Genomic DNA, 72,089 nt, shown 5'->3' with positions numbered 1-72,089 from the left:
TACAATTTTTTCCAAACACGTGGTTTCCGTTATCCGATTGACTTTATTTTTTGCATAGATGATGTACTCAACGAACCTTAAAATGTGAATAGTTGGAATTATCAAAACGAGATCAAAGAATTTGTCCATTGGGCCAAACTGAATGGTCCAATTCGATGGAGGACTGGAGACAATCTAGTTCCTTGCTTGTTTCCAACATATAATGAGTTTGGTCATGCATAATATAGGTCTTTGGAAACATTTAAAAAAAAAAAAATCAAAATTTTAAATTTTTTATAAAAAAATTTAGTGACTTTTTTTTATTTTTTAAAATTATGTCAATTTTTTTTTTTTAACTTTCTTAGTTCATCTTGTGTATACGAATCTAAAGAATAATTTTTTTTGAAAAAGTTTCAAAAAAAAAAAATTAAAAAAGTCAAAATAAGCAACTGTGGGCGCCATGCATTTTTCGAGTGCAAGGCATTGCTTCCCACATCGACTTGTTTTGACACAAAGAGTCGTCACTTAATTTTTAAATGGTGTCACAACCCAAACCCACTCCTATAGGTTTAGTGTCGTAATTGACCAGAATCCATAATTACTAAAGGCCTACTTAATAGTAATACAGTAACGAGGTTGGCGGAAGCCACTAATTAAGAAAATAAACGTCTAACAAGCTGTGAAGATTTAAATGGGACAAAAGAACTTTTATAAACATACACATATCGTAGCAAGTTTAATTACAACACATAACCAAAACACAGGGACTTAACCCCGGTCAACAAAAATCAATCTCATTACGAAATTGCAAAGCACTAGTTCACTGCCAAAATGGTCACTTCCCAAATCCCTTCTGAGGCTTTAAAGCTTGACCGGTTGGAACCCCGTGGTGGGGCACAAAATTTGGCTGGACAAAACAGAGGCTAGGTCGACACCACAACGTTCCCTCTTGAACTTGATCACCTACATACATATATAAAGGCATGAGCTAAAGCCTAGTGAATAACAACAATGTAAAGAGGTTAAGAATGATGTCCTTAATATAATTCAAATCGGTTAATTATAACAGTAAACAGAGAGTGGAAGGGCAAAAAATAGGGATTTAACTTTAAGAAGGGCAGGAACAACTCGAATAATTCACAGAACAAGAGACAGAATACGGGGTCATCAAATAGCTCCAGCCAAGGGAATAATACACCCTTTTTGCCCAGAATGTGGAAAAAGGCATAAAGGTGTTTGCCATACGATTTCTGGAGCGTGTTTTCGGTGCAAAAAAATAGCCCACAAGATTAAGGATTGTCCTTTGGTATCCCAAAGCACGAGTAGACCTATGGGAAGTTCAGCCGCATCAACCTCAAACACCGAAGTCTAATATGAAAGCTGCTACAAGGAAGGAAACGTTGAGGCAAGGACTAGTTTTTGCGCTTGTACCAGGGGATGTGCAGAATACAGAGATGATAGTGTCAGGTATACTCCCCATCTATGCCCAAAATGCTTATGTTTTAATTGACTCGGGAGCTATGTATTCTTTTGTATCATATGCTATTGCTCAAAAATTAACCAGACTTTTGGAACCAATGAACTATTTATTAGCTGTGTCTTCACCAACTTGGGGATCTATGATTTGTGCTTATATGTACCCTGCGTGTGAAATTGTTATTGGGTATATGACTTTATATGTTGCTTTATTGCCTCTACATAAATGTAATTCTGGGAATGAATTGGTTAACAAAATATCATTCCACCATTATGTACAAAAGGGAATTAAGAAACCTTTAATAATAAAAATTAAGTTAAGGCCTAATTCGTCATAACTGGAAAAATTCTAGGTTTGGGGGCTTAAGTACAAAAAGGAAATGCCATTTACATAGAAGCACCCCCTTTTGTCTAATCCGAAAATTGGCATGTACTCACTTTTTATTTTATGATTTTAGTGGTTAATTATTCACATAAATTCATTATTAGACCTAAAACCCTTAACTAAACTAAAGCTACGTGATTTAAAGAAAAATAAATATCATATATTTTAGATTGAATTAATAAAGTCATATTTTTATATAAAAAAATAATTTTTCATTAAAAGTGGATTTTTGATAATCCATGGCTTTAAACACAAACTAAAAACACACAATATTCATAAAAACATACAAAACACACAATTTTGCACATAAAGAACATATAGACTTGGATTATTTAAAGGACAATGCAACAAGGACATGCACATGTTATGGAGATTAAGAAGACTTACCTGGGCGCCCACTTTCAGCGTCTCACATACAATACATAAATTAAATATGATCATAATATGCAACTAATACCCTAATTTCTTGAATCTAAATTGTATTGTCCTTGAACTCATAAATTCTAAGTAGAATTTGAGTTGAATCAGAGAGTTGGGTGGTGTAGGTTAAAGTTAAAAACCCTAGAGAGGGAACTTGTAAGATATAGCTTCACATCTTGGCATACATGTCATGATTCATCTAAATGACCTATAGGATGTCTTAGAAAAGAAATTAGGGCATTTTATGTGCATGTGTGAATGTGTGTGGATTTCTTATGTCTCTATGTGATGAAAATGAAAATGTGAAAACTATGTGTCCTATGTTTATTATCATTCTGTTTACATATAGACCAATGGAGAACGCAAGACCTATAGATGATTTAGAATTTATTCTCTTAGATAATTGGAACTTAATCTGAGGTTGTTAAGATAATTAGAATGAGACCGTTATTTTGAAAGCCTTTACATTACTCGATTCTTTTCATTATTCCTTAGTTCCTCTCATGATCGTGTAATGCATATGCATGTGACTACATGTGAAAACCATGCAAACGGAGGCCCGAAGGTTGGAAAAATAAAGCAAAAATATGAAACCGAGCCAGCTTGAAAACCGCACGTACGGTGTACCTTGGTTACACGTGTAGAACTCTCACTGCATGTGCGCCAACACATGCGATTATTTCAGAATGTGCAACTTCCTTAGCTCTGTTTTCCGCGCGTGTGGCCCTCCCTGCCACACACGCTGTTCTGGGTATTTCAAAACCGAAAATCTGCTATGTCTTTGTTGTTATTAAGATGATCATTTCTGCTTAAATGAGTGATTGTCCTATCTTTCTGAACTATATTCGTGGCATCCGTAGTATATGTTTCCTGTTTATGTTACAGAGATCTTTGTTAGTTCCAATTCTTGGAACTTCTGTTTACTGTATTGATGGCCATTGTATACGTCTGTTCGGTCTTCATGACCGTCTGTACTGTTCTACTATTGGATGTACCATGTATAACTACTATGCTTTCTGTATGAAATATGTATCTGTTAAGCATATGATTCTGATTTTCTATTATTGTTATAATTAATCAATTTGACTTACTATAAGAACATTATTCATAACCTCTTTATATTGTTGTTATTCACTGGACTCTAGCTTATTCTTGTATATATGTATGTAGGTGATCCAGTATAGGAGGTGTAACGCCCTCAAAAAAAATAACATAACATTAAACCAACCACATTCCTTTATTCACTAGAGTTCCATTACATAAGTATTACATGTTAACAGCATAACAAAATGCCCTACAGGCTTACAGCTTTCCAAGTTAACACTTGGTTACAACAAAGAGTTCTAACTCGTTTACACATTAAGCCCTTGGCTTGAAGTTACATGTAATACATCAAAAGTAAAACGACAAAACTATGCCGCCACTAGCCTCCCAGCTATGTCCTTGGAGGTGGCATGCTTCCTGCACCTGAAAATGATATTCCCATATAGGGTGAGCCACAGCCCAGTAGAAATACACTAAACCAACCATGGACAATAACTAAAACATTAGCAATTGATAGTTGGTCAACACTGATACAATCACATAAATAACATATTTATGTCAACGACTTACAAGTCCCAATTACTTTTCATTTTCCCTTTAACAACAGATAAGCATACTAGCTCTATCATCATGTCCACAGATATGTATAAAAACTATATCTCACATTCAGATAAGCATAAAAACTATATCCACATTCTCAACAGATATGTATAACAACAATATCCTCAGATAAGCATATAAGCTGTAACCACATTCTACAACAGATATGTATATCAACAATATCCACAGATAAGCATACAAGCTATATCCACATTCTCAACAGATATGTATAACAACAATATCCACAGATAAGCATACAAGCTATATCCACACTTCACAAAGATAAGCATATGAGCTCTATCTTCACTTCTCTAGACAAGCATATGAGCTCTGTCTACGGAGTTCATCCCCTATCTCCTCCCAATACCTATCCGGTTTAGAGGTACATCCCCTATCTTCCCCTAAACCGCGGAGTACATCCCCTATCTCCTCCTCTACACATAACGTATACAAACACAATGGTTCTATATACAATCACCCAATACATACAAATAATGTATTCTATCAACCGTCAAGTTCCATGACACATTTCATTGATTAGTTTCAGTTTACCTAATCATCATGCATTGTCTACAACAATCACGACTATCCTCCACCGATAGCCCAAAGCAGTTATTTCTAAACAGAAAATAAATGCACAAATGGATATTCAATCAACATTTCATTCCTCATTTCTCACAATTAATTATCCCAATTAATTAAACAATGTAATTAGGCCATTTTCCATAATTACCATTTCAGCCCTTAGGTCCCATTTTCATCAATTCCATTTCTCCATGCCAAACATGCATCTAGGTTTATTATGAATAAAACCCCAACTTTTGTAAAATTACACAAAAGCCCCAAACTTTCACAAAATTACCAAACCAAGCCCAACATCTCAAAATACCAAAATTTAAAGACAAAACCCATAGAGAGGAGTAGGATATCCCTACCTCAAATTCGGAGTCCCAAAGGAGAAGACGACAAAACCCAACGTGCTCCAAAACCCGAGATTTTCAGATTAAAATGAAGCCCTCGACGATCAACAACTTTTTTGTAAAGGCCAAAGGTGAGTAAATCACTCCTACTAGATCAAAACCTAGAGAGAAGGTAGAGTCTAAAGTGAGAGGCTCAACAATGGTGATTTTGGAAAAGTAAGAGAGAGAAGAGAAAGTGAAAAAGTGATTTGAAAAGTCACAATTTCGGGACTTTAACCCAGGCCTCCGCTCGAGCGTAAAACACCCCGCTCGAGCGTCCACTCACAGACTTCCGCTCGAGCGGCCAACCTCCCGCTCGAGCGCAGAATGCACTCGCCCAGCACTTTTGCAGAACTAGGCCTCCGCTCGAGCTCCCAACCCTACGCTCGAGCGGCACTCAGACAACCCCGCTCGAGCGGCCAATACCACGCTCGAGCGTACAACGCTGCACAGGAAAATACTGAATGGGTGTAATCTCCGCTCGAGCGCCAACACCTCCGCTCGAGCGTACAGGACAAAAATCTGGGCAACTAGTTTTGGTTTCTAAACTCAACCAACCTGAAACAAATCCGCCCAACACATCCTATAACTCAAATACAAAGTAAAAGGATGTAAACAAAATAATAAACAACTACCAACATCCACGGACACATGTCCGGATCACGGTATAACAAGGGTAAACCCGGGATCGCTATAGGAGGGGCTGTAGTAGTGTCGACCTTGCATCAGTTTCGGCAAGCTATCTTTTGTGCCTCCCTGTGAGGTTCATATCAGTCATGTGCTAAAAGCATCTTCAATGGCACTGTCAAAGGAGCTGCCAAAGCTATAATTTGGCAAGAGTGAAAAAAAAGGGGTCTCCATTGGCCTACTATTTCTCCTGCTAAACATAGCAGATGCCATTTATGTTGTCAAAATTGACAACAGAAATGGCATTTGCCAAACATGCCACATCATCAAAATAACTAATTTTGGTTCCAAAGCTCAGTTCATCTGCTCCTAGTAAAACATCCCCAAATATTTGAAGGTATTTTTTAAACGAAATTCACTAATATTTTTTTGTCAAACATAATTTATTTATTTATTATAACATTTGATCCTTCAATTTTTTTTCTCAAAATAAATTTCACCAATTTCTGCATTTCCCAAACACAAATTTCACAAATTTCAGAATGATCAGTCAAGAATTTGTTTCACAAATTTCACAAATATTTGGAACAATCAGTTAATAACAAATTCCAGAATTATCAATCAACACAAATTTCACAAATTTATATAAATTTCTAAAGCAATATAGTTTGAATTTATAAGATAAATATCTGGATTCTAGTATGATTTTGGTGAACTTGTTCTTCATCTCAACCAATTCTTGGGTTTTGCACTGAGTTTCAATATTTGAAAATCTTATAAAAGATCTGTGGGTCTGTTGTATTTTTTTCACCTATTTGGTCTGAAACAGACATAGATCAGAGAGGGGAAATGAGATTGGTGGGTCTCCAAGAAAATGGTAATAGAGAAATGGGTTTGATGATGGTAAGATGAGATCTAAAGAAAGAGAAAGATGAAGAGGGTGAATGGTTTTGATAAAGATGGAGATATGGATATTTCCAATCCAAGGAAGAAAGAAGGAAAAAATGCATAACTGTGTTGTCTTCACAGAGAGAGAGAGAGAGACATAAATGTGTCTTGGAATGATGATTCCAAGGAGAAGATGATTCTAGGAAGAAATAGAAAGATGGAGATATGGATATTTCAAAATCAAAAACAGCTTGATCAAAAAGAAGAAGATGATTCCAGCCGAGAGAGAGATATAAATGTGTTGTCTTTAGAGAGAGAGAGAAAGAAAGATGCTTAGCCTACTTTGATGAAAATGAAGTTGAGAAAGAGATAATGGTATGTTGTCTTGGAAGGATGATTCTAGAGAATTAATTTCAACCATTGGTTTAGGGTACGTGGAAGATGATGATTTTGTCTTTGAAATAAAAGAGTCGTTGGGCTCTGTGTGCCTTTAAAAAAAAAAAAAAATTTAAGCCTAATGTAATGTAGTGGTCCATTATATTTAAATTTGCCCCTGCCTCCTGATAAATTTGTTTTTTTATGTAGTGATATATTTTTTAGTTAGGTGAATTATATTTATTTGTTTTCCAATTTTTCAAATTTTTACATTTTTTATATTTGTCTAGTTGGGAATAATATAAATATATAATTTTTTTTTTAGAAACAGTTAAAAAAATGTCACAAAAAGACAAAAAAAATGAACAAAAAAAAAATTTACTAAAAAATCTATATCCAAACAACACCTAAAAACTTGGAAGGAAAGTTGGTTAAGATTTGCTAAAATAGTAAGTAATCATTGGAGCATCATTGCTATAATTTTGCAAAATAGCCCTATTCATTGCCAAATTATAGCAATAACAACGCTATTTTAGCAAACACCATTAGAGATACTCTAAGGCTTTGGGGTGGCTTGGAGATCACCCTTTTAGGATTCAATCATGTGTCATAAATGGTATTTATTTTTGTGTATCTGTTGGTGATGGGAATGTAATCCCTCTTTTGTTTATGTTTTGACATACAACCTTGCCATCGATTGATGTCTATACGAGTATATATATAACGTTCATTTTGTTTCATTTCAATTTTCACAGCTCGTTGTTCGTTTATTGTCTTTTGTATTAGCTTCCGCTAGCCTCGATAATTTATTTTGTACAAGAAGGCCTTTGGTAAGATATTTTTGACCCAAAGAGAAAGAGAAGAAGAAGAGGAGAAGAGAGGGATTAGGGAAAATCTTCACCAAATTAACCCTTAAGGTAAGAATTTTTCCCTAATTTCTTGAATCTAAGTTGTGTTATCCTTGAACTCATAAATTCTAAGCAGAATTTGAGTTGAATTAGGGAGTTTGGTGGTATAGGTTGAAGTTAGAAACCCTAGAGAGGGAACTTGTAAGATATAGCTTCACATCTTAGCATACATGTCATGATTCATGATCAATCACTTGTTCTTGCATGAGTTTTGAGTTAGAGGAAGGATTTCTCATGGATTTTTGAAACATAGAACTCCCTTATGCACAAGTCTTGTTTTTCTTCTCAACTTCAAGTTTTGATCTTATGAATGGGAAAATGAGTTTTGTTTTCAACTATGTGTTGCATTTGAAGTTAGGACTGTTGTATTCAAGTGGTTTGAAAGGGTTTTGGGGCCTTGATTTGCACAAAAATGGAGTTGGATTTTGGAAAGGTTAGTTTGCAAAAACATAGCAAATTTTTGGTTTTAAAATACCCAAAGCCACTCGTGCAATAGAGAGGGTCGCACGTGCAGAAAGCAGAGCTGAGGAAGCTGCACATTCTGAAATAATCGCACATATTGGTGCACGTGCAGTGGAAGTTCTGCACGTGCGGCCAAGGCACACTGCACGTGCAATTTTCAGGCTGGCTCGGTTTCATTTTCTGCTTTATTTTTTCAATTTTCAGGCCTCCGTTTGCATGGTTTTCACATGTAGTCACATGCATACGCATTGCACGATCATAAGAGGAACTAAGGAATAATGAAAAGAATTGAGTAATGAAAGAACTTAACGAGTTAAAAACCAAGTAAGTGATTGAACTGTGAATTGAGCGTATTTTTGCTTGTATGTGTCTGTGTAGGTCGAATGCCGTATCCCATCCACGTGTTTCGCGGAGCCAACTGTGAGTAACACTGTTGTAAAAATATGTTCAATTATAATTATTTTCTGAATTATACTATATGTCATTTCTCAGATGATGTTTTTTGCTTAATTCATCAAACACCACACACTAATTTAAGTCAAACAACCTTAATTATACCATAGTGGATTAGGCTCTAATTCCTTATCTTAACATCTAATTTCAACACTATGGTTTAACGATTCAGATAGGTCTATTTCACATATCTGTCAATCAAAACATAATCCAAATAGCACATGGCACACAATTAACACACACATATAAGCATATAAGGCATATAAGTCACATGTAAACACATAATTAAGGTAAGCCACAAAAGTAACAGTTAATTAAGAAGGCGGGTGTTACAGTCTCTCCCCCTCAGGACGTTTGGTCCTTCAAGCTCAATTACCTTTCTTCGAAAAGAGTGTAAGGTCTAATATAAAGAGGTCTAGATGTCTCCTCTTCATATCATCTTCCCTTCCCAAGTTGCATAACTTCTACTGTGGTTTTGCCAATCCACTTTCATTAACGAAATTTCTTTATTTATTAACTTCCTGATTCAATGGTTAACAATCCACAATGGGCCGTTCCTCACATGTATAGTTATCACTCAAAGGCACTTGTGCATGTTCAATGACATGGAGAGGATCTCGAAGATATTCTCGTAACATGGACACATGAATGACGTTATGCATATGTTCCATTTTAGGAGGTAGAGCTACCTAGTACGCCATTGGATTGATTTTCTAAAGGATTTCATATGGCCTAACATACCGAGGGGCTAACTTGCCCTTGGCTCCAAAGCGAGTCTGCCCTTTCATTGGGGTGGCTTTGATAAAAACATGGTAGCTTAAATCGTATTCTCTATCTTGTCTCTAAACATCAGCATAGCTTTTCTGCCTGCTTTACGTTGTTTTAGCCGTTGATGAATCAACTTTACTTTTTCTGTTCTTCTTCTCTTTCTCTTTGAGTCTCTAGAATTCTCTTTTTTCTTTCTCTCAGATATTTTTGACCCATCACATACAGGTCTCTTATCTTTTATTTTTTTTAATGTAGAGGCTAATATATCACATTGAATTAAATTACAACATTTATGCACTTCATTAAGCACCACACACTAATTTAAGTCAAACAACCTTAATTATACCATAGTGGATTAGGCTCTAATTTCGTATCCTAACATTTAATTTCAACCCTATGGTTTAACGATTCAGGCAGGTCTATTTCACATATCTGTGAATCAAAACATAATCCAAATAGCACATGGCACACAATTAACGCATACATATAAGCATATAAGGCATATAAGTCACATGTAAACACATAATTAAGGTAAGCCACAGAAGTAACAGTTAATTAAGAAGGCTGATGTTACAGAAAATATAAGAAAGATTTGATGAAATATGCAAATTACATGATAAAATGATGAACTAACACCCTAACTATGACTAACTACTAAAAATAAGTTAGGAGAAGTACTGAAATTAACAAGGAAAAGGGGTTTACCCATTGCTTTTAAGAAATTGAAGAGCATGCAAAGGAGATAGCAAGGAAAATCGAGTTTTTTTTTCTTGCAAGCCTCCCTCAAACTTAGGTTTTAGAATGTATTCGAGTTTTTCATGCCTTAGAGTATTTTCAGAGGTTTGGAGTTGCTTTGGGATGGAGTATTTTTGTGGTTAAGGCAGTAGGGGGAAATGAGGAGTGATGTTTGCTCTTAAAATTGACAAAGAGACTTAAAATTTATTCCCCTTCAAAGGACGGGGGATGGGCTCCTTATATAGGCTTGAAGGGGTGTGGAGAGCAAGTTAATGCAACCCTTATTACTTCCTCTACTGCCTCCATTAAAAAATGTACAAAGATTGAGTTTCCAAAAATAACTTTATCACGCTTGGATGAGCGCACGCACCATTCTTATGTGCACGCATAGATAAGGTGTGCACGAGTAAGACACGTACTCACAAATCCTTTGCCATGATACACGTGTCATCCCTGCATGCATTCCATAATCTTGGCTTGCTTGTGACCTAATAAGTCTGTATTGTCTCCCAATCAATGTTTTTTAAAAAAAAGGCCCCTAATTTTGGAAAAGTACGTTTGATTAGAGCACAATTGAGCTGCACTATTTTTCTCGGGGTTAAAAATTTAATTTTCGGTTAAAAATAGATTCAAGAGTAAAATAGTCATTTTTGTAAAAAGTTGATTTTTGGCCAAAATATGTTTACATAGCAACTCCAAATATCCTTAGACATTCTAAAGATGAAATAAGTTCAGTTTTATCATCGGAAGGCTTGCAAGCACCTGAAATCTTAGAGTCAGTCAAAATGGGATGTATACAAGCAAAAAAAAAAAAAAAAAAAAAATTTACAATTTTTTTTAACTTATTATTTTCTTTTTTGGACTTTTTTTTTAAATTTCAATTTTTTGGTTCGTCTCGTTGAAATGTATCTAAAAACTTAAATTTTTTTGAATTTTTTTTTTAAAAAATCACTAAAAACAAAAAATAAGCACACACAAATAAATAAATAAATAAGAAAACCCCAAACACCCACTACGAACAACTAAAAAAGTCATATATATATATACATATATATTTAAATTTTTTTTATCTTTAATGATTTTTTTTTTAAATTATATCAATTTTATTTTTACATTTTCAATCCATCTTGTGTAGATCAATCGAAAAGATAAAAAAATAAAAATATCCAAAAAGAGATTGAAAAGGTCAAAATAAGCCAATAAAGTTCGTTATTTTTGTTTTTTTGGCTTTAAAATTTTTTTTTTGGATTTTAATTTTTTTTTTAAACTTTTCGGTTCCTCTCATCGAGTTGAATTTAGAAGCCTAAAAATTTTCGAATTTTTTTTTGAAAAAATCGTTAAAAATGAAAATAAGTCAAAAAAAATATCACAAGATAAACAAACCTATTAATATGTGATATTTGATTAATTTGGAGATATTATAAAATAAAATAAAAATTCGATGATTTGATTCTAGCAAAAAATTAAATCCTAATTTTTTAATTGTTTTAATTTAAATCATCAACTTTCGAAATAGTATCAATTCTGACCATCTTTCTACATCGCTAGTTAATACTAATATGCCATATTTGTTTGGATGAACTAGATAAGGGAGATTGTAATCTATTGGACTATTTAGTTAGAAATGATATGTATCTCATGTTTGTTTTCTCATGAAAATAGATATCAAGAAAGGACTATCTTATTGAATCTAATATTTGATTTTAATATTATGAAGAAAAGATAAATGCTCAATAAACTATTTTACCTTTTTCAATTATTTACTAAGTAATAGCTGTACTAAATCTGTCTTTAATATTTTAATTTTTTTTGGCTAAATTAAATAAATAAAGCATCAATAAAAATTAATGTTATTTTTAAAATAAAATTTAAATAATTTTATTTTAAAACATAATAAATATTAAATAATGAAATTAAATAAAATATCAACAAAAATTTAAAATAAAACATCAATAAAATATCTATAAAAATTTATTTAAAAAATTAAATAAATAATCATCAATAAAAATTAAATTATTTTATTTTATTTTATTTTTTTAATTGTGATCTTTATATTTTATTGAGAATTGTGATAAATCCAATTTAAGAAGGGTGCAAGACATTAGATCTAGTAAATATTTTTTATTAGTGAGAAATCCATTCTTTATGAAATAGTTTAATGAAAAGTCCTAGAAGACATTTGTTTTCAATTTTAGCCCTTGACTTTTTTTTTTTATCTGTTTAACTTTTCATTAATTATTTGTTCAAATTTATATTTGTTTGTTCAAGTTTTGTATCTATCTGTTCAAATTTATATCTATCTATTCAAATTTTGTATCTATCTGTTCAAATTTATATCTATCTGTTCAAATTTTGTGACTATCTGTTCAAATTGTCTCCTAATTCTATCTATCTGCTCAATTTTTTTCTAAATTCTATTTATCTGTTCAATTTTATATCTATCTGTTCAATTTTTTCCTAAATTTTTTTTATCTGTTCAAATTCTTTTTTTTTTAATCTGTTTAAATCCAACAAATATGAGCCTTTCGACATAGGAGAGAGTGATATGAGCCTTTTAATCTGTCTACAGATTAATTTTTTTATCTGTTTAAATCTAACAGTTCAGAACCTTTTAAAGATGCAATCTAGATTCAAGAGAGAGAAGAAAAATGCAATAAATCGAAAAAGAAGAAATGCAAATGAATGGAAAATAAAGAAGATTAATAGATCTTGATCGAATGAATGGACACAGATTAAATGAAGATGCATGGCGATTTGCAAATCAATTGATGATCTCTAAATTAGGGCTCAAATCATTTGATGATTTGCAAATCTCTCTCTTATCTGCGATCGCTCATCTCTGTTCATTCAAGTTCTATTATGGATTTTGCTGCAGCTTGAATGAAGATCTTTAGGACAATACAAAATTAAGTTTTAACACAATTTGATCAAAATTTTACTTTCTTAATACAATATCCAACATTATCATTCCACTTCCCGAAACCTTGGTAGTGGTGTTGAAGGCTTATCTACAATATTTGCAGTGTCTATTTTCTTCGTGAGAGAGGCAAGCAGCGACGGGAAAGAGAGGAGGGGAAGCAAGCAACAGAGGCGGTGGTGGAGCGACTGTGAGAGAGGGAGGAGAGGATAGCGGTGTAGGCGCTTTACTACAACATTGAGGTAGAAAGAGAGCAAGTAGAGGGAAGAGAGAGAGAAAGTAGAAAGAGAAGGGGCTGAAAATAGAGTGTGAACCGTATAAGATATATATATATATATATATATGGATAGTTTGGTCTTTTTACACTAGTTTGTTCTTATAGACAAAGTGTTTTAGTGTCTGGAGACAAAGAAAACTTAAATTTGAATTTTTTGCCTGAGCACCCTATATTATTTTACTAAAAATAATACATAATGAAATCAAATACTTTGAGGGCAGATGTGTCATTTTACAACTTAATCCCACCATTTCTATTCTACATCCCCCTAGGACATAATAGTCTAACATATATGGAATTCCAGTGAGACTCCTAATCCGGCCTATAAATTCTCAACAAAACAATGGACTCTAGATGGATTGGACATGAAGTTCAATTCTCTCCTACAATCCTTCCAAACAACCACCCCTATAGAGAATGGAAAATTTTAACAATTTAATCATTTTTTTTCTTTCTCCTATTCTATTTATACAAAATATTTTTCTCATTACATCAGTTTTGTACAAAACTTTCTTTTTTTTTTTGTACAAGTGCTACAATACATAATAGTAGTGTAATAATAAAAAATTACTATTTAGAAAATATCATCCCTATTCATAGCCACTCTTTCCTTTCGAGTAATTATTGGGTACTCTTGGAGTACAGTCACGTGGTGCTCTAGGGGTGTTGTGATTAGTAGAGAAAGTGAAACCCATTTGTATTAGGTGATCGAGGAACATGACAGGTATAGTGGATGATAATTAGTGAAAAGTATGCTTCTCTCTAGGTCTCAGATTCTAATCTCACCCCTAGCTGGCTACTGGTGGGCCACTGCGTCTTTGCCTGGTCTATCGGCTTAGGGCTCCAAGATTAGTCAAGGTGCGACACTCTGAAGGGGTACTGGCCTAGACACTCGGTTATTAAAAAAAGATAATAGTGAAGAATACGAACATGTTACTCTCTAAGAGCACTTAATAATTTTTTCCTTTTTCTTCCCTTAAACAAGTAAATGAGCGAAGACCACGTATACAACAAAAGTTTTAAATTCAATATTAGTAGACGATTAGAATTGATACTATTTTAAAAGGTAGAGGTTTAAATTGAAATAATTAAAAAATTAGGGTTTAATTTGTTACTAGGGCCAAACTTTAAGATTTGTTATGTAATTTCTCCTATTACATTTTTTTTTATGGAAAAATTACAAAGAAAAAAAAATTATAGAGTCTGATTCTTATAACAAAATAAATCCTAAGTGTTAATTTTATCAATTTAAACCCTAATTTTTTTGTATTTATTTTCAATCTAAACCATTAATTTATTTTCGTTAAATAAAATAAAAGAAAAGAAAAAATGTATTTTAATTATTAAAGTCAATGTAAGTTTATATAAAATATCTAAAATATTATTTTTCATTTAGTTTAATGACTAAAAAATCAATTTTTTTCTCCCAGTTTTACTTAATAAAATTTGTTGAAAGTTTAAATTAAAAATTTAAAGTTTATTTTATCATATAGGTTAAACTCGGAGATTTTTTTTTTTTTTTGGTATTTTTTTATGACGAAAGATGAGGAGGCCGCTATTGCTTGAGCATGATGCATAAAAAATGACATGTGATCTTTCAGGCCCAAGTTCGGAAATTGGTGGCAAACAAGCCATAGTTTAAAAGGATACGGACGACATAGATGTGAGACGCGTTGTCCTATTTATACCCAAATAATAATTTAAGTATGTTTAATTAAAATTTTAATTTTTATTATATTCTAATATAAATTTATTAATAAAGATAATACATATTAAATCATAAAATTATATATATATATATATATATATATATTCATAGTACATCTTAATCACTTATATACATATTGTTCATATTCAAGACTCTTCATCTTCTTTTCAATTTTCAGCTATTTTCTCTTCATCTTTTTTCTCACTTCAAAACTCCAATCCACCCCACCAAACATGAATGGAACAATCCTCTGGGGAAAAAAAAAAATTGAAACTCGAGTAAAAATTTTTGTCAAGGGGCAGATTGATGTAACTAAATGGAAGAGTTTTTGTTTATCGTATGTATCCTCGAGGTTTGTTGTATATGTATGCTCTGCTTCTGCAGAATCGAAAATCATTTTGCTTTTCTTTAATTTTGTTTTCTTTCTATGAAGCATTGAGATGAGCCCTTTTCGTTTAGGTTTCCTGTCCCGACCCTAATCAGTCACTAATTCAAACAAAATACTTTTTAATGGAAAACATTTTTTACAATTTTTTTTTTCTTCAGAAAATATTTTTCTATGTTGGTTGGTAATGGTAGTGGTAGTGGGACAAAGGTGGAGGTGGAGGTGGAGGTGAAGGTAGAGGTAAAGGTGGTGGCGTGATGGTGGGATAACAACAACGGTGATGATTGCGGTGGTCGTGGAGATGGTGGTGTGGTGGAGGAAGTGAGAGTGAAGATCAGAAATTGAATTGATTGAGTACGTGAGAAGAGAGAGAGAGAGAGAGAGAGAGAGAGAGAGAGAGAGAGAGAGAGAGTTTTTATTTGATGAGTACCATTGGTGAGAAGAGAGGAGACAATGTTGTTTTTTTAATTAATTTGTTTATTATTTGGATGTATTACAAATTAGAGATTTTTATTGATAAATCTCATTTAGAAATGTTCTAACCCAAGAAGTCCATGAAGGAATTTTTCAAAGTCTTTTTCTTGATTTACATTTAGTCCCATATATTTATACTTTTATACTTTTATTCCGTAAAGTTTTTTTCTTGATTTACATTATTTTCTTAAACTCTTATGCCTTTATATTTAATATTGATATTTAATGTTGATATTTAATGTTGGGAGGAGGAGAGAGAAGGGAAATGACTAAGACATAGGAAATTTCATACACAAATTAAATAACATTGATGTTATTATTTTATATTATTATATAATGTGAATATATTTTTAATGGACAACACATTAAAAATAATGTTAACATTCTCTCTCATCTGATGTGAATATATTTTTAATTGACAACACATTAAAAATAATGTGAACATTCTCTCTCATCTGATGTGAACGTTCACAACACCTTTCCGAAAAATTTTCTTTCATCTAATGTAGTGATATGAACGTTCACAACATGTGAATCTTCTTATTTTTAATTGACAATACATTAAAAATAACGTTAATTATATTTTTAATTGACAATACATTCTTATTCACAACATGTAATTGACAACATAATGGTAAAAATTCATTTCAAATTAATGTGAATATAATTATGTGAATATTCATTTCAATTACCTGATGTGAATATTCATATCATGTAATTGACAACATAATGACAAAAAAATCATTTCAAATTAATATGAATATAATGACAGTCAACATCTTGATGCACAAGAACTATCAAAACATATGACAATCAACATTAAATATCAATATTAATAGGGGGCAAGAGAGATTGAGGGTGTTTTGATCTTCTTATCTCAAATAGGATCTAATGAAATAATCAAAAAGAGGATTTATCAAAAAAGTTCTCCACAAATTATGATTTCATCTTCATGAGTAATTTTTGAAAAACATAGTGTATTAAGCGTAAATTATAATTCCAAATAGTTTAATAAAGAGTATTAAAAAAATTAAGCATATTGATTTTTGGAGTGTAAATAGAATCATCCATGTGAGACCTTTCAGGCCCATTAATGAAAAGGGTTTTGGAAGCCCAAATACCAACCCATACAATATTGATAGGAGTGTAAAAATGGCCCCCGGTCCGTGGGTGGTCCGGAACCTGCTCACAGCCCAGGGTGGGCCTGACCCGTTTAGGCCCATTTGGGCTTGAGCCCGAGTCCCTGGGTCTGGGTCATTATTTTGAAGCCTAGTCCAGCCCATCAGCCGACTTAAGGCCCATTTAAGGCTTGGCTCGAGGCTTGGCCCGCCCGAGACCCAGTGTCTTTTTTAATAAAAAATAATAAAATTTTTGTAGAAAAAATTTAAAAAAACAAAAACAAAATGGTCAGACCCGCCCAAGCCCGAAGCTAGGCCCAGGCCCATCGGGCCGGTCTAAGGCCTGGCCCGCCCAAGGTCCAAATACCCCTATGTCTGGGTCTAATTTTTTTGCCCGTGATCCGGCCCAAATTTTGAGAGAACCCGTGAGGGTCGACATGGAGCGGGTCAAATTTACACTCCTAAATACTAATGGGCCTGGACCCACCTAACTATCTATGAAGAAAAATTAAAAATAAAATTCCGCTGCCAGGATTCGACTGTGGACATATATTTGATAAATTCCAGAGCATTTTTGTACTACAGCGGAGTTAATTGCAAAAGAACTGAAAAATAATAATTATTATATATAATTCATGTCAACTAATATTATTTTAAATTTCTATACTCCGTTGTGCTTAATTGGGTTATGATAATCATATAAAGTAAGAATAGAATTTCCTCTAAAACAATTTTAAATCGGAGTTCAGAACCAACTTCCATTTTGTTGGAGAAAGAAATGAAAATTTTCATCAAAAAAAAGTGAAACCATATTTTTTTATGTTCAATTTATTCCAAAACTTTTTCAAAAAAAAAAAAAATTTATTCCAAAACTATAAGACAATATGTCCTTTTTATTTGGGACACTTTTTCATAAATCTCTTTTCACCTATTTATGTTTCATTTAATCTATATTTTTTTTTATATTCCAATAAGTCTTATGAGTAACATAGTTATCAAAATACTCCTACTAATATTTACATTTACAATGTAAATGTTCCGTGATGTAAATGTTCATACCGTTAATGTGAATGTTCACATCGTCAATGCGAATGTTGACACTGTCAATGTGAATGTTAACACGTCAATGTGAATGTTTACACTGTGAATATGAACATTCACATTGTAAAATATAAATATTCACATCACTAAATTGCTAACCGTTAAAAAAATATTTATAAGGATATGAGAATTAGGATTGAGTAGATCAAACGTTTAAATAATAGGACTTATTGAAATACAAGAATATCTTATGGACTAGTTGGGACACAAACACTTTTAAATATTTGATTAGAAAATCCTTGGAATGAATGACTTGAGAAGTTGTTTTACCCCTGATTAAAAACCCTCAAAATGTTTAAAATTGTATAAATTACATCACTAGTCACTCTAGTTTAAGTAAAATTTTATCTTGATCATCGTAGTTTTAATTCGAAGAATTTGGTCTTCATATTTTCAATTTTATTGCAATATGGTTACTTTGTCACTTATCTTTAGAATTTGGAATGAAAATACCATGATTTTACCGGTAGCCCCTATAGTTTGTCTTGAATTATACTTTAATCCCTCCAATTTTGTACATAATTTTTTTGTTTAAAATGTTAACAATACATGACAAATGGATTATATTGCAACAAAATTCAAAGCGTAGGAATCAAATTGTTTGAATTGAAACTATGTGGATTAAAATGACACTTCACTTAAACTATAAGAACTAATAATGTAATTTTCCCTTGAAATTTTTTAAAGTAATGAAACTTTTGGACCACCAAACAATTGCTATTCTAGCAAGTGTAATTGTGATATCAATTCATTACTGGTTCATGATATTACTAATTAATAATAACACTATTTATTGGGTATTTATTCAGTAATCCGAGAATATAGACATGTGGTATTCCATAGCATTTTGATTAGTGGATAAGGTGAATAGGTGGGGCATTATGTTGAATGATTGATGAACATGAGGCAGGGCCGACCCCGAGTTCGTTGGGGCCTAAGGCGAATTTCGGAAATGGGGGCCCTTTTATAATGAAAAAAAATTATGAATAAAACGATAAGTTACAATTTTTTTTTGTTTGTAACCATAAAAAAATTTACTTACACATATAATCATTAAAATTATAAATAAAACAATTTAATAAAATAAAATTAGAACAAAAAAATTAGGAAAAAATTATTCAATTAAAATTGATAAAGACCTAGGTAAAAAAATTTGAGCAAAATTATTTATTCCACTAAAATCTAATAGATAAAGAAGGTAAAAATAAAAAAAAAAAAAATAGGGCCCATATATTGTATGTATTATTTTTCTTGAGCCCAAACACTTTTTTTTTAATATATATTTTCATTTTAATAAATATGGACCAAACTACACTTATAAATAAATATGGAGTAAATCATACATGGACCCAAAAAAATATTTTGGGACCCTTTAAATTGATCCTAAAACCAAAAAAAAAAAAAAAACATTGAGCCTATAATATTTTACCAAATTTAAGGGCCCTATTTTTGGGCCAAATTTAGGGGCCCTATGTTATATATATTTATATGTTTTACCAAATTTAGGGGCCCTATTGTTTTTTATTTATTTATTTATATATTTTTATTTTAATAAATATGGGCCAAACATATTTATAAATAAATATGGGCTAAATTATACATGAGCCCAATAAAACATTTGGGGCCCTTTAAATTGATCTTAAAACCAAAAAAAAAAAAAAAAAGGTTGAACCTATAACAATTTTTTAAATTTGGGGGCCCTATTTTTGGGTCAAAATATGGGGCTTAAGGCACAAGCCTTACCTGCCTTAAGGCAGGGCCGGCCCTGACATGAGGGGACGTATTAAATAATAATTGGTTAGAGAGTATGAACACGTGGTACTCCCAGATTATTAAATAATTTCCCCTATTTATTGGATAGTGAAGCACGCTATTTTAAATGTAATTATTTGTTTCAAAATTGTCACGTATTCATCATGCTTACATGATAATTTATTAGGGTTTAGTGGTGGCAAGTCCACTTTTATAGATATATATGTCATTAAATTTAGTAATTGATTTGTTTTGCTTTTTGAGGACATGGTTAACGAAATAGGTTGGGTTTCGTTTAGATTTACATATCAACAGGAGATAATTTGAGAGGGCTATGAAGCCCATCACAGGTCATATTTTGTTGATTTGAATTCTTCATTTTATATAGCTCTTAATGTATATTATTTATAAAAAAAAATTAGATTGATCTAAAAATTATAATTTCATTTTACTGTATTTGTCTTTAAAAAAATAGATAGTCTATTTGTGAAATATATTTTTCGAAGACAAATACAATAAAATGAAAATATTATAATTATCAAATCGAACTATTTTTTCAAGAATGATATATATTAAGGACATTATAAAATGAATGGTTGAGATCATTGAAATGGAACCATAGTAGATCTCACAGGCCCCTCAAGTTCTCTCAACTTTGAGATGTGAGTTTGAGAGAAACCCAACTCTAATAAAATATATTAGTGATAAGTACAAATCATTATTTTAGATTTTAGATTTTTTATTTTTACCCTTATACTTTTTCTATCTTTATTTTTTCTTTTTATTCTCACACGATATAATCAATCGTCGCTCACCATTGTCGACTCACTTGAAAATTCTCCGTTACCATCACAAAAAACGTCGCTGGCAGGAAAGTCTATAGTACATTTTGTTTAAAAAATGTATGGTACATAGAAAATCAATGGTTCAGATTGAGCCACATCATTAAAAGTGACCTGGTAAGCAGGTCACTTTTTATAGTTATGAGCCAAAATCATATTTGTTCATAACTAGAATCAAATTAATCATAACTTAGTTATGAGCTCTCATTACATATCTCATAACCACATCTCATAACCAGCACCATTTTGTTGATAACCAATATCATATATTTCATAACTACAATCATATATCTCATAACTACATCTCATAACCAATATCCTTTAGCTCATAATCACACCACTTTGATCATAACCAATATCACATATCTCATAACATTAATCACATATCTCATAACTACTACCCATATAATTCATAACCACATCTTATAACCAATCCCCCCTTTGACTTATAACCAACATTACATATCTCATAATCAACACCCTTTTGCTCATAACCACATCACTTTGATCATAACCAATATCACATATCTTATAACTAATAATCACACATCTCATAACCAAACACTCTTTTGACTCATAACTACACCACTTTGCTCAAAACCAAAATCACATATCTCATAAACAACAATCATATATCTCATAACCATTACCCACATATCTCATAACCAACACTCTTTGGCTCATAACTAACATCACATATATCATAACCACTAATCACATATCTCATAACACCCTTTGGCTCATAGTCACACCACTTTGATCATAATTAACATCACATATCTCATAACCACATCTCATAACCAGCACCATTTTGTTGATAACCAATATCATATATTTCATAACTACAATCACATATCTCATAACTGCATCTCATAACCAATATCCTTTAGCTCATAATCACACCACTTTGATCATAACCAATATCAAATATCTCATAACGTTAATCACATATCTCATAACTACTACCCATATAACTCATAACCACATCTTATAACCAATCCCCCCTTTGACTCATAACCAACATTGCATATCTCATAATCAACACCCTTTTGCTCATAACCACATCACTTTGATCATAACCAATATCACATATCTTACAACTAATAATCACATATCTCATAACCAAACACTCTTTTGACTCGTAACTACACCACTTTGCTTATAACCAAAATCACATATCTCATAAACAACAATAATATATCTCATAACCATTACCCACTTGGCGTCGCAAAAAAATAGAGTATTTGCGATGATAGAAATTGCTGTCACAAAAAAAAAGAGTATTTGCGATGGTACTAGCTGCAGTTGAAAAAAAAAAAGAAATTTTTTTTTGCGATCGTAATACGTACCGTTGCAAAAAAAAAAGTTTAAAATATATATATATATATATTGTGGCTTTGAGACGGCTTTATATATATATAGTCATAAAATGGTTTAAATAAATGCAACGGTATTTTTCTGTTACCAAAAAAAAAATAAAATAAAATAAAAACGACGTCGTCTTACTCTTTTGAACATTTCTCCTTTCACCCATTTTTTCATCTTTCTATCTCTCACTCATCACTCTTCTTTGTTTGTCTGTCTCTTTCTTTCTCTCTATGTCTCTGTCTCTCTTCTCTTTCTCTCTCTCACTCATCATTCATCACTCTTCTCTGTCTGTCTGTCTCTCTTCTCTTTCTCTCTCCCACTCATCATTCATCACTCTTTTCTGTCTGTCTGTCTGTCTGTCTCTCTTTCTCTCTGTGTCTCTCGTCCATCTTTCTTCTCTTTATCTCTCTCATCTCTCTTCTCTTTCTGTCTCTCTTCTCTTTATCTCTCTCGCTCATCTCTCTCTGTCTCTCTCTATCTCTCGTTTATCTCTTTTTGCTCTTTTTTTTCTCTCTCTCTCTCTCTCTTTGTCTATATCTTTTCATCTATTTTTTTTATCTTCCTTCCTTTCTCTCTTCTCTTTCTCTCTCTCACTCATCACTCTTCTCTGTCTATCTGTCTGTCTCTCTGTGTGTCTCTTACTCATCTATCTCTTCTCTCATCTCTTTTCTCTCTCTGTCTCTTTCGCTCATCTCTCTTCTCTTTATCTCTCTCGCTCATCTCTCTTCTCTCTTTCTTTCTTTCTGTCTCTCTCGTTCATCTCTCTTCTCTTTATGTCTCTCTCGCTCATCTCTCTTCTCTCTATCTCTCTCTATCTCTCTTGTTCATCTCTCTTCTCTCTATGTCTCTTTTTTGTCTCTCACTGTCTATCTTTTTTTCTTTCTCTCTCTCTATCTTTCTCTCTCACTGTGTTTGCGTTGTTCAGTCTCTCACTCCCGTTTTCTCTGTTTGCGTTGTTCTCTCTCTCTCTCTCCCACTGTGTTTGCGTTCTTTTTTTTTTTTCTCTCTCTCTCTCTCTCTCACTCACCACTTTATCTCTCTCTCTCTCTCCTCTATCTGTCTTTCTCTCATTTATCTCTCTCACCACCCATCTCCTCTACCACCTTCACCACTACTACAAACGCTATTCCACCACCACCACTACTTCCACTGTCGCCACTTCACCTCTATGACTACCATTACTACTGCCATCGCCACTTCACCTCTACGACTACCATTACTACTGCCATCGCCACCACTTCATTACCACCACTACCACTACTGCCACTACTACTACCATTACCTCTTCTTCACCCATGTCACTCCATTTACACTACCACTACCACAACTTCACTACTAATCTCTTTCACCATCACCATCACCATCACCATCACCATCATTTCTTATCCATCATCTTCACCACTATTGCCGCTCCCTTTCCTCTATCACAAAAAATTAGTTCATGATTTTTAGTAACAAAAAAAAAAAAAAATAGGCCGCAGAAAAATATTTTTCATTGACTACAAAAAATTAATTTTTATTTTAGTGAAAAATATTTTTCATTAAAATATTACCCCTACTTCTACCAAATAAATAATAATAGTATTTTTTTAAAAAAATTCATTAACTACAAAAAAATATATTTTTTAACAAAAAATAATTTTTTTTGATGATGACAACCCCCGCCGCAAAAAAAAAAAAAAAAAAAAATTAAACGATGTTATTTTATTATTTAAATTTCATTTGTGACTAAAAAATATATATATATTTTTATTTTTTATTCCCGCCCCATTTTTTTTTTCCATTCCCGCTCCTCCTTTTTTTTTTTCCATCCCCCCCACCCCCCCCAAAAAAACAAAAAAATCCCCAATCTCAAACCCAAAAATCTCTAATCTCTTCTTACCCCTCTCTCTCTCTCTCTCTCTCTCTCTCGATCGATCGGAGCAGCGTCGAAGCAGCAGCAGCGTCGGCCTTCTCAACTTTACACCTACATTTTTAATTCCTAATAGGCAGTTACAACATGCCCATGCAACTTCTGTGAGGGGATTCTTGAATCCAGTGAGTATTCTAACAGTTGTAGTATTCAAAAATTCATTACTCATATGCTTAGTTACACTGTTTTCACTATAACAAAAGTAACCTATGGTGATGAAAAACAGTGAAGAAAATAAATTTCGTTACTAAATAAGAACAATTTGTGACGAATTATAAAATTTTGTTACATATAATAAAAAAATAAAAATAATAGGTGACGAAATTTATTTGCGTCAATAAATACTTCTTTTTAGGTGAGAAAAAATTAAGTTTCGTCATTGAAGGCTTTTCCGCCAAATTTTTTTGGTGGCGCCAAAATTTTGAGACTTTTGGTGAGAAAAAAATTTGTCACTAATTATAAAATTATTAGTGAGGAATATATTTTCGTCACCAATAATTTTACATTTTGTTTTTAAAAAAAACTTGATTTTAAATATTTTAAGATTATTTGGTGAGAAATATATTTTCGTTACTAATAATTTTTAGAATAATGCTTGGGACCCCCTTTTGGGGGTCACCCCCTCACCCCCCCTTGCCACGTGGCGCGTGGTGATTGGAGGAGCAGGAAAAAAAAGAAAAAGAAAAAGAAAATGTAGCCAATGAGAGAGAGAGGGGGTCAAAGGGGGTGGGGGGAAAAGGAGGGATGAATCATTGTTGTAATTTTTAATATTTTGAGACCTTTTACTGAGGAACTTATTTTGTCACTAATTTTGGATGGAAAATTTTGACAAATTGGGCAGTAATGAAAAAAAAAATACTCTACTAACTAACTTTTTTTTTTTTTTTTTTTGTGTGTGTGTGTTTATCAATTTCCTCTCATATCTCTCTCTCTCACTACAACAAATTATAATTTTTACGATTAAAAAAATTCATAAAACACACATTTATTTTTTTAGCAGGAATACTTTCACATTACCCGTCCAATTTATGAATTATGATTTATTTTTATTTTTTTTCATATTTTTCCATGTATTTACATAAACCTAAAATTAAAGCACTAAAAAAATTCTGATTTACCCGTCCAATTTATGAATTATGAATTATTTTTATTTTTTTTGATATTTTTCCATGTCTTTACATAAATCCAAAATTAAAGCACTAAAAAAATTCTGATTTGGGTTAGCGCCTAAATTGTTTTCAACTCCTTGGTTAGAACTTTTGTGCCCTAATAATCTATCCATACAGAGAACAACATGAGCTCATCCTCCACCGTGAGGACGGTTCATCCTCCACACCGTGAGTTCATCCTGCATCGACATCAAGCTACAGCACCACCGTGAGTTCTAGGTCAGTTTGTTGTCTCTGTTTCTCTTTCTCTACCCCTCTCTCTCTCTTCTGGTCTCTGGGTTTCTCATTCTCTACCCTCACTCTGTTTTCGGACGTGTTTCTGTAAATGGAATTCATTGTTAAGATGAGATTAAAGTCATTCCATTCGTTAGTTCTAACATCTCCAAAACTTCTCTACTTTAAAGGGTTCCATGAACAACTTGAATGATTTTAATTTGGGAAAAAAAATATAGAAAACAGAATGATTAACATGTTATGTATTTTGATTATGATATTCATATTCTACCCAATATAATCATTGAAGTGAATGAATTGTTGGTGATTCTACACACACATAGAGTAAAGTCTCATGTTTCTGATTTTGGGTCTGCTAGGTGTTTGATAAAATGCCACAATGGCTAGTTTTTTCTTTATTGTTTTGTTCGCGTTTTTTTTTTAAAGGAGCAGCAGGATTGGATAATTATAAAATCATATTAATCTGCCCCCCCCCTTTCTCCAATCACAAAGTTATTGTAAGGATAATGACTAATAAATGACAATGATGCCCTTGTTTTGCATTTCACATCCTTGGTTCTTGTAATGAATGATAAATGATAATGATGTCCCTGCTAGACATGGTCTAAATTCATGCCAGAATTGCTCATTTGCTAAGTAATAGAAATTCCCTTTCTTTTGTTAGATGTCCTGTATTTTAATGCATTATCTTGTGTTGATTCCATATATATATATATATATATACACTTGAAATTTGGCTTGTGTGAAATCTGATGTGTTGGTAATTGAATTTTGTAACCATGTAACTGATATGAGACTAATTTTTTATTTGCTTATTGAAATCTGTTTATTTTTCCAACAATTACTCTTGTGGTGGCTTGATTTTCCTATGAGAAACAAAATTAAAGTGGTTTGGATGTATTACCTTTAGCAATTTTCTGGGAATTGTATAAACTGAGAAATGAATGGATATTTTGATGTTACTGTATAAACCCATTCAACATACCCTATTTGCTTATTGGACTTTTGTTCTGCAACCCAACTTTGAAGAATCATGATTTGAGGCACCATACTAGGAACATAGATTACTATTAATTCAAATAATTTGTTAAACAAAAGAAGTGTTTGTGCTATAATCAGTTGAGAGATTACTAAAATAGGTCCATGAGATATATACCTTTTAGTTTAGGGCTACTTTTCCTTTCTTTTCTTTCTTCCCCCCTCACCTTGCATTTTGAGTTGTCTGTGACTCTTTTCTGTTGGATTGATTGTTTAAATTCTGCCTTCTCAACCTTGATTTGACTAAGAACCAAACCCATTTAAGATAGTTCATCTAAATGGTTAGGCCTCCATAATCCAGGCCATAAATTTGTTGGACCTTCGGTGTAGTGTTCATAATCTCGATCTTCTTTAAATTTTTAGCATGTTCTCTTTTGGGATTGGTTAGAATTATCTATTTGTTTTGGTTTTTGAGGGAATTGTAGAGAACTATACAAGAATTGAAGTAATAAATATGTTGGGCAATTTGTGAGCTCACCTATGTCATTAATCTAGCACTGCCATGTGTGATTATCTTCTTTTTGAGATGTAAAAAATGTTCAATACATATTTTCTTTCCATTGAATGGCAAGTAATGTAGGGTACCTTTTTCAATAGTAATATCAGTTTAGGTTAATTTCTAACAAAATTTCAGATAAACAAAAGTCTTTTCTAGGATGGTGAATTCTATAGGACAGCTTTTGTCAGGCATTTGATAGGAACAGGCAAAGATAGAAAAGGGGGATTGATGACTCTGATTTGGTCTTTAAAATGGAATCCAATGCTTTTCATGAAAAGGCAACCTCATTTTAGGGTCTAGATCCCTTATGTCTCTTACAAGAATGAGAGACTATCAGTTAAATAAGAAATAGATAAAGTAATTGCAAATTTCAAAATTTAATTTTCATTTGCACCGAATACATATCTATACTCTATTAGTATGTAATTATTTTTTCGATTTTCATTTATCTGATATTTGTCCTACAAGAACTGTTATATGCCATTGATGTGTGCAGGCAAAATATAATGCCATGTTAGGTTGATTGGTATAGGGTATGTTGAATGATTGTGCACATCTAGAATTGGGAAAACATGTTGGGCCCGGTCTTTGGGACCTATATAACTCACTCCCTAACTCTCTTCCACCGGTCTTTGGAAAGTATGCATTTTCGACTATGTTAAGATATCAATGCTAACAATCAATATGGGTGGTTGGCCATTTTGGTGTAGCACCATGAAGCTTCTTAGGAGGTCTTGGAAAATGGTTTTGAGATCATTGTCATATCTCAATATATGACTGGACTCTTTTTTCTCTTTTCTTTTCTGTTTTTTTCCTTCTTCTTTTTTTGGTTGATGTATTACCTTTAGCAATCTCATTCTTTTTGGTTTTCTCCTTAATTTTCTCTTCAATGCAATGTTCCAATCACAAGCATCCTTTTAGGATGTGACACAAAAAAGTGAAACTCACCATTTAAAAATAACATTTTGATTTAGTTTTCTTTTCCTTCTAAATCTTCAAATTTCAGAATTTATCACCAACTTGGTTTGGGAAATGAAATCAAAGCTAGAAAATCAGAGAAGTTGGGGGACTTGGTGGCTTACATCCACCATTTGGGGACATTGATTGTCAGCATCTATACAAAAGTCCTAGTCTAGTTTTCATATCTCTTTTCTTCTCCAACCAGAGCATTTTTTATGCAAAGTTGATCTTACAACCCATGCATTTTTTTAGATTATTGAACATGCAAGTTGAATTGGTCTGATAGGCACTCCAATTTACTTAATTGTTGATTTGTGATGGGGTTTAATGTGTTATCTGTGTGTTGGTGTGTAGGTTGATTATGTAATCATCATTGGCTCCTATTTCTTATTATCTACCAGTAATATAGTTCGAATTTGCATTTTTTTTTCTTTTTTCATTTCAGTTTTTTAATTTTCATGACTCCGAGTGCTGAGAAGTGCAAATAGGATTACTGGATTATGTGGAACATCTGTATCTGGGTATCTACCGTAAGAGTCTCACGTCAGTTTTGTCTTAAGGGTGCAATTCTGGGTTCTGTGGTTTTGTTTTGTTTTTATTTGATTTTCTCTGTCTAGGTTGGTTTTGTATTTCAGAGCTCATGCTTTTGCAAATGGATTTCCCTTGTGAAGTTTTGTCATTCTTTTAACAATTTTTTCTTCATGAATTGTTTGTGTTAGTGAAATAGATTTTCTTCTAAACTAAGAAATGAAAAATAGATAAAAGACCTAAAAATTAGGATACGGGTACAACCAACATACATTTGTAAAATATATATATAATTTTTAGTATTGTATTATATATAAACTCAAACCATTTTTGAGCCAATGGCCAACCACTTTATGCTTTTTTAGTAGGTTCTACACAAATTTCATTTCAATATCAAATCTACATTGTTTTTATTGTCCTTGTACATTTTGTTTTTATTCTTTATATGTCATATGCAATAGTGTTGTACACAAGTTTACTTGCTTGTTTAACTCCAATTTTAGTGTGAAACAAATAATAAATAAATAAAAATATAAAATTTCTGAAACCTCAATAGCATCAGAAATTTTAAGAATTGCTGATAATTCCCCACCTACAACTTTGAGTGTAAAGTCCATGTTTTTCTGTGGTAGAATCATAGGGGGAATTGTAGTATCAAAAATCAAGTGCATAGTAATTTTTCAAAATTTTATATAATTCTTTTTATGATGACATGATAAACATATGAATATTTGCACAAATTTGCGTGATTTATCATGAAGATGACTTCCAAAATGTTGGAAACTAGACTAACATTCCAATAAACCTAGATGAAAATATATACGAAAAAATATTAAAGTGACATCTTATGGTAAAATTCCAATAACCGAACATTCTTTACTTTATATCATGTTATCCAATTTTTTAGTCACCTATTATTCTTCAAAGAGAGTGAAAGAGAACACATTGATTATCTATAAAATAAGTATTAGAAGTACTATACACACAAAAAATAAATAAATAATATAAATAAATAAATAATATGTGAAAATAAAATAAATTTGAGAGTAGTTTTTAATAGTTTTGCTACTAGGAAAAGTTTTATTGATATGAGAAATAAGTTGAAGATCACCTGTATAGGTAATCCAATGCCGACTCTAGTTTTAACATCAAGTATGATACTTTTCCTATATGGTGAACTGCCAGTCTCCTTGCTGTACTGGTTTACTGTATGGTGAACTGTTCTGGGTTCTGATTTCACGTAGGCTCTGTTGTTTTGAACTGCCATTCTGGTGTTGCTGCTATTTGAGGTGTTTTGTTTGCCTCAGTTTTGGTGTGGCCTCAACTGTTGGCCTTGTTTGGTTCTGCTAATCCGGCTTCTGCTTATTCTGGTTTCCTTATCTATACCTCCTCCATCCCTTCGTCTCTAGCGGTTGCATTAGCAGGTGTGTTTTTTAATTTATTTGCTTTTAATTAATAGCAGGGCACTGGCGGGTGTGCTATTTTATTTATTTGTGCTGTCTTTTTTTTATAAATTTGTTTATTTTAATTGATAGCAGGGCACTGGCGGGTGTGCTATTTTATTTATTTGTGCTGTCTTTTTTTATTTATTTGTTTCTTTTAATTGATAGCAGGGCACTGGCGGGTGTGCTATTTTATTTATTTGTGCTGTCTTTTTTTATTTATTTGTTTCTTTTAATTGATAGCAGGGCACTGGCTGGTGTGCTACGTTATTTATTTGTGCTGTCTTTTTTTATTTGTTTGTTTATTTTAATTGATAGCAGGGCACTGGCGGGTGTGCTATTTTATTTATTTGTGCTGTCTTTTTTATTTATTTGTTTATTTTAATTGATAGCAGGGCATTGGTGGATGTGCTATTGAATTTATTTGTGCTGTCTTTTTTATTTATTTGTTTATTTTAATTGATAGCAGGGCACTGGCAGGTGTGCTTTTATTTTGTTTGTTTATTTTAATTGATAGTAGGATATTTGCGGGTGTACTGTCTTTTTTTTAGAGGGAGATGATGTCACAAGAGAAAGATTGAATTCATTTTTGGTTGAACTCAAATTTGTTGAATGACATGTAAATGTCTGGAAATTCTGAACTGATACTTTTGCTTCCCACCCACGACAAAAATAAACATAATTTTGAGGGACTAGAGAAATGTACATGTTTGAAAAGAAAGAACTCTAGGGCAAATACATCACAAGAGAGTCTGGTTCAAGTAAATTCATTAATTTTGCCAATAGTTGATGGCTTACATTTGTGATTTAGGATTTTTTTTGTGAGGTTAATCAATCCATATTTATTGATTATAATTTCAGTTGGTGCATATGCAGGTGGGCTTTCACCTTCATGCCTGCACGTTTGCAGCAGCATGAAGTCAAGAGAGGGAGATGTTAATAAGAGAACTTGGTTAGTTAGCAAATCTCCATGCTTGAATTGGGGTATGTTTAGTGTGTTTAGAAGATGATGGGGATGCCATCACTATGTTTAATAATCTTTCCCCCCCTGAATGTTTCTTCTAGAGCACATCATGTATCCCAAAGTTCACATTGCACTAAGAATGTCAGGTCATCTTCGACTGGGCGTTGTTCGGATATATTCAAAGAAAGTCAACTATCTGTACCAAGACTACAATTTTTTTATGATAACCATGAGAAAAGCATTTGCTTCTGTAGAAGTTAATCTGCCAGAAGATGCAACTCATACACCTTTTGACTCTGTTACTTTGCCAAAACGTTCAAACTTGATGCCTTGAATTTGGATGATGACTTCTCTTATGACGGGTAATTTTCTGGCTATGTATTGCACTTTCGCCTTTCTTTGAATCTATAGATAACACTCGATTTTTAATTCTCAGGGCTCGAGATAATCATCTCCGGAGTGAGGTGGAGATAACACTTACATGTGGTAGTATTTCACGTGCTTCCTTGAATTCATATTTTGTAAATTATTGCACTCTAGTTTATGATTTTTTTAGTTCAATAACACTTACTGGTGGTAGCATTACATGTGCTTCTATGTATTCATATTTTGATTTGATAGTTCAAATGGTAACTGATTGAACTGGAATTATCATATTGTAGATCAAATTTTGATTTGAAGAGACTTGTACATTACCGTTACTTTCTATTGCACTTGAATTATTTGGTTAGTAGTTAATAACCTCTACACTTCGTGATAAAAAGGTGTTGAATCCTTGGTAGGCGAAACAAAAAGAGGACAGTCAGTTAAATTTTCATTGTGATGAAATAAAAGTTACCAACTATTGTTGATTGCTATCTCTGTTAAAAGGTTTCCATTGATTGTTCGTCAATGATAACCTTGGTTTCCTTCTATTTGCTCAAAAATGCTCTTCATTTACTGGTTTATTAATCTGATATTTGAAATGGTTTTTATACAATCTCTAATGAATGAATTTTTTTAGTTGGGTAGCATGTAAGATTTGATTTAAATGTTGTGATTAAAAGGTATTCAGCACTGTTTGTAAGTTAAATTATAACTTTGGTTTGGTTTCCTTGTATTTGCTCATAAATACTATTCATTTACTGGTTTATTAATCTGATATTTGAAATGGTTTTGTACAATCTCTAATGAAAGAATTATTTTTGTTGGTTGGCATGTAAATATTTGATTTAAATGTAGTGATTAACACTGGTTGAAATTTATGGTTCAGGGAGCAATAATGGGATCGCTGATAACTACTGTTGTCATTGCTCTCAAGGATTTGTATGCTGAATTTGTTTTGGATGAACTGAAGAAGAGTGAGACGTAGAGCGCTGCTGGGCATGCTTTTAGTGCTTGTTTCCTGAGAAATGTTCATCACTGCCTCAAAAACGCGTGTACATTATTGGTTGAGCTAATTAGAACCCAAAAAAGAAATATCAGAATTGTTTGTTTTAGAGTGGATGTGTTTTTACCAATCTGTTGACAGTGCATTTATCAAGTTTTGTTGGCTGCATTTTCTCTTTAGGACAGTCTTTTTGTTTTTGTTTTTGTTTTTTTTCTTCTATTTATGGTGTGAGCATGGTGTAAAAAGTAATCGATCAATCATGTACTCCCTTGGTTGTTGGTTGTGTGCTCTTAAAAGAATTTTGTACAATTTCGATATATTTAATATATTTGTTGATGTAGAAAGCTTATTTGATCCCCCTTTTTTTTTTTTTTTGGTAATTTGGATAAAAAAAGGTTGGTATGTTTTTTGGGTTTACTTTTCTAAAATTATATCGAAATGTTTACTTTTTTTAAAATTATATAAAAAAAATATTTACTTTTTAAATCTATCTTGACTATACAATTTTAAAAAAAAAATACTAAAAGCAAAAATAAGTCCATTTTTTAAACTCTCTTTTGACAACAATTGACTTGTGAATCTTTTAAAAATGTTAAATAACTAAAGATAAGGATAAGTCTAACTGAAAAAGCAACTACTATTTTTTAATCTCAACCAACATGATCCTACAAAAAAATCTATTAAAAATGAAATGAAAAAGAAAGCAAGAGGTAAAACCAACTTTTTAACCAACGATGTTCCAAAAGGTGAAACTCAATAGAGAGAATAAAGCAATTATTTTCCAATTTCACACAACGAAACAACATTTAGCTATGGAATCTCATCACACAACAACTATTCACCAACAAAAAATGGTTGCTTTGCACCAAGGTAGAACACAGACATCAATCAATCAATTCTCGACAATTTTATGGAATGTTAACATATTACAATGGAATCTTAATTTCTTAAATCGTTTTCTTCACCTAATTCATACTTGCACAATCAAACTCTTTCTTAATAGTGAGCGCTACTAGATCTGATTCAATTCAACTGAACATGAAACTTAAAAGATGGCAAGTTCCTTCTTTATCTGTTCAAGTTCAAGCAAAAGAGCTTCTGTGTCATCCTCACCATCTTCATCATCGTCATTGTCACTAAACACAAAATAATGACACTTTCGTAATAACAAAATTCAAATAGTACATTTACACGTCAGTAATAACAAAATCAAGTGTTAGAAAAAACATTCAACTATATTCACATGCACATTTGCATACTTTAAAAACATTTCATCCTTTATAGTAACTGATTTGAAAAAAATGGAGCAGGTCTATCAAGTATAAATCGACAATCACACCACAAGTTGACAAATCAGGCCATTGGTATAAGCTTTTTGTTAACATATGAATTAATTCAGGTAAGTTTGCAATGAGTGACAACCTTCCATCACTGCTCTTAAGTTCCACATCAGCATCATCAGCATCATCAGCATCTACACTGCGTGGAATGAGGCGATCTTCAGCATCTCTCCTTGCCCCTGTAAAATAAGTAGGAAATCAGTTGAATAATTACGTATGCATAGCTAGTGTTTTTGGTACACAAAGCATGGAAGGCAGTACTCACCTTCCAATAGAAGGTGGCCTCCTTTTCTACGATCTCTATCGTCTGCACCCATAAATAATTTGATACAAAACAATTAGAAAATACTGTCCAACAACAAAACAACAACAATAGTAAAGGAAGAAACATATAGCAAAAAAGGTTGTCAAAAGCTTCTCTACCACTATAGGACTTATCCTTCAACAAGAAATGCCACCGTTCCCGCTCCTCCAACTCATCACGGAGATTCCTCTTCTGCAATTCCTCTTTAGTGTCTTGCCCATCCTTTCTGCAACAAATATTCCAACCAGTGAACAGTTTCTGTAGATAGGCGTTAGAAAGAAAAATAGTTGCATGCATATGCAGATGACATAGAAGTATTACCATGGCCGCATAAATAAAGAATTAAAAAAGAAAAAATAAACAAGAACGGATAGGCCTGGTTTGAGGTACTACCAGAACCCAAACAAAAAAAATCACGACGCCTGGTATTTGAAATAGAGGGGCTCCCCATACCCCACATCAGTTGTCCACCACAATATTTTTGAAACTCTTACAAATTCAATTTTAGAACACCCCCAGCTCCAGTTGTGTGTTCGTCTTTTGTGCTGGGAAACTAAACATGTGGCCCTTATATTCAAATATGTTTATCACTTCACTAAAAAATGTTAGCCAAATAATTATTTTCACAATCCCCCTGTTGGCAGAGAAAGGGACAAGGGGCGGAAATTGTAAAGAACCAGAAAGAAATTAAAGCCAAATTTCTTAGTTAAGTCCCATCCCTAAGTATCATGATTGGGTTGACAAGGCCAGACCATCACCGTCTTTATCAGCACATGGTTATTAAGCTTTCTTATTGTAGAAACTATCCTCAAATTTCAACTTCTCCTAAACAGAGATGTCATTGATTTGAACCTTTTGAGGGCATTCCCTCACTACAAGTGAAAATTTCAACTTCTAAGCAGAGGTGTCATTGATCTGAGTCTTTTGAGTGCATTTCCTCACAATGAGTGAAATTGCTTCAGTGCACCTACTGTTTATGACGTTTCAAATTGAAAGACTCAGATTTCATTTTATATATTATATACTAAAACTTAGCCATTTTATCAAGTATAAATTGTAATTCTTGTTTCCAAATATTTGAAATATGAAGTTCTTGGTAGGGGTTGTCAAAATCCTTAAAATCATAAAGGCTTAACTTGCGTGACAATAGGGGACTCAAATCTCAAATTGCATCTTAACGATCACAATTGGAGATCATTACCTCAGACCATATAATTGCTTTTACTAGATAGTATCCACCTTAATGGTTTTCCAGAATATTCATATTATGCAATCAAACCCTAAAGAGAATTATAAACCTTAAAATGTGGAAATTGCAGAAGTTCCAACCTGGGCTTTAGGGTTGTGTGAGAGGCAATGTCCCTTGAAGAGTATTTTTGGGAGGGGCTGAAAATTCGAGTACCACCTTGTTCATTACCACCTTTTGCAGGTGCCCATGTAGGTCGAGCTATAGTTGTCATGTTTTGTAACAATCCTCACGAGTCCGGATATCTGTAAAAGTCAAAGCAGCTATTTAAAATCCGATTAAAGAATACCTCTACAAGCAACAAGAAAGGCAAAACGTAAGACACCAAAGTAGTATCAAGAGCAACAGTAAAGCACACAACCTCATTCGATGACTCTATGCAATCTAATATTTCTATCAAGCATAAGATCTATTACAAGGTGCTAAATCTATCACACCCAACAAGTTCCTGCCCCTCTCTCATTTTCAATGAAAGAATAAATCTATATCTATATCTATTCTACTATAAAATGTCTTTAGAAGGGTAAAACATTTTTAGGATAGGATCATCGCTACTATGGTAAATAATGGTCATAGCATTTTGCAACTCACAACTTTAAAAACCTTTTCTAGACATTTAAAAATCTAAGCATTTTTTTATTATAAAAAAATTATTGATATGGTCAAAACCTGCAATCCCACACAGTTAACATTATAAATTTTTGCACAGAAATATTCAAAACATGTGATATGGCCACCAAGTACAATCCTACTATGTTACCTTTATGTAGAGAACTCATTGAGGCATTTCATCATGTTTCTTGTTGAAACAATATATCCAAACAATGAATCTAGTTCGTAAATAATGACTGTTCATGTTTCTGTTTGCTGTTGAATAAAGATTTCAAGTTATATCTTGATTTAACTATTTTAAGTAAAAATTCTCCATACCAAGACCTAAAAATATTGCCATAATCAAAATAGTCTAGAGGTGGCAAATGGGCGTGTTTGGGCAGGTTGAAATGGGTAATGGATCAAAAGAGTGTTAGCCCAAAATCATCCATTTAGATAGTGGGTTGGATATGGGTGGGTCGGATACGGTCACTCTTTGGTTCAACTCAAGACACAAGCAATGGAATTTACGGGTTATTACCTTTTTTGGTTGGGTGTCCAATGGGTTAACTTAGGCCTTGTTGGGAAAATGGCTAAATGTCAAAAGTCAACTTTTAATCTATTTTTGATCATATCATCTCTCTATTTTTTTATATATTTCTTAATTTTTTTTTTAAAAAGTCAAAAAATCAGTTTTTAACCAACTTCCCAAAAACCCATTTAAGCCCAAATAAAAACAAGTATATTTGTAATAGGTCCTTCCCAAAAAATAGAGATGTAGCATCTATTTCAGGTTTCTATCCTAAGTGGCATACCAATTTCCTCAATTTCATGAGCGTCAATTTCTGAAAGCACATGCACAAATACCTTCTGGCTTTTCTGAGTAGCATTCTGCAAACATATCCAATTGTCTTCATAAATGTACATTTCTATAGAAATCATGACTTATAATGAACTATTAGTTTTGAAACTTCAAAACAATTCGTAAAATACACAGCCCAGTGCAATCATTACTACATATTATGAGGAAGAACACTATCAATTGATTAGAGAACATAGTTGCCAGAAAATGGATATAAGAGCATGCCTGGAGATTCAGTATGACTTGGCGAAAATTGCAACTTCCTCTGCTGGATTGCCCGTCATCAAGCATGTCTTACTTCTGCCTTTGGGCTGTTCAAAACCAAACCAAAGAAGAAATGAAATAAGATTCAATGAATAAAATTCAACAAATGCTTCTCCAAATTAAACTCAGGAGTCAAAACTCCATTCTACATCACTTGTGAGTCAAGATTTCACACTTGAACTTAAAAAAAGCTATTTTTTATTTGTTTCTTGGGTGATGGAGCCAAGGTTGATATAGTAATTTGTATGCAAACAATTAAACAAAAGCTAAATTTGTTCAATAAGGATTGAGAATATGTAAATTTTATACGAAAGGAAATTACAACAATAGTTAAAATTTCAAGTTGACCGGGTTCCTTACCCCCAACTCTCCCATACTTCCAATCCATTTTGTCCATGTATACAAGAGACTAATCAATAATAAGTAACACAATTGGTGGATGGAATATTTTAGTGTATATAGTAGACTAACCAATAAGCTAGCTTCCGATACACATGTTTGACAAATTAATAATAAAAAATATTGCTAAATGTTAAAGTTGGGATGCAAAATACAATTTTCTATGTGGAATCAATTTAGAATTAAAGTAATAAACTTTAAGCATTTGGGAAGAAATAAAACCAATAAATGTTATTTTTCTTAGCAGTACCTATTAAATTAAATTGATGAGGTCCAGTAATGCTCTATAGCAACAAAAATCAATGTGGTTGTTGTGTACCTAATGGGTGATGATACATAGTTGTGTTTCTTATGAAACATACAATTGCAGAGAGAAGCTAATCGAAAAAAAGCATTCAAACCTCATATCCATAAAGATAACCCAAAGCATCATGATTCATGAACTTTCAAAGGGTATTACCTAGATTTTCACATGTTACTTAATCAGTAGCAACAGTTTAATAACATCAAAGACAATTCTACATTATTCGTTCACATTGCAACTACTATAAAATTCACCAAAGCCCCATAAAAAAAAAGAAAAAAGAAAAAAAAGAAAAGAATTTAAATAAATTCTCTCACTAACAACCCCAGGATGGCCTTGAGCACAACCAGAAGAATTTAGCCTATACACTAAAGATTTAGAGGAACTGAGAATAACCACCAACATAGAGGAACTAACACAATGGAGCCATATAATCTTTAAGCAATTCTAGAATATATGTACATCTACCTGCCATTTGTCACGGACTGGGCGCTTGTCATCCTCCCGAGAAGCCGGCTCCACGAGTGGTACTGCGTACCCCCCCGTGCATTTTGCCCACGGACCAACCTAGGAGATGCGATAGGGATCTACCCTGCCTGCCTTGCCGCTCACAACCTAATGAACCTAATGCGCTTGCAAGGTGCTTGGTGTAGAACTCGTATCCCTGATGAGTCGGTACGTGACATGCTACCACCGCCAGTCCCTGACGCCCTCGTCAGGGGGACATTACCCTGCCTGCCCCCATGCTTGTCCGTTCCCCTACCCACGGGAAACCCGCCCCGCGCGGACACCACCCTAGGTGTGGACCCCACAATGAAGGTGCTTGGTGTAAGTCCCACGTACCGTCCCCATCACAGTGCCCCTAGGCTGGCTCTGATACCACTTGTCACGGACTGGGCGCTTGTCATCCTCCCGAGAAGCCGGCTCCACGAGTGGTACTGCGTACCCCCCCATGCATTTTGCCCACGGACCAACCTAGGAGATACGATAGGGATCTACCCTGCCTGCCTTGCCGCTCACAACCTAATGAACCTAATGCGCTTGCAAGGTGCTTGGTGTAGAACTCGCATCCCTGATGAGTCGGTACGTGACACATTATTGAGCCAATAGAGGAACTAACTTGTGAATGACCCTTATTCAATGGCAGGGAAAAGGTTTGTGAATGACAATTTGATATAATTAATTTATATATAAAAAAATCAGATATAATTAACATAGCAAATGGAATAAAAAATCTACCTCAATATCTTACCATATTGTGACCAGAAGTAACTGGATGAATTTCCTGCAAGAGACTGTCTTTAATTTTAAAAGCATTTGGTTTAGTGTTCAGTTTTAGAGTAAAACCACAACTGAATTTTAGAATCCAAAACTTGTATACAAAAAAATAAAAAATAACAAAATAAAAAAATAGAAGCCAAGTATGAAGGAGAAGATTAAGATTAGGTATAGGAAAACACACCACCAACCTTGGCCAATTATTATGTTTGCTCTATAATCCCTCTTTAAAATCAGTAACTCTCCTTGGTAGCTTCCTTTGATATTCTAAATCAAGAGTTCAAAACTCAAATCTAAAGGTATGTGATAAAACAAAGTAGACAAACACATTTGAGTAAAAGAAAGTACTATTTAAGTACTATATATATTTTCTGTTAGGCTTATTGTTTCTAGGGTAATTCTTTTAGTGAATAAACATAATGCCCGAGTCAAGTTTCCTCATTGAATCTTAAGAGGACAATTTTTTTTTCCATTCATAGTCGTATGAGTTGGCAAAAGCCAGGAGTACTTTGGCAAGAGAGGTCTTGAATCACAAACCCACCTAACCTTGTACTTACCCACCTTGCTAGTATGTGTCCACAGATGCAAGCTAGAATAACTATAGAACTCTTGAACAAAAATACTGGGGCTGGTGTGCGTTTATGTCAAGGGGTACTACGACATTCTTATCTCTATCATCAACATGGAGACATGAGACAATGGAAAACTTAAAGCACCCATACAAATTTTAAAGCAAATATAAGCTTAGAAAAGCCATCCATTTAAAAAGAAAGTTTTAAATTAAAATTAGCTCCCATGGAACACTTTCATATGGCAAGCCATGATGAACAACCTTCAATTGCGAGAGAGAGAGAGAAACTATACCAAAGTGAATAAGATTATGACAAACATAGCAGCTAAGGAAAAATTATATGTTCACCGTTAAAAAGTAAACAGAAACAATAGTACCTATCAATTTGTTTTCTTCTTAAAAAGTAACTAGCACAACAATGTATGCGTTTTTTTCTCTAGAAAGATAGTTATTAAGTAACAAAATATATAAATAAAGCACGATTAGAATGTACCATACAACATTGATTGCTTGGAGATTTCGGGAAATCCAGAAGGCACATTTCAAAAAAAGGCCATATGCTTTCAACGTTCAATGCATACAAAATACTATTTTAAAATGGAATCCAAAAGGCTTTGACTAAAAATTAAAATAAAACATTTCTACAACTTACACTAGAATGTTGAATTGGAGCACAAATTCCCATTAGTCCACATCCAAGATGCTCTATACTATCTTCAAATAATTGGACTATGTTATAAGTCAATTTTTACCTAGTTCTTTCAATAATCAAACAATAGCAACATGTTTTCTGTAAGAAAAAAGTACAAAATCTGCAATAGCACAAATGAATAGAACATGCAAGTGATGCAGACATATTTTCCAAAACCATAATTAAATTTTTTTTTCTTGCCATACCTATTGAAAGGTTTTAATTTGCAATTGCAATCACTACCAAACTTCCAAAGCATGGGTAAGTTCTGTCAATGGCCTATTGGCATAATTGATGAGTCATAGGTACTAACATTTCAATAAGAATAGTTGAAAACAAAAGAAATAACAAATGGCATACTACCACAAAAGTTGCTATTTAAAAGCAACTTTAACTTAGAAGTCAAGAGAGAATGTCAAATAATGTTTCCCTGAAGAGTAGGTAACACAAAACCATTTACTAAGGGCTATTAGTCTTGGGTCCTCCAGGTACCACTCCTCATTTCCCCATTATGCTACCTAATTAGACACTGCAGATTCACTGTAAATCTAAAATTGGTAAAAAAAAAAAAAAATTAATACAAGAGATATAATTACTAATTTATTAAATATATGATTTCAAGGTCTAAAGATTGATACAAACAATCAAGAAAACTAATGGGTATAAGGGTAGATTATATGTATGCATATTTACATACCTATATATATGCATATGATATGCTATCTCTATGTGTGTGTATATATATAAACAATGCCCAAATAGTACACATTAACATGTGTTGGGGAAGGAAAAGATTGGATACACACCTAACCTTTGACATAGTACACAGAGTGGCTACCTCGAGACTTAAACTCATAACTTCAAGGTTATTAGGCTAAGATTTTTACCATTGAACCAATGGTCACCCCTGTGTGTGTGCGCGCGCATACATATATATATGTATATCTTAAATATACAAATATGAGAAAGTAACATTTCTCATAGGAAAGTAAGTTTCCAGTAAACCAAAAAATGGGTAAACAAGAAGTATTCTCATTGAATCTGTAAACAATGTTCAAGATTATCATTATCAAAGGGTTCAATAAAATCACAATACACATACACACAACGAAATGATTTTCTAGATAATAATTTTTGAAGAATTCATCAAGAAAATTGGTTGCACCTGTCTTCAACTAGCCTAAGTTGAAAGAAAAGAATTCATCAAAAAAAAATTATTCATATTTTTTGGAAAATTTTGATAAAACTCTAATTTGAACAAGAATGTTAAGATGAGTTGGGTTTTCCCATATCACACTAATCTTGCACACAACTTTCAAATCCAAAATTTCATATCAAGAAGTACTAAACAATCCAAGAAGGCTCTTTTGATTCCAACATATTAATCAGAAACTCAAACAAGGTCTATAATTTCTTACATATCTATTGGTTTTCATAACAAAATCATATGATCAAAACAAGACCCAGATAAATTATTCTATCAAACAACACCATTCAAGCTCGATCCACAAGTCATTTTAAGATAAGTAAATACACCAATTAGATTATATTATTTTACTATAAATTTTCTTTTACACATTATTATGTTAAAATTAGTGTTTGTTTTATATGTCTAGATTTTTTATTTTACTTGTGTCTAATAAAAATTTGGATTTGCCAAACTTTAAAAAAAAAAAAACTAAAACTTAAAAGTAATTTTGTAGCTTAAAAACAGAGAAAATTTATTTTATATAAAAATTTACATTGTAAAAAAAACTCGTTTAGATTTTTCTCTTTAGGTGAACTTTTAGATTTTCTTAAAAAAGCTTGAGCTGGGTCGCTTGTGTGTTTAATCAGCATGTAGACGTATAATGCTATAGCAAAGAGAAAGCAATTAAACAAATGCCAATATGATTGAGAACCAATGTTAATTTTGAATGTGAACAAAACTTAATATCATCAGCTATTGATATAGAAATTCTAAATAAGTGGAGATGGTTTGAGAAAGACTTCTAAAACACGTAGAATATTTGTTAAGCAAGACACTGTTGTTGTAAATAGATCACATCACATGGATATGAAATTTGTCTATTAAATATTTTTATAACATTGGATAATTAACTTGGGCATCGGATGACTTTCAGCTATTCAATGGCTGGAGGTGTTATCTTGAAAATGGTGATCACGTGGTTCTAATCATTTTCTTCATTGAGTTTCTTCATCATCAAGTGTCACATTTTCTATGTCCATACAATATCAATCAGAAGGAAGTTCAAAAAAATAAAAAAGTGAAGTTTAGGAGAGTCAATATTCTAATTTACCACTAACTAAAGTTTAACACCTTAATTGATGTTTTGGGAGCTAATACTAATGCAAATTATTAGATTATAATGTTGCAGACAAAGTTGAATTTGATTTGGAGGACTTTGAACTTGGTAAAACAACAACAACAACAACAAAATAATAATAATAATAATAAAAAAAAATTGGGACATTGTACTTAAAAAACCTATCAACATTTTTCTTATATAATAGATATTATTTAAACAAATATTATCTTAGAGTTGTTTTAGGAATATACTATTTTAGTTGATTTTTTTAATTTTTACAAAAAGACATAAAAAAAATAGAGATAATAGTTAATTTTTTAATAATAACTTTTTGATTTTTCAATTAAAATAACCTATTGCTAAACTTGCTAATAATCTTTAACAACTATGTACCTAAATATTCACCACTTTCCGTCAAAGCCTACCACTCTTAATTAATCACAGCCACCATTATGGGCTGCTTAATAATTACTATTAAATAAAATTTTCAAACCATTTGGTGTCACAATAATGTTACAATAATATTAGAGACACTAATTATTTTACCACATAATCTCATAGTGATGATGGGTCGACTTATTGTTTTTGTGTAAGAGAAAATTTATACAAAGAAATAGTTTGTATACTTAATTTTTGGCACCATCTAATCTTATATATGCTAAACTTATTATTTTGATATCATCTAATCTTATAATCTCCTGAAGTTTCTAATATCAACAATTACAAAGAATGATTAACAAAGAAAGAGTATGAATATCATTTCTTTATATAAAAATGTATATTTTTTGAGATACAAAATCAGTCATAGATGGTGCCAAAAATCACTTTTTAGGGTTAGGGTTTTGAAATCAAAGCCCTATCTTGGGTGGTTACAGATGTTAATTTTGACTGAGAACAAACCTTAATATTAGATATTCAATAAGGGTTAGGGTTTTGAAATCAAAGCCCCAATGGCACAACTATCTTGGGTGGCTGTAAATAGGAACATACCTGACCTACAGAAGAGAGCTCTTGTAAATTTTCAATTCGACTAGAAGGGAAAATATTTGCTGACAAACCCATGGTGGAGATGGGAACAGAGTGATGGCTTGTGAAGAAGATTTCAACAACGGTGGCGTGGATCGCCGATGGGGCTGGTGGTCTTTGGCCATCGCGGAAGCTTCGGCTATGGTGGAAGAGAAGAGAAAGGTGAAGAGCAAGAGAGAGAGGCCAATCGTTCTTCGCTCGCTATGGTGGAAGAGAAGAGAAAGGTGAAGAATGGTGGCCCCGACGCTTGACCGTTGGACTTCGACAATTATGGTGGAAGAGAGGAGGGAGGAGAAGAGGAGCAAGAGCACGAACCAGAGCAGGAGAGGGAGGCAACTGAATTGGGACTCTTGGAATTCTGATTACTTTGCTTGTTTGACAACCGGTTACACCGGTTGTCAATTCAAAATTAAATTATTAAACTAATTTAGTTATATGATAGTTATGAGATAATAGGGTATATATAAATAACTAAATATAACTAAGTTATGAGTTAATATAAGAATAGTTATGATTTATATGATATTAGTTATGATATCAAATCACATAATCTCATAACTGATGTATGGTACATCCAAATGTACCATAGCATCACCCGTCGCTGGCAGCTGCTATAAATAGGTGTACGGAGAGACAGATAAGTGTTGTTCAAAAAAAGATAGACAGATAAGTGGTGCTAACATGGTTTTTCAGATTTTTGTTTTCTTCATAGACAAAAGGGAATAGAATTTGGGGCAATTGGCCCAATAGTATTAAATTTGGACTGTTGATCTAAGTGTCTAATTTATTATAAAGAGTAAATTATAAATACATTTTTTGAGATTTGTTTAAATATGAGACTTATTTATAAGTCTTATTTCAGACACTTATATTAAGCTAAGTCCTATGTAATTTTTTATAGAGTTTCAAGTCCTATTCAGATAGGAATGTATTCCACAAGATTCTACATAAACGTAACGTGACGTGACACTTACATAAACGTAACGTAACGTGACATCTACATAAACGTAACGTAACGTGACATCTACATAAACGTAACGTAACGTGACACCTATATAAACGTAACGTGACATCTATACGTAATGTGACACCTGTATAAACGTAACGTAATGTGTCACGTCACGTTTCGCAAGCTTAATAAGTTTTTATTTTTTTTAAATTGAATGTGAAAATGTTACTGGTTTATGTTGGTGTCACGTTACATTTCATATAAATATGATCTATGGTAACATTCAATTTCCTATATAGGAAATTGAATGTTGCTATAGATCATAGGTGCCACGTTACGTTTATGCAGGTGTCACATCATGTTACGTTACGTTTATGTAAATATGATCTATGACAACATTCAATTTCCTATCATAGGTGTCACGTTACGTTTATGTAGGTGTCACGTTACGTTACGTTTATATAGATATGATCTATGGTAACATTCAATTTCCTATATATGGTTTTACTATTATTTATGATATTAACAACTAATATTGAGGGTAAATGTGTCAACAAACTTCCCACAGGACTTGTGGGAACATAAGTTTTTTAGTAGGACCATATGTTGCATAAGTCTCCCTAATAGGACTTATAAATAATTTTCCCTTGTTTAAAATATGAATTATTTTTTGTAATTTGAAAAATTACAAATATTCCTTAGTCATAATTTTTTATTTAACAAAATTAACTGAAAAAATAAAATTTCTAACTACTCTTCCATACAATAATAAAATTATCTGAATTATTAATTGAAATAAATTTCTGACATTATTAAAAAATTATTAATTGACTTGATGGTTTATTAATAAATGGGCCTATTTGTTATGAAATTATAAATTTAAAGGGGTGAAATGTAATTTTTAGAATCATAAGAGGTAATTTGTACTTTAAGCAAATCTAAAGAGATGTATTTATAATTTATCCTATTATTAATCGGTAATTTTATATGTCAGTGATTACTTGGTATTGGGAAAATTCTATTTCCACACACCTAATTAACTCAAGGCAAATCTTTTCTCAATACACACCCCTATTAATTTGATTATTAACTATTTTTCTCAATCTACATCCTTAAAATTACAATTATATCATTCACTTATAACCATAGTACACACTTTACACTCAAATACACACACTTTAATTGATCATAATTCACATTTCTAGTTCCACCCACTTTGGTGAAGATCAAACTCACTTCATTCAAATAGAAAAAAAAAAAAAAAAGACTTCGTTCAAATAGAAAAAAAAAAAATTCAACTTTCCTCACCTCCATTGAAGACTTTGAAGAGCTCCATTGAATCTCTACTAAAAACTCTTGAAAACCTTTGTTTAAGGTAAGAAATCTTTCCATTTTATTATTATATTTACCATTTTCAGATATTTCTTCACTCCATTGGCATAAAAGCATTTGTTTTTCCCTTGCTGGGCATGCTGTGGATCTCTCAGCACTGGGTGTCTGAATTTGTTTGTTTAATTCGGAACTTAGTCACCAAATAATATGTATAATTTGGACTAATTAGGTCCGAACAAAATATACAATTTCGTAGTTTGTTTGCCGAATCTGTTCTATTTTTTCGATTTTGTAGTTCCGAATATATGCAATAATGTCGGTAATTGATTTTCAAAATATTTGTGTGTATTCGACACTGAAGTTCTGAGTGGTTTTATTTTTTTATTTTTATTATATGATATAGAAGTTTACACTAAGTTACATAGGTCACCAAGATTGGTTTTACTTTAGGTTCTTTTCCAACAATTTTATTTTATGGGTATGTTTATGTATTTATTTATTATTTTTTTTTTTTGCAAAATTCAATGCATAACAATAGAAACAAAGTCTGTGCAGTATTGGTATTTCCACATTATATTGTCAGCTTAAGTAGTTGGGTTTTCATAAATGTTGTTAGCTAAATAGCTTAACAAAACAATTGCATTATATAGAATATTAAAGTTTGAGTTATTTTGCTTTTGGGGTTTGTCCTTTCAAAACATTGAAATTGGGGCCAAATTTGGTCTTTGGTTGTATACTTACAGCTATAACAAATTTACAATCAATAGCATGTACAAAGACAAGTGATGGGCAGTCCTTTGATTGTTTAAAAAATGATGTTGGTATTGATTAATGACCATGTTGCCTTGGTAAATTGGTCGAATTGAAGTTAATCTGTATTTCGCATGTTGTGAACATTAACCAAACTAATTGGTGAATGGTCTACATAGAATACAAATAGTTTTGCGATATCCATATTTACATTGTAATTTTTCAACAAATCCTAGTCTCACTCTTTCATTAGTAGTAGGGTTATGTCTTTAACTTATTTTATTAATTTTACTTCATCCAAATTGTCAATTTAATGGTCTATAACTGCATATTAGATTTCATTAAGGTGGCATGGTTATGCTACTTATTACCCGCATTGATGTGATCCTTTTCTGGGAGTGCTTATTCTGTTTCATTATATTGGGTTGATGAGAACAACTTTCCTTATGTAGATGGATGCCGGTCCCAGTGAACGTCTGTCAGTAAAAGCTTCGAACAGGAGACTCCATGAATTAGAGAGACGTGAACGTGGACGTGCTTGAGTGCATGATGATGACACGCACATTGCCATGGATGATGATCCTATACATGATGCACCAGTTATGGATGATATTGCTATGGATGATGACCCCACTGGTGATAATACTGACATTGTTGATGAAAATATCCTTACTCAGCCATTTCCGGGAGAGCCAACTGATCCATCAATCCTTAAAAGTTTAAAAGTCATGTTGCCACAGCTATTTTGAATGGTGTTGATGAAAGGGGGCCCTTGAAGTGTCATGATCACTTATCTAAGATTCATTCGTGGCCGTGTTGGGAATAAGGAAACAACGCTACATTTGTAAACATTGTAGAGATGTTAGGACTTGCACAATTAGCTCGTTGCATGTACCGCTTTGTCAACAAAATTGTAGTGTCCAGTTTTGTTGAGAGATGGTAACCAGAGACAAACACCTTCCATTTGACTGTTGGAGAGATGATATCACATTGGACGATGTCGCCACTATCCTAGGGCTTCCCATTGTAGGCAAATCTATTAGTGTGCGTAAGTTGTCAGAAAGGTGGGTCATTGCATTAGTAGTTAATACCTTGGAAATTGATGAGCAAGATGTCAGACATGAGATGTGTAGTGCTGGAGGCAATTTAGTGAGGCTTGAGTGGTAGAGGGCACACTTTCATAATGTCACAAATAATGATTCAATGGAAAGAATTGCATGTGCAGGTAGAGCATACTTGCTATTTTTGTTGGGTTGTACACTTTTCAGTGACAAGATTGGTAATAGGTCCTTGTTGTTTATTTGAGTTTGTTGTCCGATTTGACGACTGTATCTTCATATGCTTGGGGTGCTGCGGCATTGGCATACTTATATAGATAAATGGGGTATGCTAGCAGGTCCGGCATGAAACAAATAGTCAGTTACATGACACTTCTTGAGGGATGGATTTATGAGCACTTTCGTGGATTCCAACCACACTTGAATATGAATTACACTCGAGACATGCCACATGTTTACCATTAGACTTCTCAGAGAGAGTCTGGTGAAGAGACACAGTTGCAGTCTTTTCTAGAGGAGCTTGATAGGTTAGGTGTACATGACGTAAGTTAGAAAGTCCATCAAAATTTGAAACTCTATATCACACAAAAATTACAGTTGCCATTTCTTACAGTTGTTATTGTTTGTAGGTTATTTGGGACCCATACCAGAGTTGCAGAGATGTCCATCCATGTCACCTAGTTACGTTCTACCACGATTGCCTAAAGTGTTTGGAATTAGTTGAACCATATCACCCTGATAGAGTTTTGAGACAGTTTGGTAGAGTGCAGACAATCTTTAATCCACCACTTGGCCCTATGCGTGCCTCTCAAGGAGCCACAGCTCCATGCTACAATGTTATGTATGCATACTTAGACATCATTTGAGAGGCATGGGACAACCATGTGTTATCTGATCGGAGGAGGAGTACACCGGTACGGCAACCTTGGGATTGTGTTCCTGGTTACATGGATTGGTACCAAACCATTTATATGTATGTTCAAAACCCAGCGCGTCATTCTCAAGTGGACCCAAATATTCATCATTATCAATATCCTAGCCAAGACGCACAAGTACTTTTTTTTTTCATTTACAGTACAAATTATTTATGTGAACTATTATAGGTTTGTACATAATGTTGTATTTGTTCTCGTAATGCAGCGTATGTCACAAATATATCAGATTACTCATCCTTTTGTTGAGGCTGGCTCTGAGGACAGTGTTCAACATCATGATAGGCTTTACTACACAATTGATGCAATTGAACAACTTCCTCAAGATCAGCACATTACTGAAGTTGTGCCCAGCACATCTGCTCAGGGTTGGTCTGTACCCAGCTCTTCTACTATACATCATTTTGGAGCACATTACACTCGCCGGTCACGTAATTGATAGTAGTTCATAATGTTAGCACAAGTAGTTGTTGATGGTGTTGGTGGATGTATATGGAGACAAATATTATTATTATTTTTGGATTATGTACTTTTTTGATTATGTGCAAGGAGACGGGTATGTTGTGATTATGTGGATGGATTGAAATACTAGTTAATATTATTATTTCTTTTTAGATACTTGTTTAATATTATTACTCTTCAACAGTAGTTGCACTTGGTTAATATTATTTTCATTACGTTTTGTGTTTAGACAATGTAAAAATATCCAATTGCATCCATTCCATAAATAAGAGAACTATAAATCATATGATATTCTATTTATAAAAATGATCATTACAGAATCCAATGGCAAAATGAAATCCAAACTCACTGGATGTGCCCAAAACAATTTCCCTAAACTTCTACAACAATGAGAGGAACTGGATGACCGGCCTCCAAAAATACCTGCACGTACATCCAAAACATTACATATCTTTATCAAATCCATCAAATTTTCAATTACACAAATATTGAACAACAATGTTCGGTTATTTTCATAATTTATACATGCACAAAATGATTTCCATTGACAAATCCAATGGCAATCTCGCGATGATCAGCTATGGTTACTGGCGATGATCTCAAAGGTAAGAATGTAATACACTGTACAAGACTACATTATAAAATGATGCAATAAGATGCCCCATGTCAAGCATAGTCATCCAACGATCAAAGCCTGGGCTATCTTCAAATTATGAAAGGGAGTGTGTCAGCTCCCCAACCCTCTCATGCGACCTGTATAGTGCAACGTATTCATCTCTGTGATTATTCAATTCAAGTAACAGATCATACCTCACTTGCACCCAGTCATTCTCTCAAAGACCAAGTAAACTTGTAATAGCTCTAAAACCACAATTCCCATCACCATCTACATCCTTCATCAACTTTATGAGTGGTATTAACATAGGCGAGAAGTCACTAGCATATGCACTCGGTAAACTTGTTCTTGCACGATATATCTTTGTCTTCACATTCCGCTTCTTCTTATGCACTTTTGAAGCTCTCTTTTTCTTTGATTGACTGGAAGATAATGTGCTTTGGGTATCATGGCCATCGTCAACCAACTCAAATGCACATGGGTCACGACGACAAGATATATCAATTTTCTTATGTCCTCGATGTGGATTAGGTTTCACATCAGGCTCAATAAGAAAAGTGCTCGCTGAATTTGCAATTTCTCAAAACTTTTTCAACATATCCAATTGATTACCTCAAACTTTTAAACTTTTGAAATTTTTATGGATATGTTGATTACCTCCGAATAGTTACTGAAATTTTTATGCAGTATTGTAAGGTAATCATTGTATTCCTCTTCAGTCGATGACAATACCAAATAGTTCCATGCAGTGTTAAACTTGTCCCATTTTCTTTTGTCACAAACTTTTTCTTGCGTTTCGTCAATACATTCTTATTAATATGCCAATGACAAAAGAAATGTTGAGCATTCGAAAAGGTGTTGTCAATGGCATTCATCAAAGCAAGCTCTTTATCTGTGACAATGGCTTCAGGTAAAACACTGTCATCCATAAGATCACGCAATGTTTGTAACGCTCACGCATAATTATCAACTCGCTTAGTTTGCAAGCATGCGATAGCCATGGAGGATGTCATATGTGTTGATGTCACTTCCACAATTTCAAGAAGAGGAAGTCGATATCTATTCGTCTTGTATGTGCAATCCATAATCAACACACGAGGGAATGTACAAAGTAAATCCAAACTCACTGGATGTGCCCAAAACAAGTCTATGATAGTCATAGAGAGTTCCTCACATCGATGATGCTCAATGTACTTATGTTTCGCTAATTCACCCTGCAGTTGTTGCATCTGGAATCTACCAGCTTTCTGTAGAACCCTACATCGATTTCGTACATTATAAACTGTCTTCATTGTGCTCATATTAAGGGCATCCCTCTGTTTGAGTGTAATGAGTATCTCTTTTGGTCTTTCTAGGCTCTTTGACATATTTACTAACAACGACTTTTCATTAGTTGACAATCTCCTTGCATATGAATGTCCTTGGAGATGCTTCACAGCTAGATGATTATGCAGCTTGCAAACGACATTCAATGTCCATTCATCGTTTGTTTTTGACTTGTATGCCCTCAAATCAAATGGACATTCACACTTCTTCATACCAGTTTGTCTCAATAAGTCTTTTGAGCCATCTTTCAACTTTTTACACACTCTATACTTCCCACTCCGCTCACAAGTAAGATAAATTTTTGGTCTCTTACGACCGCCACCATAGTCCAACATCCTTATAATAATTTTAAAGTCATTTATCCTTCCAATGTCATGTACCAAAGTGAGCAATTCATCTTTGTTGTCGAAAATCTAAATATAATGTCACACAATTTTCATAAGAACAAACTAAACAAACTAACTAATAAAAATTATGAACTTACTAATTTCATGTTAAAAGTTATCTGTTTAGCTATGAAATGACTAGTACAATCTACCATAATATCCGGTTGAACCTTAGTTCTTCAGTGTATGCCATCTGAAAGGAAGGAAAAAAGTTCATTTGGTTTTACAGAGTCAAAAAAAAAAAAAAAAAAATTTAGCACTATAAAGCCGAAAATAATAATAAAAAAATCAGCACTAAAAAAATGAAAATAATAAACAAATTTGACACTATGTAGCTGAAAAAATTAATAATATTCGGCATTTGAGTACCGAAATAAATTAAAAACTGACAATTGAAGTGTTGAAATATATAAAAAAAAAATTGGAACTTTTCTATCGAAATATAAATGTTATTTCGGAAGTTGATTTATGAATATATTCATAAAATTCAGCACTGAATCTCTGACTAAAAAACGCAAAAAAATAATAAATTACTACATGATTTTACCTTTTCATCACTAATTTTGCTGTCACCATTGCTTGAGTTTGAACTTCCATAGGTTTGTAACTCTTCCATATCAAAATCAAGTAAAAATTGTGGAACTAATAATTAAACGATGTAAACAATTGAGTATAAACCTAAAGATTAAAGCAATATGAGAGATGTTTTTAGAGTATTGCTCTTTGCAAGTAATACAGGAGTAGAGTGTGTAACAAGAATAGTGACCACAATAGAAAAATTAGGGTTTAATTGTTTTCATTCAAAAGGTGTATATTGAGATATTTTTGTTCCTAAAAGATGTGCATAGAGAATTTTTCTCTATCATATTATGGGTGTTGATGGATGTCTATTATAGTAATTTCTATTTAGGATATAATTGTCATTAAATTAATTTTTCATTAAGTGTGTGCCCTGAGGTAATCAGGTGTGTGGAAATAGAATTTCCCTTGGTATTGTTTGATAATCTAGAATGGGCAAATTACCCACAAGTCCTTTTTGAAAAGTGTGTATTTTATTTAGTTCTAAAATCTTTTAGATAAATCCAAAAGTCTTATACCTATTTATCTTCTCCTCTTTCCTTACGCGTTGGCCCCAGGCCCATTGATATCGCTTGTGTAGATACTTGAGCTTACGAAAAGCCTTTCTATTAGTAGGCCTCAAATGTGACACACCTATACCCATATCCTTTTGAATTTGGGCTTTTTTTGCCACCAAATTCTAGATGGGGAACTTATTGATAAGTCTCACACACAAAGTTTACAATCTATCTAATTACAAAACAAAATACTTGCACTAATTAGTCTTATATATATTTTTAATTGTTACTAAAAAATCTTATTTTTAAAAAATAAAAAAAATCAAAGACGCTCCTACATTCCACCACCATCGAACTTCTGTCAGATGGTTATCGGAGCCTTGTCGGAATATCATCGGAAATTCGCAGGAGTATCGCCGGAATATTCTGAACTTCACTGGAAGTTGTCGGAATGTCTAGAATGTTCGCTGGACGTCAAGAATATTGCCAGAGACTCACCGGAATGTCTAAAATATTTCCAAAAAAAGAATAATAAGTTGAGAAATTAAAGTGAAAAAACATAGTGAAATGTGCTATATATTGATAAACTGAAAAAAGAAAAAAAACCTAAGAACAACAAACAACAACAATGAAAAAAAATATATGCTATTTTCATTTTTTTGTAAGGTTTAAGCAAATAATTTCTAATATTGATCAAACTGAAAAAAAAGCTTTGAAACTGTAAAATGTTACAGTTTTAAAGTATGATTCTATTAAGTATTTATCATTATTAATCAAACTGAAAAATATGTTATGAAACTGCAAAATTTTACAGTTCTAAAGAAAGTTGTGAAACTGCAAAATTTTACAGTTATAAAGAATAATTTAATTCAAAAACCAAAAAAATGAAACTGTAAAATTTTACAGTTTTCACCGCTTGTAATAAAAATTCGAAAACATCTTATTTAGAACTTGAAAATTTTCTCCATTATAATAGGAAAATAAAAGTGTATAGTACAAAAAAAAGTATTAAAATTGAGAGATTAAAGGAAAGAGACAGATATAGAGAGATGTTTGTACTTCGACAACTATTTTTTGGTTTAGATCTAGCCGGATTTAATGTACATCTACTTAGATCTGATATAGATCTGAGTGGATCTACATTATATTTAAGCGGATCTACTCATCTTCTTCGTCAGAAACTCATTTCTTTCGCCATCGTTGAGCACGAAATAACGAGTTGGTGCTCGGTGGTTGCCTGTAAAACCCAATCAATGGTGGTTGCCAGTCACCGATGATTGTAGATTAGAAAGAGAAAGAAAAAAAAGGAAGACGTGGTCGTGGTTGTCACCGATGTAGACACCCCATTTTTGATCGACCTTAAGACTTAGACGTCATTACTTGTCAACTCAATGATTACGATTGCATGTGTTCGCTTTGAGTGCCCAACGTCCTCGGTGAAACACCTTGTCGTTGAGCCTTTAAAGGTTGTCCATTTTGTGCTTTGTTTTGGACCAAAACCTTGTTGTTTCAAGCTTGGAACTTGTGGTGACCTGTTGGCCACCAACTTAGGTTGGCGGATATGGCTCATGGTTGTCGGCCATTGGTGTGGCCGGTCGGCCATCAGTGGTGGCCGGTCGGCTACCAGTGGTGACCGACGACCACCAGTGTCTTTTTCTAGATATTTGTTGACAGTTGTGCCAACTGTTACCATATTGAGCTGCATCTCCATACACGTGTATGGTAGGATGTTTCTAAACTCAAGGCTTGTTTTTTTATATATTGGGGGGTTCCTTCCCTATTTTGGAGGGTTAGAAAACTTGCAACCAAATTCTCTTTCTTTCTCTAGACCTCTCTCTCTCTCTCTCTCTCTCTCTCTTTCTCTCTCGTAATTTTATACACATTTGCTCATAAATCCTACACTTTTGCCTATACACCCTTGATAGAAGTTGTTAGTCTTTGGGCTGAGGTAGCTTGAGACCCCCTTTGAGCTCTAGAAGGTGTGTGTGACTTGAATTTGTTGGCCAAATTGTGTTTTTTCTCCAAGAGCAAGGAAGTCCAGGTCATCAGTGGCCGACCAGCCACCAATGGTAGTCGATTGGCCTCTTATCGGCCATCGGTAAAGTTTGCACAGTGTGTTGGTAAGGTGGATCAGAGGTGTTCTGGAAGTGGGCAACATTGTCAGTGCTCAAATGTGCAAACAGAGGCATTCAACAGCAAGGCAGTGGCTTTTCGGTTGGAAACTGAGCATGCATAGGCTTTCCTCGTTTGCCGGGATTAGCTAATTAGTTCAATTAGCAATAGATCAACTACGTGTTGTAATTAATTAGTTGTAGCTAATTAAGTGTTGTAATTAATTAGCTAGTTTAATTAGTTATTCGATTTCGTTTTGTAATTAGTAAACTAGAATAGTTAATTAATTCGAGTTTTGTAATAAGTAGTTAGCTTAATTAGCGTAGCTAGTTGGTTAGCTTTTATTCATTCGGATCCTCCTTCGCGAGGGCGTAATGTTGTAATAAGTGTGCATGCGTGTGTGTGTATGTTTTCCAACCCCACGTCTTTCTCCCTTTTATTTAATCGCTTTTATGGTTAGATTATGGACATGTTTCGATTAGCATACCTTATGCTTGCATCCATTCATTTGTATTGCATGCACCGAGGCTCGACGCATCATTCAAACTGCATTGCAATTTCAATAATTCTTTGAATACGTGTTTAACCACATGTTATCAAAATTGTTTCACATGCCATATTAGTAGCTGAGCCTATTAATTGCATTCTTTGCATGTGTTGCATTATGCATCTTAACATAGTTAGGATCATGCATCTTTCTAACTAGTTTCTGATTTGGTTGGGAGTACTCGGTGAGTTTTTACGCTTTAGCATACTTGCATAAGTGTGAATGTTGCCATGATTAGCATGCTTGTCATGAGGCTATGTGCTTAAATGCTTAACTGCATGAATGCCTATGGATGAAGGCTTGTTGTTTGAATTGGAACGATTCAATAAATGTACGTTTTAAGCCCACTTTGTTGAGTGGCAAATCATGTTTTAAGCCCACTATGTTTGGTGGCAAATCCGTAAATTTTAAGCCCACTTGAGGTGGCAAAGTCAAACTATTTTCGCAAACAAATATGAGTTGAATTGTTCCAAATTGAGCAAACTAGTCTATACTTGCTTGCGCGCATCACATAGTAAAGCTAGCTTAATAATCAACAAGAGCACATAATGTTTATAAAAAATCATATCATGATTAGTAGAGGCCGATCTTTGATCGAGGGTGCGGGGGTGCTCAATTCAAGACCTTCCCTTCTCGTACCTAAGTTCCTGAGCCGAGGCAACTTTGGTGATGACAGACACGTGGCCTTTGGCACGAGTCATGGGTTTCCTAGATTTTCCTAAAATAAAATATTTAGGTTGCGACTCTATTAGTTTCACATTGCACTTGTGAGATTAGATTCAGAACCGCGAGAGTCCGAACTGTAGGGCTTTCTTTCAAACCTTCTAAAAGGGGGCATGAAAAAGCTAAGCTATATTTTCTGGCGACTCTGCTGGGGATTTAGAGAACTTGACTTGAACTCATGATATGACTTTTTAATCTACACTTATGTGTTTCTTTGCATTTGTATTTGCATTTGCATCGGTACACCTAAATCACTGTGTTTGCCATCTGCTATTTCTGAACGGTTTTGCCGGAGGCTTGGTTGGAAAAGCTTGCCAAAAGGCTGACCGATTGCGGGATTTGCCATGATGGGAACACAACCCTTGGATTTGGACTACCGTTGTACCGTTTGATCCTCCCTTCACTTCAGTCTTGCTAAGGTACCTTTTTTTTTGACCAATCGATCTGGTTACATATCGGAAGCCATAGAGATTATTCCAAACTAGGACAAGTTGCTTACCCAAATTCAGGATCGTGTGAAACACTTTGTTTTGAATAGTGAACCCTAGCTCATGACGAAACTAGGACAGGGTAACCCTACCCCTTCATAGGGGTGTTTCGGCTTTCTTTAACTGGTATGTGCTTTACAGTGAAACTGTACAGGAATGTGCATATCAGTTGCAAGGTTGGTATCAGTTTGTGAGGCAGGATTCAATATAGAGAGTATAGTCATTCAACTGTGATCATACCTGTTCTAGGGAAATTAGGCTGAGGTACTGTTTGTTTTCTCTTTTGCAAGGTAATCCTTGAACCATAGCTTTAGAAGGCTCCGATATCTCTCAAGTACTCTGGACTTGTATTGATAGACTTTGTCAGGTTGGAGATTTAGTTCAAGGAAAATTAGTGTTTCCTTCGCCAGTGGCATGATGAAGGAGGGCCATATAGAGTTCAGCAGTTCCACTGATCTAACAGTCACCAGTTAGATCACCTTTGTTCAACTTAGCAGACTCGTGATGGTTCAAAGCTCAGAAGAAGTTGTGGCCGCGATAGTAGCACAAAACTAGGAAATTGCCATGCAAGATAAGACCAACGATGAAATGCAACGCCCATCTGGGGGATCTGCCACACATCCAGTCCTGGGCCTCCAGTTGAACTTTAACCCACTTCCGCCAGCTGAAGAGTTGCATGGTCCGGATCCCCAAGAAGGGTTGGCTCAAGCTCGAGTTTTCAGATCCCTGGTGTAGCCTAATGAGAGGCTTTATTCTCTTGATACTAATGATCTCGATATGACCTTGGTGAAAATTGCGAACCTTGAGAAGCAATTCAAAAGGGCACAAGGCCTTAACTCCATTCCCGACATTGAGGATAGGTACACCGAGACTGCTGTAAGGCTCCTAGACAGATTCAAAATGCCACACATTGACCGTTTCGATGGGTCTGGAGATCCTATGGTACATATCTGGGTTTTCTTGGACGTCCTGAAATCGATGAGTCTGACTAAGGGCATAGTAGCTACTTGGTACGCCAAGTTGGAGGATAAAGTGAAGTAGAACTGGGAAGAGTTGGCTGAGGCCTTTGTCAATCAGCACTCTTACAATACCCAAATTGAAATAACCACTCAGGACCTTGAAGCAACTCACCAGAATCCTACAGAGTTGTTTGTCGAATTTGTTGCAAGGTGGAGAGCGAAGGCATCACAGATGATAGATCGACCTTTTGAGAGGGACCAAGTGCAGATAGTGGTGTAGAACCTTGAGCCTGATATGTTGCAAAAGTTAATAGTGGCTCCACTGTTCGCTTTCAAAAGTTTGCATGAATTGGGGGTTCAGATCGAGAGTGCGTTCAACAGAGGGATTATTTCTAGAACAAGTGAACCAATAAGGAGGGTTGTTGTCGGGAGTACCCGTGCTGGCAGTAGCACTATTTCCAAACCCACTGAAATCAATAACATCACCACTAATCCCAAAATTGTTGACCCATTTGCCAATACAAGCTCACAAACGGCCAGCCCAACCTGATCTGAAGGAAAAACTTACACCCCTCTCTATATGAGCCTAACTAGCGCACTAAAAATCCTGATGGAAAGAGGGTATCTCAAAGCCCTTGATCCTCGACCTCTGCCTGACCCACTTCTTGCCAGATATAACCCCACCAAATATTGCATGTATCATCAACAGCACTATTATGGCACCGATCGTTGCTACCGCCTTCGTCATGAGGTTCAGAACCTCATCGACAATCAGATGATATCTCTACCCCAAGACCCTAGTGTTACCACCAACCCATTTTCCATCAATGACCAAGTATCTTCTCCCTACCTCAACCTAATCCATACACTACCATCCACCTACAATCCCAGCATATACATCATCCCAGCCCATTTACCCAAGCCTGAGGTGTTCATTCCAGAAAGCACGGGCTTGTGCATGATGGACGCACTCGAACCCCAATCATCTCAAACCCATGAACCTACTATTTCTGAGCTAATGAGCATGATTGAAGATCTTTAGAGAACAGTGGCAGATTTAGCCTTTGGGATTTTGGCTCCATCATCTACCACATCATATGCCAGAAATTTCATGCCAAAAGGCTCCCCAATCGAAAATGGCTAACCTAAAGCTATCTCAGGTCTGGGCAATGACATATCGATAACAACAGGGCTCCATTCTAATATAGTGACCCAATCCCTTGGCAAAGTGGAGGCAAGTGCTAAGAACAAGGTCGAGCCAAGTATTGGTCCTTATGAACATCTTCAGTGGGCTGTTGAGGCTTTGAAAGCCGAAGGACTGAACAAACAACAAGTGCTCGTAGTTGTTACAAAGATTGTGGATGACACTTTTGCCACTCAGGATGAGAGCATTCTGAATTAAGGGGCATGTCGGGAAAAGGGATATCATACCAGAAACGTGCCTTTCAACTCCAATTCTACACCCATAAGAGATAATCAAACCCAGTTAACACCTGCCAACCACTCTGTCAAGCCTATCAGAACTAGTAACTGCACCTTCAATCCTCTTTACATGACCTTGTCCAAAGCTTTCCAAATCCTTATAGGACAAGGCCATCTCAAACCCCTTGACCCCTGGTCTCTCCCGAATCCCCTTCCAACTAGGCATAATGCTGCCAAGTACTGTGCCTTCCATCAACAAACCGGTCATGACACTAACGATTGTTATCGTCTTCGCTATGAAGTTCAAGATCTGATTGATAATGAGGTCATCGTCGCACCAGGTTCTGCAAAGTCTATCGGTACTTGATCGATGAACTTGGGAGATAATGTGACTATGTGATCGGGGATGAACCACCTGCCTATGGCGCTCATTTTATCGCAGATATGGCGGATGGCACGCACTATTTTGAGCAATTTGCGAATGCTATTTATTGTATTTTCTGACTTGGGTATTGAGTCAGTTCTGTTGTGTTGTATTGAGTCTGTCTTGTTGTATCAAGTCAGTCTGTTATGTTAGAGTCAGGTGATTTCAGGGGTGTTACCTCGGACATCACTATCTTGTTTTGTGTCTGTCTTTTACACTCTTTCTTTTGCGTCTGTTTTTGCCATTGAGCCAGTTGTGCTAGAAGATCTGAATGAAACGACAGTACATTTTTACCTACTTTTTCTGTGCCTTTAAATCATTGCATTGACCTAAGTTTTTTTTAAAAAAACTTTTCTAACACTGTGATGAAAACAAAGAGGGAGGAATTCCTCAAGATTTGTAAAAAATTGATCAACTGAGAGGAAGAGAGGCATGTTAAGCCCTTAATGAATGAGATCATGTTTGTTAATATGAGTACGATTGGTTCTACATTGTCTTTAGGAGAGCGCGAGCGACTAGTTGCTTTCTCAAAATATTTCAAAAAAACGTTTTGCGTGGTCCTACAAAGACATGTTTGGAATTGATCTTGAGCTTGTACAACATAGGATCACTCCTGGTCTCGAGACTCGACCCTTTTTCTTTCAAACCTTGAACTTTGACTCAGAATGTTCAGCGATCAACCAAAACATGAGGCTTGTATGGCCAGATCAAAAGTAGCCCTTGAACTAGGGGCAAAAATGTTAGATATGCTCGAAGATTCAAAACTGGGTCATTTCTCAAGCCAATGGAGATCGGCAAGAAAGACAAATCCCAAAATTTGAGAGAAGAAAAGTTTTGTTGAAGGACAATCAAGTTCCTATCCACAACACTAGGGGCAAATTCAGACCCAATTGGATGGGCTCTTACATCATCAAGACTACATCATCAGCGAATAATAGCCATTCTCCTAGATTCAGATGGCTTAGAGATCCTACGATCGATCAACATGGACAAGTTAAACTTTTCTATCCTTGAGAGGCTCACTGGGCTGAAAACTTAGAAGGGCGACCCAGGAAAAACTTAGAGCAAGAAAAAGAGAAAAAGAACAAAACAAAAAAGAAAAGAAAGAAGAAAAGAAAAAAAGGAAAAGAAATAAAAAGAAAAGAAAAAAAGAGCTCGCAAGGTTGAAAACCCGGAAGGGCGACCTTGGCAAAAGTTAGAGCACAAAAGGAGAGTGTTAACACCCGAGTGAACCTCAACCCGGAACTACGTACGGCCTGATTCCCATCTTTGGGATACGTAGGCAACTTCATCTTGAAGTTCGGCCCCAACCATTTTCAACTTGCTGATCTCATCCATGTTGATTGGCTTATCTTTGTTCAAACTCGGCTATCTTATCCATGTGCAAATTGGCTCGTCTTTGTTCAAATTTGGTTGTCCTATTCCGCTCGAAGATTTAGCTTCAAGTTCAGATATGAGGTTCTGTATCTCAAGAGTAAATTCCACTTTGTTTGAGTAGTGGCCATATACAAAAATAGTTTTGAGTTTTTTTTAATGAAGTTGACTAATTTTCTCAAAAATTATTCTATTTTTCCAAAACTGGACCATATCTTGGACACAAAAAAGGAAAATTTCCAGTGCTCACAACCTGATTTACATGATTTCAAATCAGGAAGTCGAACAAGCATGTTAATCAAACTCTTATATTGGTCAAAATTGTTTTAGTAAAAGCCAAAACAAAAAATGGTCAAAATAATAAACTAGGGGCATAGTCGAATTAGGGTTTCTGTCTTTTCCCCATTGTAACGCCCTCAAAATAATAGCTTTAAACCCATTAAATAAGACATGCATTGATATTCAAAAGCTCCACATTCTTTCATTTAACAGCGTTTCATTACAAAAAGTATTACATGTTAACAACAAAAGCAAATGCCCTATGGGCTTACAGCTTTCCAAGTTAACACTTGGTTACAACAAAAGAGCACTAACTCAAACACGTTAAGCCCTTGGCTTGAATTTACATGTAATACATCAAGTAAAACAACAAAAAAATCCGCCTCTGGCCTCCCAAGCTACGTCCTTGGAGGTGGCATGCTACCTGTACCTGAAAATGATATTCCCATATAGGGTGAGCCACAGCCCAGTAGAAACACACTAAACCAACCATGAACAATGACTAAAAGATTAGCAACTGATAGACGGTCAACACTGACACTTCCATTTACATCTCCCTACATTTCCATGACAGCCAAGTCTATGTTACAATTCACTTTTCGTTTTTGTTCAACTTTGAGTTTGAAAACAAGGCTCAGTACTCTGGCCAGAACATTTGATGAGATTATAGTTCATCACTAGAACACTTTCGAAATCCAAGGTGGATACACATTATTTTGTTGTATCAATAACACATAAACTACTCCCATACTTCGCAAACAATGATGATATACATTTTAATGCTATATCAAATCAAACAAACTTTTCAATAGATAAGCATATGAGCTATATCACTACTACAACAGATAAGCATATGAGCTGTATCAACACTTCAACCGATAAGCATATGAGCTATATCAACATTCCAACAACCGGTTTAGAGGTACATCCCCCATCTTCCCCTAAACCATTAACCGGTTTAGAGGTACATCCCCCATCTTCCCCTAAACCGTGGAGTACATCCCCCATCTCCTCCCATACACAAGTAATGCATATAAACATAGAATCACATATGCAATCAATCAATACATAAAATTAATGTATTCTATCAACCGACATGCTCTATGACACATCCAATTGATTAGTTTTAGTTTGCCTAATCATCAAGCATTGTCTACAACAATCAACACTACCCTCCACCGGTAGCCCAAAGCAATTATTTCTAAGCAGGAAATAAATGCACAATGGATATTCAATCGACATTTCAATTCGGTGAGTGATAAATAATTCAACTACACCCTTTTACCCCATGCACTCCCAATCTCAGCAATTCCATTTCATTTCCTCATTTCCCACAATTAATTATCTCAATTAATTAAACAATGTAATTAGGTCATTTTCCATAATTACCATTACCACCCTTAGGTCCCATTTTCATCAATGATTCAACATTTATTCCATTTCTCTATACCAAACATGCATCTAGGTTTATTACAAATAAAATCCCAACTTTTGTAAAATAACACAAATGGCCCAAACTTTCACAAAATTACCAAACCAACCCCAACATCTCAAATTACCAAAATTTAAAGACAAAATCCATAGAGAGGAGTAGGATATCCCTACCTCAAATTCAGAGCTCCAAGGGAGAAGATGAGTAAAACTCAGAAGTGCTCCAAATCCCAAATTTCTCAGATCTCAACAAAGCCCTCGACGATCAACACACTTCTTACAAAGGCCCAAGGTGAGGAAAACACTCTAGGTAGATCAATCCTAAGAGAGAAGTTCGGTTTTAGAGTGAGGTGCTCTCCAATGGAGGTTTTGAAAAAGTAAGAGAGAGAAAGGAAATCAAAAAGTGATCAAAAAGGTGGTTTCACGAACTGATATAAAAGCAGGTCCGCTCGAGCGTACAACACCCCGCTCGAGCGTACAGACACAAGTTCACGCTCGAGCGTCCAAAGATCCGCTCGAGCGCCGGGTGCACTCTCCCAGAATTTTCTGCAGACGACCAAAATGCTGAGAGAAGGAAATTCACGCTCGAGCGTCCAAACTGCCGCTCGAGCGTAAAGGCAGCAACAAAAGCTCGCTCGAGCACAAAACCGCCGCTCGAGCGGAGAGACCAAAACCTGGGCACAATTTCAAAGCTTTAAAACACAACCAACTAATTCCCAACTTGCCCAACACAACCCAAAACTCTAAAACAAAGAGTAAGGGATAGAAATGAGGATAAGACAACAACGAATCTACGAAACTGAGTCCAGATTATAGTTATACAACAACAGGGAATACCGGGATCGCTATAACCTCCCCCCCTTAAAGAATTTCGTCCTCGAAATTAAAGATACATCAAAACACAAGGCCAAATGATCATAGAGCATTCAACAACCGAACCCCAAGGAAAGAAATTACTTTCAAAACAAGCCTCCGACTCACTCTACCAAGGAAAAGACCAACCAAGGGAACACATTCTAAATAACACCACCTTAGGTGCGCAAGTCTCAACAGACCAAACCTCCCCCGAAACAATTCACCAAAAACCGACTAGTGCTCCAAGCTTAGTCACTACTCAACAACACGACTAAAGCAAATCTTAAAGTAGATAATAAGAAAACATTTTCTTGTTCAAGAGGCATTTCTCAAAGATGTTTAAATTTTCAACGTTAACGTTCCAGGATAAATCTTGCATTTTCCATACGAAAACTCAAAAGCTTTGTAAACATTTTTCACAAATACGCTGTTACCCAAAACGCAGAGTTATCCACAGTTTATTTGCCCAAAAGAGTAATCTAGAATTCTTAAAAAGAAAATCCTTGAATTAAATCAACTTTTCAACAACGCATTTAGATGACCCCAAACACTAGGAAAATTTTGTTTTCCATTTCTTTCCAAATTAACACTATCAACAACCATCACTCACGTAGTGATGACACAACCAACACGGAACACAACATTTCTATAATGATAATTAATAGAAATAACAACCGTACTATCAACACATAAGGTATAAGAAATTCATGGTTTTGCAATTTTATCCCACCTCCCTTTACTTAACCACTTTATAATCATAAACACGGCTCAGAAACACACAAATGATACACATTATAGTGCTGTATCAACATCAAACTAGACACCATACATTCATAATGTATAAAAAGCCAATCATTCACAATGATCAATCAATACATATATTAGATGTATTATTCCAACCGTCAGACTCAACGACAAAACATGTTCGATTAATTTCAGTTTTCCTTAATCAACATACGGAGTCTACAACGAACGAGACTAAACTCAAGGTGACCAATGCCACCCCAACACCCGATACCGACAAGCTGACTAGTCAACTCAATAAACTCTACACTCAGTAATCCACACACTGATGTGCTACTCAGACCACTAACCCCAACCACAGAGTTCTCTACACGAACCACAAATTTTGGAATCTCATCGGATTTCCTAAAATTTAACCGCCTCAACATCGCGTCTAAGGGAATCACCATCCCCCGCCATGGTTATCTAGCAAGCCTGCTCACTTCCTTGACCGAAGACCGACATGGTCAACCTCAATCACAACATCCCGAATACGAAGGACTACTTTGACCCACGCTATACTCATTACTTTAGAACACGAATTGCTCTTAATTCAAAGAATGCTGGCAGCATCCACTCATAACCCACACCCAACAATGGATAACCAATCACAATATGAACACTACCCCTATACAACCAAGGGGGTCACCACGGACTCACTATCTAGCAAGGCCCAACACACGAACCAGCATACAGGTACCATTCCCACTAACTCGAGATACAAATCTCACGTTCCCTCGAACATTCTCATATAGTCTTGCCAACACCGCGCAACTCTCGAAACCATCCCATCTAACACATTCAACCGTACTAGGCAAAACCTCCTTATTTTGCAAGCCCTCTTACTCCTACACCGAATCCTCCAATAACTCATAGGGTCCACTCGTTACTCTATATCTTACTTGTCACTCATCTCGAGAGTACCATCAAGAGGCCCGGCCTTCGTGCTAAACCACTAGTCCACACTACCGCTAGGCAACCATCATGAACCAAACCCCGACACCGTCACAAGTCGCCGATAGGGCTTCCAAAGATTCACTCTTCTAACTTTCCAGAGGGGTAAAAGTCCTCGCCTCCCTCGTCATTAACCCACATCTTCATCCGCAAACACCATACCACTGTGACTCCACCCACGGGTCACACTCTAACCATGGGCTATATACCCAATTAACGCTTCTGATAATATCCTCTGACTTGACCAGTGCTAAGGTACGAACTTATCACATTCAATCCAAATAAAGAAATTTGAAAACTTAGGGAGACATCCATTATACTACAGCCCGAGGTATAGTACCAGCTACTCACAACACATCGCTCCCGATACAACAATCACAACCTTATATAGGGACTGACATCCCTTCACTTGAAACGGCCAATCAGTACACCTGCAATCTTGACAACGTTACTTACCACGAAGGTACGAGTCCAACCTTGACAAAATTATGTGCCATGCCCCCGTAGGACACCATATTAAATACGTGTTACATCTAGTATTAATCGTACACTTCACATCCTCTCAAGTTCACTCGACAGTAGATCAAAAGCTATACCACGCACAAAACTTTAAATGGGTCGTACCCATGTAATTCCACACACTCGGCAAGTAAAACAGTTCTCGCTCCAATATTACCTTGGCTAGGACACGTACCCCTCAGTGGTTCTTCCAAATTTTGAAAACATGGCTCTCTAGCCCTCATCCTCCCCAAATCAAATCACAAGCATAAATTTTTTTTTTATAGCAACTTTATACATTAATAAAATTTTAGAGCTACGACATGCTCCAATTCACCCACTCTAGGGAAATTAACAAACAAAGCATATATGTATATATATAGATAAACAAACAGTTTAGATGTTTCAACCTTCCCAAAACACATTGGTTACACAACGGAACCCAATGATCACAAAACAATAATCCACTGATTACAAAACGGATTAGTCAAAACAAAACCATCCCATCAGTATTACTACTACTACCGTCCCTTGTTGGACCGCCGAAGTTGGTCATCCCCGAACATAAGGCAACCTACGAGCTTACAAGTCACGGACAAGAACCACTGGTATGCCCCCTCTGCCCACACCTGGAACAACTACAAACTTCCCTAGCTGGGGCTTGGGAACTCGACTCTACTGAGGCCCTCGCAATCTGGCCTGCTAGTCCCCCAAAACGATACTGTTCCTGCCCAGTCGAAAGAAACTGAGCCTGGCTAGGTTGCAAAACCCCTAAAGAAGCTCCCGACTGAGTACAAAAACGTCGAATATGACCCGGCTGATTACACACCCAACAGGTAGGCGGTGCCTGAGCACGAGATTGGTTCAGAATCTGGGCTGATGAAGACCCCAACAACTGCCTCCCCACTGAGCATTTAATCGGTCCAAAACCCGGCTGGTTGGATGATCCTGGTGGTACAACTACTGGTTGAACTGCTAACCCCACCCCTTTATTCTGTGGGCAAACCGAAACCCTGTGGCCCAGCAGACCACATCTGAAACAAATGATGCCCCTCTGCTTATTTTCCCCCGAACCCAAATCTGACACTGGAAGGGCAGTTCTAGCCCGTCCTTCCTGTTGCGAGTTTAAAACCCTCTGCCTCTTAAAAGGCCTACCAACACCCTGAGTCACAGGAGTCGCCGAGATGGCTTCCTCCCCACTCTGCCCCATTGCTAGCACTGCAGCCTCTACATGGGCGGCCGCCTCAACAAGCGCCCTATATCTTTTATGCCAAGACCCCGCTATCCTTACACGGATGTCGTCACGCAGCTTACTCTCAAACTCGAAACAACGTAAGTACTCCGTCTCCACCAATTCTGGAGCAAACCTCGACAGATTAGCAAACCATCTTTCGAACCGCACCAAAGGTGTAGTACCTTGGCGTAATTCCACAAATTGTTTCCGCAGCTCTTCCTGAGCGGAAGGAGGGAAATCGCAACTTCCTCGCCTAGGCATCCTAGTAAAAGTAACGGAGACACGTTAGCACACTCATACATGTGCCGAAGCTAAACACTTACATCCTAACACATGGATAACTGTAATTCACTCCACATAAGCACATAAACATGTAAGCACTTACGAATTTCATTTCCAGATAATGATAGTCCCGAGGCGTTACTAGAGTTCCGATCAGAAACAGCATTGATCAAGTGCCTTTCCAACAGGACTCCCAGAAACCCAAGGATCCAATCAACATCCAAGAAACTACATTCCATACCCAAATAGTCACATAAACATGTTATCACAAAAGTACATAACATTACGTCTAAGTCTCTAACAAGCGAGAGAAACCCATTGTGATACTAATCACTTCCCACGTACCCAAAGTATTCGAACCCGGTACGCTCTGATACCAAGTTGTAATGCCCTCAAAATAATAGCTTTAAACCCATTAAATAAGACATGCATTGATATTCAAAAGCTCCACATTCTTTCATTTAACAGCGTTTCATTACAAAAAGTATTACATGTTAACAACAAAAGCAAATGCCCTATGGGCTTACAGCTTTCCAAGTTAACACTTGGTTACAACAAAAGAGCACTAACTCAAACACGTTAAGCCCTTGGCTTGAATTTACATGTAATACATCAAGTAAAACAACAAAAAAATCCGCCTCTGGCCTCCCAAGCTACGTCCTTGGAGGTGGCATGCTACCTGTACCTGAAAATGATATTCCCATATAGGGTGAGCCACAGCCCAGTAGAAACACACTAAACCAACCATGAACAATGACTAAAAGATTAGCAACTGATAGACGGTCAACACTGACACTTCCATTTACATCTCCCTACATTTCCATGACAGCCAAGTCTATGTTACAATTCACTTTTCGTTTTTGTTCAACTTTGAGTTTGAAAACAAGGCTCAGTACTCTGGCCAGAACATTTGATGAGATTATAGTTCATCACTAGAACACTTTCGAAATCCAAGGTGGATACACATTATTTTGTTGTATCAATAACACATAAACTACTCCCATACTTCGCAAACAATGATGATATACATTTTAATGCTATATCAAATCAAACAAACTTTTCAATAGATAAGCATATGAGCTATATCACTACTACAACAGATAAGCATATGAGCTGTATCAACACTTCAACCGATAAGCATATGAGCTATATCAACATTCCAACAACCGGTTTAGAGGTACATCCCCCATCTTCCCCTAAACCATTAACCGGTTTAGAGGTACATCCCCCATCTTCCCCTAAACCGTGGAGTACATCCCCCATCTCCTCCCATACACAAGTAATGCATATAAACACAGAATCACATATGCAATCAATCAATACATAAAATTAATGTATTCTATCAACCGACATGCTCTATGACACATCCAATTGATTAGTTTTAGTTTGCCTAATCATCAAGCATTGTCTACAACAATCAACACTACCCTCCACCGGTAGCCCAAAGCAATTATTTCTAAGCAGGAAATAAATGCACAATGGATATTCAATCGACATTTCAATTCGGTGAGTGATAAATAATTCAACTACACCCTTTTACCCCATGCACTCCCAATCTCAGCAATTCCATTTCATTTCCTCATTTCCCACAATTAATTATCTCAATTAATTAAACAATGTAATTAGGTCATTTTCCATAATTACCATTACCACCCTTAGGTCCCATTTTCATCAATGATTCAACATTTATTCCATTTCTCTATACCAAACATGCATCTAGGTTTATTACAAATAAAATCCCAACTTTTGTAAAATAACACAAATGGCCCAAACTTTCACAAAATTACCAAACCAACCCCAACATCTCAAATTACCAAAATTTAAAGACAAAATCCATAGAGAGGAGTAGGATATCCCTACCTCAAATTCAGAGCTCCAAGGGAGAAGATGAGTAAAACTCAGAAGTGCTCCAAATCCCAAATTTCTCAGATCTCAACAAAGCCCTCGACGATCAACACACTTCTTACAAAGGCCCAAGGTGAGGAAAACACTCTAGGTAGATCAATCCTAAGAGAGAAGTTCGGTTTTAGAGTGAGGTGCTCTCCAATGGAGGTTTTGAAAAAGTAAGAGAGAGAAAGGAAATCAAAAAGTGATCAAAAAGGTGGTTTCACGAACTGATATAAAAGCAGGTCCGCTCGAGCGTACAACACCCCGCTCGAGCGTACAGACACAAGTTCACGCTCGAGCGTCCAAAGATCCGCTCGAGCGCCGGGTGCACTCTCCCAGAATTTTCTGCAGACGACCAAAATGCTGAGAGAAGGAAATTCACGCTCGAGCGTCCAAACTGCCGCTCGAGCGTAAAGACAGCAACAAAAGCTCGCTCGAGCACAAAACCGCCGCTCGAGCGGAGAGACCAAAACCTGGGCACAATTTCAAAGCTTTAAAACACAACCAACTAATTCCCAACTTGCCCAACACAACCCAAAACTCTAAAACAAAGAGTAAGGGATAGAAATGAGGATAAGACAACAACGAATCTACGAAACTGAGTCCAGATTATAGTTATACAACAACAGGGAATACCGGGATCGCTATACCCATTATTAATGTACTCGCCAGAAAAGGCACAGCTGAAGTTAGCAGCAGGGGACCAAGCGCTTTCTCATCCTCCAAACAGTAAGGTATCAAGCCAAGTGCGAAGCACGAATTGAAAATGGAGCTGGATATTCGGTTTCCTCATCTGGACGATCACACTCAAATTGGCATCTGACCCGGAATGGGGACGTAGAAAACACAATGTGTGAGACCAATCAATTGTATGCCTGGCCGATGGGACACGCTGTAATTCATCTCGGTCAAGCTAAGCCAAGGGCATCGTCAATTGATGTTAGTTGTAGATCTGCTGCACATCCAGTCGCATCACAACCCCTTTGTGGGAAAGCTCACTAGTTGTGAACGAAAGAAGGAGAATTTAGTAGAATACTAGGGGCAAGAGCCCACAACTTCCTGTTTATCCATTAACCACCTAGGGAAGGGATAAAAAATAAGAGAGAGTAAAGAATAGAGAGATGCGCGCTGAGAGAAAAAGTGAGAAAAGGACGTTTCAGAGAAAAAGAGATTGAGTGCCAGAGTGATGTGAGAATCGCATATAAGAAAGGGTGGGAAACAATACCCAGAGAAACAGGCTCCCTGTGAACCGAGAGGTCTCTCGCCATTGGAACATATCTGAGTGTTGTATTTGTTGTTTTTGTTTGTCTCGATTCTTGTTTGGAGTCATTTTGATTTCAGTAAGTGTCAACAGTTGTGTTGTTTTTACCTTGTCTTTCCTTTTGTTGAGTCGTTTTGACTGTGGTCAGTCGTAGGCTTAATACCCGGTCAAAAATTCATTCTCAATCTCAATTTCAAAAAAAAAAAAAAAAATCGTTTTGTGCTCATAGTGCTGTGCCATTCCCAACATGGTGTACAAAACAGGATTCTTTCTTTCATAAACTGCAGGGCTCAACCCCGTTCAAGAGGGAGCAACTGAACCAGGACCTATCTGAAGCTATATAGGTTCCGGACTGCAAAGCAAAAGAAAAGAGGGAAAATCGAAACATCTGAGTTTGTTTCAACTTCAGCAAATTCCAAGATTGCATTCTAGGTGTACCTTCTCAAGCCTCGCCATTTCTCTAGAGTATGAGTGTCCTTCGACCTCGAGTTCAAGCCTGCTTCAAGTTAGAATGACGATCAAAGCGGCATGCAGATGTTACCCCTTACCAATATGAATAGGATGTATCTTTTTTTGAGCATGTTGCAAAGTCTCTGAGGGGTAAATCAGAGGTTGTCACCAAACAACACCTTTTGCTTGATCTGTCATTCTGTCAAATTACATATTTGTTCTCTTTTGTTGCATAGAATGTGTATTTTTACATATACTTATGTTGCACGCGTGCCTTGCATCGCTTATGATTCATGCATAGAATATGCTTTCATTTATGCATAGAACATGCTTTGAATGTTGCATAGAATATGCTCTTCTTTCATGCATAGAACATACTTTCAATGTTGCATAGAATATGCTCTTGTCTTATGCGTAGAACATGCTTGCAGTGTTACATAGAATATGCTTTTGTCTTTTGCATAGAGTATACTTTCAATTAACATCATGCATCGGTTGTTTATCTTGCATGGAACATGCATTGTCAATGTATTGCTTTGTAAACCAATCATTCTGTGCATCCACTACACAATAATCTCGTTTCTGTGCATCTATTGCACAATAATCTCACTTCATGCATCGATCGCACAATCAAACATTCTGTGCATCATCATACAAATTACTGCGTGCATACCGCATAATTTCAAATCACTCGCGCTTCTCTTGCACATCGCACTTTCTTGTGCATTTCAACTAACTCGCGCTTTCTTGCGCATCGCACTATCTTGTGCATTTCATTACATCGTACTATCTTGTGCATTGCATCGCACTATCTTGTGCATTTCATCTTATATCGCACTATTTTGCGCATTTCATCTTACGTCGCACTATTTTGTGCATTGCATTTTGTATAGCACTATTTTGTGCATTCATTCACCCTCACTCACAATGTCTTGTGCACATTGTATTTTTGTATCATTCGCACTGTCTTGTGCATTGCAATTCAATCTCGCTCTGTCTTACGCATCACACTATCTTGTGTACCTTATTCGCACTGTCTTGTGCACTCCTTGGTCTAGGAGACCTTAAATCCTCTAAGGGCGCAATTCTTTTGGTGTTTGTCATGCCCGAACGACTTCTAGTTGTCTGGTATAGCCACCTGCCTATGTTTGCGATGAGTTCCTAGGAGATTAACTGAGATGGTGGAAACTAAAGTTCGAATGGCCTTGGCCTAGAACGCAAATTTTTAGAACTTTCGTGACTAAAGTTTGGTTTAAATACCTAGGGATGTATCCCCAACTTGAAATCTGTATGGCAGCCCCATAGATTAAGATAACATGTGCGCGCTTCAATTCTGGACACTAAACCAATATAGCCTATCACCTCGTTGGAGAATAGGGAAAGTTGCAAATATGATCAACGGTATCCGTCATTTCTACATGCAGATGCTATTCCGTGTCAGCATTTGAGGGCCTTTGAACTGTGAATTGAAGGTAAGAGTTCGAAGAACACAAAGGGGAGATCCCCGTCAGAGTAGAGCGGTTCATCGCCACTCGCCCCATGAGGTGCTTTCTAAAGCGCTGCTTTGCTTGTTTATTGCATTCCCTAAAACGTCATGCAGTATATTGCTATAACATGTATCGTATTATCACACTTATTGCATTTATTTGCATCTTGTGTTATCTTGTGTCTTTTATCATTTTATGCTGAGCAGCGTTTAGGATCGTTGTCCCCCGGGGTTATCTTAGGATGCGTGGAACGCGTTCCTGACGATTTTTCTTTGGATCTCTTCTCATGATTTTGGCCTGGTTAGAGTGTCCATTTCCTTACATGATTTCAGTTTGTTTGGAATTTATCTCAGGATGCGTGGAACATGCTCCTGACGGATTTTCTTTCGACCTCTTCTCACGATTTTGGCGTGGTTAGAGTATCCATTTCC

The 72,089-nt window shown here is 35.0% G+C and overlaps 2 protein-coding genes and 1 long non-coding RNA gene across 9 annotated transcripts; 1 reads left to right on the top strand and 2 right to left on the bottom strand.

The window, feature by feature from the left end:
* Positions 1-25,141: 25,141 nt before the first annotated feature.
* On the top strand, positions 25,142-32,490 carry LOC145801861 (uncharacterized). 2 transcript variants are annotated; one of them, XR_014343587.1, is made up of 5 exons: positions 25,142-25,321; positions 30,680-30,787; positions 30,869-31,129; positions 31,204-31,253; positions 32,020-32,490. It is a non-coding gene; the product is annotated as an uncharacterized LOC145801861 (long non-coding RNA). The 2 variants fall into 2 exon arrangements; XR_014343588.1 differs by lacking the exon at positions 25,142-25,321 and adding an exon at positions 27,880-29,785.
* Positions 32,491-32,973: 483 nt separating this feature from the next.
* Positions 32,974-43,673, bottom strand: LOC114309224 (uncharacterized). Of its 6 annotated transcripts, XM_082893621.1 has the most exons (8): positions 43,286-43,673; positions 36,705-36,790; positions 36,433-36,508; positions 35,110-35,271; positions 33,900-34,006; positions 33,742-33,783; positions 33,559-33,655; positions 32,974-33,272 (listed from the first exon to the last, which is right to left on the bottom strand). In XM_082893621.1, exons 4-8 carry the CDS (start codon positions 35,238-35,240, stop codon positions 33,182-33,184), a joined length of 468 nt encoding a protein of 155 aa, XP_082749747.1. In that variant the 5' UTR covers positions 35,241-35,271; positions 36,433-36,508; positions 36,705-36,790; positions 43,286-43,673; the 3' UTR covers positions 32,974-33,181. The 6 variants fall into 6 exon arrangements, with proteins under 6 accessions (XP_082749747.1, XP_082749746.1, XP_082749745.1 ...); XM_082893620.1 differs by lacking the exon at positions 36,433-36,508 and having other exon boundaries at positions 43,286-43,671; XM_082893618.1 differs by lacking the exon at positions 32,974-33,272 and having other exon boundaries at positions 33,351-33,655; positions 43,286-43,424.
* A 6,700-nt stretch (positions 43,674-50,373) lies between these two features.
* Positions 50,374-51,748, bottom strand: LOC114309228 (uncharacterized). The gene is made up of 2 exons (XM_028254934.2): positions 51,680-51,748; positions 50,374-51,159 (listed from the first exon to the last, which is right to left on the bottom strand). Exons 1-2 carry the CDS (start codon positions 51,746-51,748, stop codon positions 50,374-50,376), a joined length of 855 nt encoding a protein of 284 aa, XP_028110735.2.
* Between the last annotated feature and the right edge of the window lie 20,341 nt (positions 51,749-72,089).

Source organism: Camellia sinensis, chromosome 11, assembly GCF_055761805.1.
Source record: "Camellia sinensis isolate YWXY chromosome 11, ASM5576180v1, whole genome shotgun sequence".
NCBI classification, from domain to species: domain Eukaryota; kingdom Viridiplantae; phylum Streptophyta; class Magnoliopsida; order Ericales; family Theaceae; genus Camellia; species Camellia sinensis.
This window is presented reverse-complemented; position numbering and strand designations above follow the sequence as displayed.

Coding starts and splice junctions, on each gene's coding strand:
- LOC114309224 (XM_082893617.1), bottom strand. CDS start 35,240: ATGACAACTATAGCTCGACCTACATGGGCACCTGCAAAAGGTGGTAAT. Junction 34,007..35,109: donor CACACAACCCTAAAGCCCAG/GTTGGAACTTCT, acceptor TATTTGTTGCAG/AAAGGATGGGCAAGACACTA. Junction 33,656..33,741: donor AGGCCACCTTCTATTGGAAG/GTGAGTACTGCC, acceptor CTTATTTTACAG/GGGCAAGGAGAGATGCTGAA.
- LOC114309228 (XM_028254934.2), bottom strand. CDS start 51,748: ATGGAAGAGTTACAAACCTATGGAAGTTCAAACTCAAGCAATGGTGAC. Junction 51,160..51,679: donor GCAAAATTAGTGATGAAAAG/GTAAAATCATGT, acceptor CATTATATTTAG/ATTTTCGACAACAAAGATGA.